Raw genomic sequence first — 72,089 nt, forward strand, 5'->3', positions numbered from 1 at the left:
ATGGCGCGGCAGACCTCTCCTGACCCGCCCACTGCTTCCCTCAGCAGTGTACTTCGTAGATCTGCCTGTTCTGCTCCCCACTCTGTCTCTGGTGAAGCCTCTCACCGCCCCTGAGCCTCTGGCCTGTACCCCAGTTCTGTATGCACAAATAAATAAATTAAAAAAAAAAAAAGAACACTTCAAAAATGGTGGACTGTTGCAAATCTATGTGGGAAATATGGAGTAAAATCTAAATAGCACACCAAATACAAAATCAACTGCAGATGGACCAAGGATCTAAACATGAAAGGCAACTCCTTTAGAATCAAATGTAAGAGAATATCTTTATAACCTTAGGTCAGCAATAGATTTGGGCAAGGAATTTTATTTCTAAATAATTCTAGACTCACAGAAGAGTTTCTAAAATGGTTTTAAAGAGTACCCAGCTTCCTTGAAAGTCAACATCTTACATTACCTGGTACAATTACCAAACAAATAAATTAATATTAGTACAATGTTATTAACTCTTTAAAATGAAGAAGGACTTTCTTAAAAAGCTACCAAGAGAGCTCTCCCTGGTGGCACAGCAGGTTAAAGCACAACACTAAGAAGAGAAAGTCACTTCAGCATGAGTTCAACCCCCACCCCAGAGATGATCCACATGGCGTGGCAGACCTCTCCTGACCTTCCCACTGCTCCCCTCAGCAGTGTACTTCATCGACCTGCCTGTTCTGCTTTCCACTCTGTATCTGGTGAATCCTCTCACCGCCCCTGCACCTCTGGCCTGTACCCCAGTTCAGTATACATGAATAAATAAATCTTAAAAAAAAAAAAAAAAAACTAGAGGTCCTTCCTGGTGGCGCAGCAGGTTAAAGCACTGTACTAAGATGCTTAAGCCACTTCCACATGAGTTCAATCCCCGCCTGCCCCAGAGGAGATCCACATGGCGTGACAGACCTCTCCTGACCTGCCCACTGCTCCCCTCAGCAGTGTAGTTCGTCGATCTGCCTGTTCTGCTCCCCACTCTGTCTCTGGTGAATCCTCTCAAGCTCCGCATCTCTGGCCTGTGCCCTAGTTCTGTATGAATAAATAAATAAATCTTTAAAAAAAAAAAAGATACCAAGAAACTATAAATATAAATGACTGACAATATGTATTAAATAAGAATTTCCACTCTCCAAAGAACACAGTAAAAAAAGGTAAGAGAGAAGAAACAAACTGAGTGTCAATACTTTCAACATTAGAAAGATATCCATCAGAATATCGGAAGGGTAAGAAGAGTTCCTAAAACATAATTTAAAGGCAAACAATCTTTAAAAAATTGTTCAAAAATTATGAATAGGCATTTCACAGAGATATATATGAATAGCCAATAAAGATATAAAAAAATTGTTCAACGTAATTAATGATCAGAGAAATAAAATGATCAGTAAAAAAACAGAAAATCCTGGAAAAGGTATACATCAAAATCCACTGCTGTGAGAAACACAAGTGGATACCACCACTTTAGAAGGCTCTGTGGCACATCCAGTAAAGTTGACCAGTTGCATACCAGAGCCCTGCTAGTCAAAGTTTGGTACACAGACTCAGAGCACAGGTGTCACAGAGAGGTCTTTGTGGCTAACTGAACCAGAATCTGCATTTTAACAAAATCCCCAGATGATCCATAGATCTATTAAAGATTGAGAAACCCTGGAGAGAGACACTCTTTCTAGTGTACAGGCCAGGATTTGTGTAAAAGAATGTCAACAACACAATGATAAAGTAGTAACAAGACAAATGACCATTAATAGTAAAATGAAAAATAAATTGTATATATTGTACAATAAAATATTATCCAACATTTAAAATGAGTGGACACCACTTACTTGGTATAAGGAAAACATTAGCCAAAAAAAAAAAATTAGAAAAAGCAAGTAGTAAAAAATTACATATACTGTTATAATATAAATATAGCTCAAACACAAACAAAACCAAATAATGTATTGTGCAGTAATCCAAACAATCTTGAGAAAGCCTTTTTTCCCCTCAAGAGTGGAGATAAATATAAACAAAATTTAGAATATTGCTGAGTCGGATGGCACAGCATAGAGACAAGCAGGAGTTATGTTCCTCAAGCATGAACAATATAATTTAAATTGCCTTCATTTATATAATATTATTTACTTAAAAATCATGTTTTGGGCCCTCCCTGGTGGCTCAACAGGCTAGGATGCAGCACTGCAAGCTGGCCGCAGCCACTTCAGTTTGAGTTTGATTCCTAGCCCTGAGGTGACCACATGGCGTGGCAGACCTCTCCTGACCCGCCCGTTGCTCCCCTCAGCAGTGTACTTCATCGATCTGCCTATTCTGCTCCCTACTCTGTCTCTGGTGAATCCTCTCAATGCCCCTGCACCTCTGGCCTGTACCCCTGTATGCATAAATAAATAAATCTTTTCTTTAAAAAATCATGTTTTGTAAAAAATCTCCAATGCTGAGCCCTCCCTGGTGGCTCAGTGGGTTAAAGCACAGCACTAAGAAGCTAAAGCCACTTCAGCATGAGTTCGATCCCAGCACTGGAGGTGACTCACATGGCGCACAGACCTCTTCTGACCTGCCCGCTGCTCCCCTCAGCATTGTACTTTGTCAATTGGCCTGTTCTGCTCCCCACTCTGTCTCTGGTGAATCCTCTCACCACCCCTGCACCTCTGGACTGTACCCCAACTCTGTATGCATAGATAAATAAATCTTTAAAAAAAATCTTCAATGCCTCCATATTCCACATCAGTCAGAGTCATTAATGTGCACATTAAAGAGTTTGAGTGCCTCAAAATGAAGCAGTAGAAATAAAAGCAAGCCTGAACAGGGCTCTCCCTGGTGGCTCAACAGGTTAAAGCACTGCATTATGAAGCTGTTCGAAGCCACTGCAGCATGAGTTTGATCTCAGGACAGGGAGCTAACCCACATGGCGTGACAGATCTCCTGTCTTACCCACTGCTTTCTCAGCAATGTACTTTGTCAATCTGACTCTTCTGCTCCCCACTCTGTCTCTCTCACCCAGCACACCTCTGGCTTGTACCCCAGTTCTGTAAGCATAAATAAATAAATGTTCAAAAGAAAAAGAAAAAAGCAAGCCTGAATTGTAGAAATAACATGCAGAGACACATTGAGAGCAGACCCATGGGAAAGAACTGAAAGCTTAGGCTATCCATGCAAGGCTGGAGGAAGAGATGGGTCTAGGCAGCAAAAGTATGCTACAAGATGATGACCTATTTCCTAGTGTGAGTCCGCAGCCTCTGGGGACGAGGCATCTTCCCAAGCCTTAGTGAGGAGGGACTGATAGTTAAACAAGGACCTGTAACATATGCAAAGACATGAATAATTAGAAATGTACCTACATAAACTGAAGTAATGTATCCACATTGTTGAACAGCTAATACCTGAAGTGGGTGAGTCACAGAAAATGACCAAAAGTCAGCACACTGGCCCACATGCTCAGTCTACAGCCATGCTCCACAGTTACAAGAGGAAGGACTCGCCTGGGACATGCACAAGGAAGATGAAATACAGCAGCAATTCTCAAGCTTGGCTGCACACTGGAATATACTTGGGGAGATCTTAAAAATTCAGCCACCTGGGTTCTACCCCAGAGATACTGATTTAAATTGACATGGGATCCTGTGGTTACATGGGAGGTTTAAAAGCTCCCCAGGTAATTCTAATGTACAGCCCTTTTTTTTTTTTTTTTTTTTACTACTAATTGTAGTAGGGCAGCTTCCCTTTCAGAGGTGCTATGTGACATCACATATTTCATAAGCTATAATGCCTGGTATAAAAATAGGAGCATTGAGTCCTAGGGATGTGGGCCACAAACCAGAAATTATGCACATGCGCACACAAGCACAGAATAGCAGCAGGCTCACTAGCAAGTGATTAAATACATGAGGGTAGGATACAATTGTTAAGGTCCTCCCAGGAATAATGACTCCCTTTGAGGCCAGCGGAAATTCACATAATGCACCACCCCAGGGCCAAAAGTGGAGGCTCCCATAGGCAAGAGAGGTCTCCCTAACCCAAGAGGCATTTGTGTCATGTACCCCCAGAGTCAAAAGCAGGGGATCCCCTAGGAAAAGGAGGCCACCTCCTAGCCCTGGGATTTAGTGGGTCTCTCCTAAGCAAGAAGAGCCTCAAAAATGGCACTATTGACATTTTGAGTCATGTAAATTTTTTTGGGGTGTACTGCCTTGTGGGTGGTTGAATATTTAGAAGCAACCTGGCCTTTCCCATTATGTATCCATATTACCTTCCCACTTTTGACAAGCAAAATAAATGATCCATAACATGAGTTTATTAACTAAGAAGTCACCCAACTGGATAATGGGATGCCAGTTCCCCCTCACAGGCAAATCTCATCCTTAAATGTGATGGTGTTGTAGACCTTTATGTTTGTCTTAGGGGCCAGGAAAGCAGGGAAGAGGTAAAAGCCAAGGCATCCCCCTCAACTGGGGCATCCCAATTCCAAAGATCTCTGTCCTTTCTCCTTCCTCTTTGCTTAAAGGTGGAGTAAGGAAGGGCTGGTGGATTATATTAGGTTGAGGTTGACCCTGCCCTTCTTAATAAGCTCTTTAAGGGTGGTTTGACCACAGTTCTTGTGCTTTTCTCCCTAAAGGAAGAAGATCACATCTCTTTGCCCCTCATTTGTAAGGCTGGTGACCATTTCTAGAGAAACAAGGAAAGTGCCTCTCGCTATCCTGTTATCAAGGTAATTTTTCAAGCTGTGCACGAGGTCCTTGCACCAGGCATGCTTGAGTAGGAGCTTTGTGCAACTTGGCCTGATATATTAACCTGTCGGGGAAGGAGCCTGCATGCTTCTAATTGTTGTAAAATAAACATGGGGCTCTGAGCTTGGGGGAGGCTGGGCTTTGTCAGAATCTAAACTGATCTTGCCCATGTTGCCCTCATCTCTAAATAATGAGCCAGAGACCCAAATATGAAACCTTGCCTTGAGGGGGAGAGGAGAAGCACGATTTGCATTTGAATGCTAATTTTATGTTCAACAGCAATATTATTTCTTGAATTTGTTGCCTGGGGATGGCAGAGAAGCCAAGACCACTGGTTTCTAACAGCTTCCCCTTGGATACATGTGCACAGATAAAGTAATTCCCATTGTCAAGAATTCTACGATCAGGAAAAGTGTGAAAGGAGAGTTCATTAGAAATGAGGTGTAGTGACAAAGAGGGAGAGAGAGGGGTGAGCAGGCCAGAACTTCCTGAGTGGATTCCAGGAGTGAGTGCTGGAGTTAAGCCCAGAAGACAGTAAGTGGAAGGTATGAGATGAGCCAAAATGTCCATCGTTAGCCTGTTGGCCCTGGGGTTTTATTGGATCCAAGATCCCATTAAGGAGCATGTATTATATTTGTTATGTGTGTCTCTAATTTTACTTTTGCCTAAAACAGCCTCCCTATTTGGCAGGCATTTTTAAAAGAATTTAAATATTTATAAGTAGGAATCTGGCCCCACTTTGTGAATAGGGTTAAGGTTAGTGACAACCTGGCTATTCAAATATGCTGGAGAAATTGCTGAGGTATTTAAAAGGTTCTAAATGCTTAACCAACACCCACTTTTGCAGAAAAGTTTCTAGAACTTGGAGAACAAAGAAATAACTAACAAATCATCTGGTCTAACTCTCATTTTATACAAGTTGCTTTAAATCATTTTTGGAACAAGACGGGAAGCCAACCTGTCAATCATTTTACATAGTAGAAAACTAAGATTCATGGAAACCACAGGACTTGCATATTATCTACTGTTTAATTTAAAAATGAAGTCTGCATCTATATTAAGCCCTGTGTCTTCTGGGTCAGCACCAGATCCCCTGACAGCCACCCAGTACCAGCTTGGGGAAGAGGGAGGCTCAGTCCCTCCTGCAATATCAAGATGGCCGACAATGACTCAGCAGGAGCTTCCACCCTTGAGGGGTGCCATGGGGTAGGTAACAGCTGAGGAGGCTGCTGCAGCTGCCTGAAGTCTCCCTGAGGATGAAGGGAAGAGCCAGAAAAGCAGTCTGAGGCGTCCCACATACCAGGCCACATGCAAATGACCTGCAGTTTCCGTTGGCAGACCATACTCCTCCAAATCTCAGATAATTGACTTTGGACAAAGATGTACGTGGATTTTCTTCCCTTGCCCAGAAAGGCAATTCTGTCCCAGGGAAAGAAGAGCTCTGGTCAGCTGCAGACCACACACTCCGTTTTTTGGCCTCCAAAACAGGATATTTCTCAGAAAAAGCCATCACTGGAGTCCAGATCACAGCAGTGTTAGAAAGCAGGCTCCCATGGTATCTTCAGACCTTCCTTTTCAAATGGTATCCCTGTTTCCAGATGCTCTCCTCCCAGGACCCTCTATTCTTCGCACTGCTCTCCAAGGCAGCATCAAAACTACAAAAACATCCTGCATTTTTCTCCCATTATATCCAACTTGCTCAATTTTCTGCTTTCTGTGAATTGTTTCAGAGAGAGGTGTTATAATTCAGGTAAAAATGACTGGTAGGGTGATTTGCAGTATTCTTGAAGTGTTAGACATTTAGGGCAGAGAGGGTAGTGCCTAAAAATACTGAAGGGCCAACTATACCCAGGACCTCAGGAAATACCAGAACTGATAAAGCCCAGAGAGAGCCAAGAAATATCCAGTGGGGAGGAAGGCAGGACTCTGACAGAACCAAGAAGCACCCAGAAAGGGGGAATATTCCTTAAAATTGGCAGGTCGGGGCTCTCCCTGGTGGCACAACGGGTTAAAGCATCGTACTAGGAAGCTCTCCAAAGCCACTGCAGTGCCATTTTGATCCCCAGCCAAGCAGCTGACCCACATGGCGTGGCAGACCTCTTCTGACCCTCCCCGCTGCTCCCCTCAGCAGTGTACTTTGTCGATCCGCCTGTTCTGCTCCCCACTCTGTCTCTGGTGAATCCTCTCAGCACCCCTGCACCTCTGGCCTGCACCTGAGATCTGTAAGCATAAATAAATAAATTTTTTTTTTTAATTTGGCAGGTCTCTGGATGATAAAACTATTCCCCCCAATGGCCCCTCCTCCTAAAGGAAGGACGGAGCATGTTATTATCATGGCAACTCAGGTCAACTGCTCTCCTGCCCCAATCTGCTACTGAGGCTGACAAAACTATACCCCTAAGCAAACAAACACACTTACACCCTTGCTGCCTCGACCAATAAGCCAGTACTCCAGGAGCACGGCACAGTGGACTCTAGGAAGGGATGGGGCTAGCTGCTCCTGTGGACCACGCAAGACTAGAGCCCCTTCCCTCACCGCTGCTCCTCAAAAAAACATATGCTTGCCAGGGACTGCTCCCTGAACTCAACCCACACCATAGTCAAAAACCAAAGAACCCCAAAATCTAGGAACCCCAAAACCTAACAACAGAAGAAAAACCAGCAGAGGAACTGATTTTTGTAGCTTAAGGCTCTTGAGAGATGATCTGCTTCACAGTCAGAAAATATGTCAGGTGAAGCCCTAGGATCCGCACGGGTGCAGGGCCACCAGCAGACTGAGGGGGCTTGCAAGGCAGGAAAGCTTGAAGCTTGAGGCTTCAGTCTGTGTCCTCTAAGGGACATCCCATGTGCACTTGCTGTTTTGGTTCAGAATGTTGTATTTTTCACAAGAAAATTTAAAAAGTTGTGATCAACATGAAGGAATGTTGAAAACACTGTACTAGGCCAGGCATAAAGGACGATGTGTCACAGAGCGCCGTGTGTAAGAAACACGAGTCCCTATCAGGCACAGGAGGAGTGGACCCATGAGCAGCCAGTCTGGGGTGCAGGGTTACTTTCAGGAGTGATGAAAATGCTTTGGAATTAAATAATGGTGAACTTCGTGAAGAAACTGAAAAACCGCTGAATTTTTTCCTTTTCAATGGTAAATTCTATAGTATGTGAGTGATATATTAATTGAAAGAATCAGAGACCTAACTCAATCTCTTCATTTTCCAATGGGCAAAAGCAGTTACTTAATAAGGCTTCCACACCTGAAAGGAGCACAGCCCAAAGTCAAAAGTGGATTCCCCATCAAATTCCAGACTTCATGCTGAAATTGCATTCCTTCACTCAGGAAGAAGGCCCGTGTCCCTCCACTTACACGAAAGAACTAATAGCTTCCACCGCCTACATGGAAGTCTGGCCTGAAATAGAAAAATAAAGTGTTTTCCGTGTCCTCTCTGTTCTAACTCTACCCGAGTCGAGAATAGACACTGCTTGCCGTAAGACAGCACAGGATGCCGTCCCAACTCAGGGAGGAGTTGTGCTCACCTGCAGGACTGTGGGAGGGCCTATGCTCTGCTCCCCAAACCTTGGCCAGACTGCTGAACTGTCTCCACTGCTTCTACCCAACCGTAGGTCTGACACCTGTGCACTGCATAACTATGAGCCCAGTCATCCCATAACTGGACTGCTTTCCTATAAAAATGTGGCTGATATTATGATAATGGTGCCTTCAGTGAATCACAGAAGGTAACAGAAGTAAAATTTCATTGCAGGCATTATTTATAATACTAAAAGCATGTGAAGATGCTTTTAAAGGGTCTCATTGCCCACAGACTGTGCTCTGTTTTTACAGTGATCAACTTTCAGTAGAGGTTCAGAATTGCATGTCAGAAATTAGTTCAATCCACTTGTAAAAGAGAAAAGAGGGGGAGGGAAAAGTTTTCATGGATGAATTTGACTTGCTTCGGATATAAATGAGTTATATTTTTCAACACAGAATCAAAAAAAACCTCTCTTCCTCATCTTTCTGCCTTAATTTTTGAGGGCTGTGACAAAAAGACTGAGGCAAAAGAAAAAGTCGGATGATCCAAATTCTACAAATGGTCTGAGGGTTCAGAATGGGGTGGGGGTGGGGGGCAGAGGCTTCACGAGAGTGGTGACGCTTGAGTTGACTTTGGAAACACCAGAAGCTATGCTCAACAAAGAAAAGTGAAGAAGAAAGGCTCATGGGTGGTCAACACTGTGTGAGGGCAACAAGGGTTGCTGCCTGAAGGTCAGAGAGAAGCAGGGCTGGGTTCCTGAGCTGGCTGATGGTGGTGGGGAGAAGCCAAAGCAGCAGTGAAACGCCATCTCCAGCACCTGTGCCCTGAATTATCTCCCCAGATATCAACAGAACTGACAAAGTCAGACTCTAATAAATTCTGAAATCCAAAAAGTCTTACTCTGATGAAAGAGAATAACCTCCACCCCACTTCTCACCAGAAATTCTAGAAATCCCTTCAATAGAAGCACTTCTATTATAGTGAGGTCTCTAGTAAGAATTCACTAATTTTAAGGTATTTCCCCTAAAGAAATGAGGGATATAACTGCACAATGTCAATCAAAGGAGACACCAAATATGGAAACATTCAGAGATCAGCAGCCACATGTATACTGCAACATTATTTACAATAATCAAGAGCTGGGAAAAACCTAAGAGCCCATTGGCAGAGATTGGATAAAGAAGATGTGCCATATTATTTGGCCATTAAAAAAAAAAGGTGAAATTCTACCATTTGCAGAATATAAATAGACCTAGAGGGAGTTATGCTAAAGAAGTCAGAGAAAGACAGGCACTACATATTATCACTCATATGTGGCAGATAAAACTAATGAATAAACAAACTAAAACAACCCCTCAGAGCATAAGAACAAACTAGTCATTGCCAGACAGAAAGGGAGGAAGGGTGAATGTAAATCAGGTAAGAAGTCAGTTGTATGGTAATGGGTGGAAAGTAAACTTGTTGGCAAACCTAGCATCATTTAGGTGGACATTGATTTTTAATATCGTAATCCTGAACCCTTTAGAACTTTATATTATAAACCAACATTACTTTAATTGAAAAAATTTCTAAGGAGACATGGAGAAATCAATGCTCAACAATGGCTGTGGTATTCAAGGTTCCAACTGTCTGATGGGCTTGCGAATGTGAACAGTGGTAGGAAGGAGGGGACTGGGGCACTTTGAGGCATCATGTACATGTTTTCTGAATAAACAACAGGGAGAAATCAGGCTCAGACTCAACTGGCATCTCTAAACTGCAGATTATTAAACATCTCTGTAGGAACCACTCGTAGCATGACATATAATATGCCACTTGGGCCCTCATTAGCTGCAAAAAGAAGGCTCTTGTGAAATAAAACCCAGGCCCCCTATTTGGGGAGTTGGGTGATGTGGAGAAAAATCTGCCCTGGCTACCCCAGCTGTCACTTAATGAGCTTCAATTTTTAGTAATTTTTGTGACAATTTATTCATATTTGTCAAAGTAAACCCCCCGGTTCCCACATCACATGCATGACACAATAACTCAAGGAATTTCAAAGAGTAAATATTTCTTTTCCACTGGGGTGGATAATAAGGAAAGTGGAATTATCTCTCAGGTTAGAAGAGAGAGAAGAACCACAGAATTTTGCACAGGGTAAGAAAGATGGGACTTCACCCCTTCATGTCAGTCAATGTCAAATATACTGACAGGGGGGAGGCAGGGGCGCTCACAAGCTACAGCACAAGGCTGCAGAATGCGGACTAGACACATGTCACTGCAGATGGAGCACTCCCCCTACCCGGTCCCCAGTGCGTGGCATGTGCTGGGCCCATAAAGGGCTCTCAACACATCATGTTGAATCCATGAATAAACAAACGATTGTGGTGTAGTTATTTATTCAGATGCTTATTATTTTCAGATGCTTACACATATCCATATGAAATTGAATTGGTATGTTAAATCAATATAAATAAAATGTGCTTTGAATATGTTGAGTACATAAGTATACAAGTGAGAGCCTCTATCCCTCTCTCTGAAGAGAATGTAAGTCAATCTCTCTCATTTCTGAAATAACTCCACTACTTGAATGTAGAGCTAAAACATTTGGAGCCACAGAAATTTGGGGACTAGGCGTTTGCTCTCAGCTGAAACTTGACTACAATCCATACTTTGCGAAAGATTAACTTGTGACATTGGTTCTCTCAGGCAGAGATAATCCAAGGACACAGAAACAATATTACTAGGATACCCAACTGCTACTCTTATGATGAATCAGATCTGGCCAATAGGTAAGTCACAGCCACACATGTCATTAGGCACTGGAATGTGCTATACTTGTAGGCTACATATAAGATAGCAAGGATTTCATGACTTCACATAGAACAAAACAGATCTTATTAACAGATCTTATTAATGTTTACATTAATTATACATCGATAAGATAAAATTATGAATATATTAGGTAAAATAAAATACATTTTTTAAATTAGTTTCACCTGTTTCATTTTAGATTTTTATTTTTTTAAGATTTATCTCTTGATGCACACAGGCCAGAGATGCAGGGACTGTGAGAGGATTCATCAGACTTAGAGAAGGGAGTTATTGTGTAACTGATACAGCATTTCAGTTTGGAAGGATGAAAAAAGTACTGGAGATGGATGTTGATGATAGCTGTGCAGTAGTATGAATTTACTTCATGTACCACATTGTACACTTAAAAATGGCTAAAATGGTTACGTTTTATATTATGTGAATCTTGTCACAATAAAAAAAAGGATAAGAAGGATTCAATTAACTAAAAGGACTTTCAGTGTGTTCCAAAAATAGTCTTCATTTTGTTTGATCTCTGATTTCCAAGTCAATAAAAAATATAACTTCACCACTTCTCAAACTTCAGCTTAAGAATTTCTACATTTAAAGGAATTTCTTGCTGATTGTATAGTAGAAATTTCTAGGTTATCCAAATGGGAATTTTGAGTTTGCCTTTTTTGGTACTGGTAAGACCGAAGTCTCTGGATATGACTATTCTGAGATGATGTATTTGGATATTTCTGGCTTGGCCTATGGAAGGAGAAAGAAAGATTTGTTGTTTCACCATATGGAGAAAGAAGCTATTGTCAGGGGAACTTTCTGAGATACAGCAAAGCAGGACCACCTTGTGACCCATGTCACAAATGTCACACAGAGCCAAGTAAGGTCTATTTTACTTCCAAGGCTTATGCACCAAACCCCTGTAAATGCTGCTTGGAGCAGAATCCTCTCTGTGTGCAGAGACTGGTGTTGCCACCACACCACAAACTGAGAGGCAGAAGGGGAAGGTCTGGGATAGAAGCCACATGGTGATGACAGACTGCCAACTGTTTGTGATCCCAAAGGGGGCTCCTCTTTGTAAAGTCACAGAAATACTTGGAGATTCTTTGTAGGAGACTGAATGACTCTTATGAGCATGTGGGGGAGAACAAAAACTCAGAGTTTTTGACATTTATGTGACTTAATTTGTACTTAAATGGGTAAAGCCTAGGAGAGGGGTTACATTACGTGTGTGCTCCAAGGGTGCCTCAGTGGGAAAAAGACCCCATAAATGCCAAAGAATGGTTTGGTAGAATAAATTTAAGTTCCTTGAACAAACAAAAATGCAAAGACAAGATGATTTAATTCAGTTTGAAAGGACTGTAATGAATAACAAAAAGGAAATCCACTATTCAGAAGGGATTCTACTTTTAAAAGGGCTCCAAAGCAAGAAGTTGAGCACACTTTTCCTAGAAAGAGAGCCTCTGAGATAGAGGAAGGTGAATTTTAACCTTTTTTAAAGTATTTTTGGGCTCATGTGCCCTGCGTCCTTGGCCCTGTGAGCCTACAGGATCAGAGATACTCATCCCAGCTAGACTCTGCCTCTTGAGCCATGGCCAACTGAGCCCAAGCACTGTGGGTTGAAAAATAAGCAAGAGCAGACACACTGCAAATAGTACAAATGAAGAGCACACTACCTTGCAGGGCGACAGCAGTAAAAGTACGTATGTGGATGGCGCAGAGGTTAGTCTTAGCACTATCAAGCTATCGCCAGCCACTGTGATATGAGTTCAAGCCTGGCCAGGGAGTTGACCCCCATGACACAGAAGACATCTCCTATCTCACGTGTTGCTCCCCCCAGCAATGTATTTCACTTGTTGTGCCTGTTCTGCTACCCTCTCTGTCTCTGGTGAATCCTTTCATTCCATATCTGGTCTATACCCCAGCTCTTGTATGCATAAATAAATAAAATACATCTTTAAAAAATTGTTGATATCATTTAAAAAAAAAAAAAAGTACGTATGTGGAGAGGCAAGATTGTAAAAGAGAAATCTCTCTCCTTTCTCTCTTCCCCCTCCACCACCTCAGGTTACAAGATGCCACTCTACTTGAACCAGACCCACACACACTGAGGGAGGAACCATGTTTCCCAGAGACCTCATCCCTGTGTAAGGAGGGCATGTCCTCTCTTGTACTCAGGCTAAAGGTCTCAGGCTTAGATCCTCTCTTCTCCTTGGTTTGGAACTTTATGATCCCTCTGTCTCTCATCCATGCTCCGAATGTACAAAGAAGTTAAAGTATGTAAATTCTCCCAAATAGTAAAAATTAAGGTTTGATGATAATGACTTTTTTTGGTCATTATCATCTCCTTTGTGGTTATTGTCTTCAACAGACATATGTTAAAAGTCCCCAGGCTCTCCCTGGTGGCTCAGTGGGTTGGAGTGCAGCACCGGAGGCTAGCTGCAGCCACGTCAGTGTGGGTTCCATCACCAGCCACATGGCACAGCAGACCTCTAGGTCTTGCCCCCTGTTCCCCTCAACAGTATACTTAGTCAGTCTGTTCTGCTCCCCACTCTGTCTCTGGTGAATCTTCTCACCTCCCCTGCAACCTCTGGCCTGCACCCCAGCTCTGGATGCATAAATAAATCTTTTTTTAAAAAAAAATCCCCATATGGGATTTTTGCCTTATGAAACACTTTCAAATGAAAGAGAACAGCAAGCTGATGAGAAGGAATTGACACACTGTTTCTTCTAGAGAAGGATGAGAGCCAAGACTTCTGTGTAGCATAAATGCCCACAGATGCCTGGTACATGGATCCTGCAAAATCCTGAAGGACTTTCATGGAAGTAAATTTAGATTATATCTAACTTATTTGTTTAATGTTAAGTATATTTCCTTGTATTTGAATTCACTGTAAATTTGCAATCTGCCTGTGGTTTCACTGTTATTTATGGAATGGTCACTCCATTAGCCAATCAAGCAGACACAGTTGGAGTTTCACCCAGACCACCTGAATTTTCATGTCCTGCTCCAAGCCCTCCCTGTACCCACCCCTACTTCACAATACAAGGGCAGGTCCCTCTGAACAGCCTTGGTCAAATAAAATCGGGGCACCAGCACAGCATGTACAATTCTCCAAGTGGGGGTTCATGGCCCAACCACAGCAGAGCCTCCCAGAGGCCTGCTACCTGAGAAGAGCTGGTCCCAGCCCTAGGAAGAAAGCATAATTCTGATTCCCGTTTTGAGGTATCCACTATTTTCTGTTGCCTTTGTATTTTTTAACTTTTCAATTTTATCCCAGAAGTAGTACAAAAATTCTCATCTCCCTCATCCAGCACCCCCAAATGTTAATAACCACACTACAATGATAAAATCAGAATATCAACATTATACTACAGTATAGACCTAATGCAAGTTACATCATGTGTCCTACCAATTGTCTTTTCCTTGCAGAATCCTACCTCAGGTCACATGTTGCATTCAGTGTTCACATTTCCTCAGTCTGTGTGTTCAAGTTGTCTCCCCTGTTTCTCCCTCTATGGCTCCCCAGGAGTATTCCATCTGCCCCAGGTAACACCAGGAGAGAACTCAGTTCTCAGTGCTGGGGCAGGGCCGTGCTGAAGAGAAATGGGCCCCAGAGCCAGCATGCATTTGCAGACTTCCCTGCAGAAGCTTCAGGAAGGTTGATCGCTACCACCTGCCCCACGGCCACCCAGGCCCCTCTGGGCACGCAGCACCAGTGAGGGGCTCTACCTACTGAGGGTAACAGATCTGAATAAACTTCAGGATTTTCATTCTCCCTCTTCCAGCATCCTCACCAATTAGGTACTTATTGGTTTTTTTTGTCCAATAAAATGGATTTTTCTACAGAGAATTTTCTTATCCTTTAGCTGTACTATTTAATGAATAAAGATTCCTTTTTCTCTTTTCCTCAACCACACTTGGAATGTAATTGTATCCAAAATGATATTCCCCCTTGCTAGTTCTCTCCCAGTTCCCCCTTGCTAGTTGTCTCCCAATTCCCCCCCACACCTGTTCCCACTCTCCTTCTCTGTCTCTTCTTCCCTTGCTCCTTCCTGACAGCATATTAACAAGTTTCAGTTGCTATTAACAGGCAATACTGCATAGAGGTTAAATGCCTCATTCTGGCACAAGACTGAGTGCAAAACCCAGTTCTATCCTCAACTAGCTTTGTAACCTTGTGCCTCAATTCTCATCTACAAAATGTGAATAGTAATAGTGTAGATCATATATGTCTAATAGAGGAATAAGTGTTTAAAATGCATAGCATTTTATTAAATACTTCAAAATGCATAGCATTATATTAAATATTTCAAAAATAAGAAATCCAGTGAGACTCCTTTAATCAATTAGCACTCTTTCTGTTAATATGCTGTGAGAAATAAATCTTAAAATGTAAATTTGGTCACATCATTTACATCAGTAAAACACATATGTGTTTTGCATGCAGTTTTTTCAATTTATTTATTAGGTCAACATTTAAAATGAGAGATTTCACAGAAAGTATATTTCTGACAGTTCTCAAAAACTCAAATACATCCATGTGGAGCTTATGTTCTCCCAAAACAACAATCGCAATTGGAGCTAAACAGAACTAGAGCCCCTTACTTAGATCTGGGTGGCACTCAGCCACCAATCCCACACACTGAAGCAAATCAGCTGCCATATAGGACCCCAGGTGCACTGTTATTTTTCTTATTGCATATAAATACTTCTCTTGGTTCAACGAAGAAAACAATTTTTTTTAAATTTTGATGAAAATCATAATTCTTGTAGACATGACTCTTTTCCTACACATATTATAAGTAAATTATGTCAAATTTGGAAAATCCAATCAACAATGCCACTTCTATTCATTCACTATTGCTTCATTCATTACTGTTGGGCCACAGTAAGTATTTAAGTTTCTGAACCCTGGTTCACAGAGTAAAGTGCCAATATGTGGCCTAAGATTTTAGCCCTTCTTGATCTCATCACTCTGGACGCCCTTGAATTTACTTCCCCCCATACACAATTTTGAATTATTTTTGGTAGTGTCACTCCAGGTATTTCATTTTTTACTGATATATACAAAATCTCTACCTACAAAACATAAATTTTAGGTTGGTGTTTAAACTCAAATCACTGATACTCACTTCAAAATATCCAATTTTTTTAAAAAGATAATTTTAATTTAACGAGGCAACCAAAATCAATTTGATGATAAAATCAAAGCTAGACCATATAGAATAAAAAGTATCTACATAAATGTTCTAGCATAATTCATTCTGACTACAATATAGTAAAAATACGCACAAGGAATACAAATACTATCCCATGTGCCAAACAGCAATTTAATAAACTGACATATCTTATTATGAATTGGAAAATACATGTGACAGTATATATTTTGAGTAGTATTAGTAACATGCTGACATTTCCTCCAGAAGGCTCAGACTGTGTATATATTACCAGAATCATTTAGCCCAAACAAAATTGATCCTGGTTTAGGAAAGATCTTTACTTGGTTGCGAGTTCAGAGTAAATGGAGAGGGTGCTGAAAAGAGTTTTTTATTTAATGGATATCTGTGGGAACAAGAAGATGATTACCAATGGTGCTAGTCACACATCAGGTCCTTCGGACAGTAGAAAAGACCCTGGATTTGGGGGGGGGGAGGGGAGTGGAGGGCTCCTCTAGCCTCTGGCAGCTGGTGGTTTAGCAAAACAAAATAAAGTAGAATGAACAATGCTTTAATAGATTCTTGAAAGACAGGAGATCTGAAAAAATGTCTGTTTAAATTCATACATATACTTGCATATATCATTTTTAAATTCTCTGTTTTTCAGATAAGAAAACTGAGTCACTGAGAACTTGACTGACCTGAGAATGCATTCCCAATAAGAGTTCAGATATTTGAATTCCAGAGGCTCCCATGAGTGATCCACAGTTGTTTCCTCTATTGTACTGCAATAAAAAGGGGCATTGCAAGTTTTGATCGTTTACTAATTTTTTCTCTCAGCTTAAAAACTATTTCAGTGCTGTAAGTTTTTGATTCCTTCACCCTTGGATGACAAATGACACAGAAATAATGATATATCTCATATATGTAAATAATTATACCACTTATTGAACAGTTACTATGTATCTGTCATGTGTATACTATCACATTTCTTTTTCACAATAATACTATGAAATAGTATTACCCTCATAGTATAGGTAAGAAGAAAACAGAAGTTCAGAATAGCAAAATAACCTGTCTATGTAACATTTCATTAGTGGTAGAGGTAACATTTTTTTCAGGTTTCTCTGACTCTAAAACCTATGCTCTCTGTACTACACTAAACTTTCCCTCCAAAGAGCATAGCATAATAAGTATGATCTTTTATTGACATGTACAGGTCAGACTCTGGACCAGAGGTTTCGCTTAGTCTCTGAGAAAATGTATGTCACAATACCTGGAGGTAAGCACTGTTGCCCATTCGTGTACATGAAACATATCTTCTGAGAGAGGTTAGCATGCCAAGGTCATAGTCTATAGCTGAAGGAGGGTCTTTCAGGGTCCAAAGCCAGACGTCACCCTAGAAGGGTTCATGGCTTCTGGTGGGACCTTCTAAATGTAGTGAGCAAGTGTTCTATATGTGTAGTTCTCAAACTTCACTGCACTTTGAATCAGCTTTTTAAAATTCCATCACCCATTTTTGTTTTATGAATGCAGAGATGATAATGGATGTGTGAGATGATAAGTTCTGGAAACTCGTAACTGTGATGGCTGAACAACATTGTAAGTATAATGAGTGCTACTGAGCTATATGCTTAAACATGACTAAAATGGTAAATACTATGTTATATGTATTTTACCACACATAAAATCAGTCCATTTCCCAAGTTTAATCACTGGAATCTTCAGTATCATGGTTTCTGAAAGCTTCCCAATTAATTCTAAAGTCCAGTCAATGTCCACCACTGTGACTTATAACAGTGTTCCTCAGACTTAAATGTGCATATAAATTACCTGAGAATTTGTAAAATGCAGGCTTAAATTCAGTAGTTCTGGAGTAGGGCTCATAATTCTGCATTTCTAGAAGTATCTTTTCATTAGTGGTTTCCATACATTGAGAAGCAAACAACATGTAGGGTGATTGGTTATTCCAGTTTACCAAGAACTATTCCAATTTTAGCACGGAAAGTCCCATGTTCTGGGAACTCCAAAAAATTCTGAGCCTGTTGGTCCATGAACCATACTTCGAAGAGCAAGGCCTTAAACTGGCTGCATATTAAAATCACCTAGAGGCATTCATTTCCCCAGAAATTCTATAGAATTCCACTTCCCTTAGATCGTAATATCGTCATTTCTTTTAAATTTTTTTTAAATTTAAGATTCTACAGGAAGGCCCTCCCTGGTGGCACAGTGGCTTAAAGCACAGCACTAAAAAGCCTAAAGCCACTTCACTTCCACATGAATTTGATCCCTGCCTGCCCCAGAGGTGACCCACATGGTGTGGCAGACCTCTCCTGACCCGCCCGCTGCTCCCCTCAGCAGTGTACTTCATCAGTTGGCCTGTTCTGCTCCCCGCTCTGTCTCTGGTGAATCCTCTTACCGCCTCTGCGCCTCTGGCCTGTACCCCAGTCCTGTATTCACAAATAAATAAATCATAAAAAAAATTCTACAGGAAAATGAATTTGAGAGAGGAAAGGTTAAACTAAGCCTTAAAATAAGCATCATCCCAGATTATTAGTAGGTGCATGAACCACGTGACTATTCGAAGCTCCAAGAGGAAGACAGATAGTGCACAGCATATCCCAGACACACATCATCTGGGAACATTTTCCAGAGCAGAACAATGCCCAAGTGAGCAATGGCTGCTCTGTAGTGCTGTGCACCAGGCGAGACTGTTAACCCTAATGAGAGCTGCCAGAGATGCCCAAATCAGCTTCTACTGCAGTCACTCTCCTTGGGCCAAGGACAGTATGGCGAGAGAAGCAAAGTTAGGACTTCCATGGACAGCGCCTATAGGAGACCAAGGAGGAAGAGACAACACATATAGACACACACTCGCGAGCACACACACACCTAGTGAATGAATCCCTCCAGCCCCAGCCACTCATTTTCACTGACCTTGAATGCTGTGATTTTAAATGCACTTCTTATACTAGAAGAGACTCGGTTTCTTCATCAACCTCAAGGAGGTTGGGGATTGTTCTCCAACATCCCTTCTACAGCACTAATATCCAAAAGTGTCAAAGCCTCTAACACTAAAACCAGCAAGTAGCAAAATCACAGTGGGATGGGGAGTCAGATTACCTGTGCATTTTGAAGGCTCTAGGAAAAGAAAACTCTGGTAATGTGACCAGACAATTTGCCCAGAACAAAAGGAGTCCCCAGAACATGGGATTTTCAGTGCTAAAACTGGAGTAGATCTTGGTAAACTGTAATAATCAGTCCCCCTCTGTGTTGTTTGCTTCTCAATGTATAGAAACCACTGATGAAAAAGATACTTCTAGGAACAGAGATGCCTACCTAAAAAGGGCAGCTCTAAGTTCTCAAACCTTGGGCATGGTCTATACCTCTCCAACCATAAGGCAAATCATGTTAGGGATGGCAAGAAAACACTATAAACTGAAACCTATAGAAAGCTATGAGACACAGACACAAGTTAAATATAAAATTCAGGAACCAATCTATTGTGAAACCGAGACTGGCACCAAAATTACACATTGGTAGAGACCAAAGAGTATGTAAGTATTCGGGCAATCCCACACCTCTGCAGAACTGACCTAGTTCATGTCACACTTGTGTATGGTACAGGCAAGGATGGAGGGTGGGAAGGAGTCAGCTTCTAGATTAAATGTCACAAGTAAAAACCTTGGGTTGATATCAACGTCCAAATATTGCTTAACCACAAACTCAAATCACCCCCTTTTCTTTTTTTAACAAAACTTACTCCTTGACCTCAACGCAGTTGTCTGTGGTCGCAATCAGGGGGTTAATTGAATATAATAAAAGATATATTCGAGAAGACAGTAGTAAATTAAATTAGGGTAAAACATTCCCACGGTTTTGATTTACTTTACAGGAAGAAGCAAAATATTGGACTTCTTCTATTATTTCACTCTTGCCTAGAGGCTAAATGCAAGATAAACTTGCAGAAAATTCTAAAAAGGTTGCTATAATCCCTAAACATCTCAGGGATGGTGTTTTCACTACCAAGAATAAAAGGTCATCTTTAAATTGCGAATAGGCCCTTAGTAATCCTCTCAAGAATCTACTCTGAGGCCAGCAGATCTCACCATTTTGGTTGTGGAACTTCTGAAGAGAATTGCAAAGGGGAACAGTGAGTTTTTATTTTTTTAATCAGAAAAGTTGTTTTTACACCAGGCTCCTTCATCGGTGGCACAGAGATATTTGCTGTGCTGCTGACATCTACTGAGAGACTGTGAAATAGCATTTCTCAAGTGAAGGAAATTCAAAAATTCCTCTTGAGAAAGCTATGTCTCTAACAAGTAATGCCACCTGAAGCACATCACATACCTTTGAGCAAGCGCTCAGTGGTTTCCAGGGAAGGGCAGGATCCCCAAATGCTAACCCAGGCAGCTTGGGGAAAAAAAAAATGTGTCTGCAACCCATCTCAGGGTTCTCTGTGGAGGGAAAGGAACCAGTATTTCTGAGAGCTGAGGGCAAGCAGTGATGGGCACCAGTTTCCACACTTTGTCTTCATATCAGCCCTTTCAGTTTGTATTACTAACACCATTTTACTGTCGTGAGAGCATGGCCTGGCTAAAGCTACACTGCTACCAAGTGGTATACCCAGAATGGGCCATGCGTACCCTGGCTGTATCCTGCCTCTCAAGAAAACATTGTAGATCCAAGCCAGAGCCCTAAAAAATCTCAACCTACAGAAATATGTTTGTTCTGTTTTATTCCCAGGAGATCCCTATCGACTTTTGAAAGAAAATGACATGGTCAGCAAGGAAATTTAAATTTGCAGAGAAATTGTACCTTTCCTCCAACTTATTATTTTATTAATGACAATGGCATGCCACTGAAAAAGATATGCCATTAAAAATGACCTCAATAATCCTTGAGGAGATCTGAGTCAGATGGTATTTGTATTTGGAATATTGAGGGGGTATTTAGGCCAGTTCCCCCTCACCCATTCTTCCTACTCTCTCCCATGTGACACTGTGATTTGCTTTCCTTACCCCTGCCTCTGGGTACATTCATCTGTAAATGCAATGGATCCCAAATAATTGAGCACATCTCCTTTCCACAGTCAGAGCCACCTATGTGCAAACAGTAGATGCCATCAGCCCAAATGCAAAACCGTTTCTGATGTCTAGTATCCTGCTATTTTCCAGTACCAAAATTGATCAAATGAAATGGACAGGTGCTTTGGAGAGAAGACAGAGAAGGGGATACTTTTGAGGAGGTACTCTGCAGAAAAACATGCACCAATGTAGCCATAAGGTCCTTAAGGTGCTGGGTTTAGTTCCTCTCCATTAGTCTAAGGAATCTATGCCAAAAATTTTTGCTGACACTTTATTAATTAAAAGAACATTGCATGAAATACGTGCAAACAGAAATCAATTTCTGATCAGTGAAGGCAAGTTTCTGTTTCACCTCCAAGATATTTAAATGTGTTTTCCCAGGCTGGACCCATGGTCTAATCATGCTGGTACTGCTAACTTGCTATGACCTCAGCCATCTCAAACCATGCAGATCTCAGAAATCAGGGCTCTCAAATCCCCTTGCTTCAACATACCACATTTCCTCACCTCAAGTTCTTCAACCAAAATTGTACCACCAGCACAAATTTTTCTGAACTTAACTTTTGCTTTCATCAGCACTTTTCCCCTCCTCAAAGCCTCTGATGCTCGTAGTACCCATCACTCTGCATGTGGCCAGGGGGGATTTGTCCATCTGCAAACAGGTCTGGCCAGGTCTGGACAGCAGCTTGTCCTCTATGGTAAGTGTGGGCCAGCCTACTTGCAAATCTCACTTTGGTAAGATAGGCCTCAGTTTTAAAATGTCCATCAGATCCAGAAAGGGTTGAAAGGCCCATCAAATACAATTCACTCTACTCACAGAGCCCTTCAATTCCTTTGGATCCAGTAACACCAAATGGAGGCAGTAAGTCCTGACCTCTGTCCTTTTAACCTGTCTAAAGGAACAGCACCCAAAATACCACCTGGGAAAATTTGAAGTGAACAGCAGTGCTACTCAGGGGTTAAAAGCACACACAATGTTTCCACAGAACAAAGTCAGATGCCTTTGGAAGGATGTCAAAATACGTTGCATGATCCTAAAAATACTCCCCTAAAGATGCACCCAAGGATAGTTTCACACTGGCCTTCTGTTCCATGAAGACCAGGGCAGCTCAAATTAATATCAACATTTCACAGAGTCTAATAACAAAATGCTCCACAAAAAAATATGTTGTCTATCAAAAGTACATGAAACAAAGACTTTTGAATATTAAGACCAGATGTCAGAAATACTGGAGAATGTATGCAATATCAAATGAATATAGCTTTCAGTGCAATTTTCTTTTAAATATTGACTGGTAACAAAGCAATTTGTACTTAAAGATTTAATAAAAAAAAAAAAAAAGAAGAAGTTTCTTTCAGTTCTTGGCAAGAACCCCTTTCAACATTAAACCATAATAGATCAATAAATAAACATAGTCACCTTTCACTGTCCAGTGTTCAAATGTCAAGTGCTAGTAGAGAGGAGGGCAAACACTTCACCTTCTCTCAAGTACCCATCTATTTAAATTGTAATGACTCCCCTGTGACAACCACTGGGGTTACAGAGTATGTAGGCAGGCAGTCCCAGAAAGATATCTCTGTCTCCCTTAAGATGGTGTAACCCAAGATTTGGAGGATTGGGAATGTCTTTGAGTTCCCAAAGCTGAATACCTTTCCCACCAAACCTCTAAAAAAGCTAAGGAGAGAAAGAGGCCTGGGACAGAGGGAGAGCCTCACAAATGCCCAATCAATATTGAGCAAAGTGACCCAGGAGACAAAGACTCCCCAGATCCAGTGAGAGCACGGTCAAGGATACATCACCACACCCTGAAGCCAGGCCATACAGGCAGATTACAGGTCAACAGCACTTCGGTGGAGGGGCTTGGAGTCCTGAATTTTTCAAATGTCCTATTGTCAAATTGTCTAGCAAGCTCCATATTATCTACACTTAAGAGATTTTTAATTTCCTTTCTTAATAATAAAAACCTGTCTGAAGTGGCTATAAAATGTATATTTATTTACCTCTGAGACTAGGACTGAGGGCAACATGGGTGGACCGCAGCTTAGGGAGGAAGAAGGGGATGAGAGAACCTCTGGTTTCCTTTTGCTTAATCTTCTTAGCCCCCTGGGCTCTGTCCTCCCTGACTCTGGCTGATCTCATGAACAAAACTGTCAGACAGGGACATTTGCTCACCTTAGCCCAATCTCCCATGGCCACTTAGACATTTGCTGTGGCTGACAAGAATCCAAGAAACAAGGAAATAATCTGTTCCTGGGAGGAAAGTTTGGGGCTCTCAGTTAGAGCAGAACTGGTCAACGACAACCCATAGGCCTGTTTCATAAAGAATGTTTTGCTGGAATAGCCACATATTGCCTCTGAATGCATTTTCACAATGACAGACTTGAGTAGCTGAAAGCTGAGCTATAAGCTTACAACCTGCATGGGCTAGATTAACTACTCTTTGGTCATCTACAGAATAAGTTGGCCAACTCCTGATCACAGAGAGTGCAAGTGGTAGGTAGAAGATTGTTCCCTGGCAGAAGGTAATAATGTTTTCACCTTAAATGTTGCCAGTTTTAACCTTTCACACCATGTCTTTATCTGCTTGAAAGAAGAGTAGTATATTAAATGTTTCTTTAAGGATTTCTAGAGTGTACTTTCTTTAACAGTCTGTATTATACCTGTGGTCTTTGCCCAGATGCCAGGGTGGTCACTGGGGGCACAGGAAAGCTGTGAACAATTCATACAGGTTTAAGAACTGAGCTGAGCCTGATAGTTGGGTAGGAGCCACATAACCAGAAAAGCCAGTGTCTCACTAAGGATGGGATGTCATTTTCGAAAACACAGACAGAAGTCTCCCCAGCCTGTGAAAAAGAGGCTTCCTTTCTACTTGAAAGCAGTAGAAAATAATAATAACTCAGTGATTTCTCTCATTTTTATCTATATGAACTCATCTTGTCCTTCTAACTCCATAATATAGTTACTATCATCCCCATTTTACAGATGAGGAAATGGAGGCACAGGGAGATTAACTACCTTCCCAAAGCCAACACAAATATTAAGATGAAGTTCTAATCCAATGAATCCTATAATTCAGAGCCCATATACTGACCCCTGTGTTGAAATAAGGTGACACAGAAAGGGTAGATTTTTCTCCCCTAAGAACTGTAATAAGCTGAAGAGAGTAGTAATTTGGGAAGATTAGCTGGTGACAGAGAAAAATCACAATCAAGGAGACAGTTTCAGTAATCTAGGTGTGAGTGATGTGGGACTGAACAAGATAGTGGCAGTGGAAAGTCAGGATAACCAAGACTGAGATCCTCTCTTTACGAAGAGGCATTTATTAAAGCCACTGTGAATAGCAAGCAGCACCTCGCTCCTCTCTAGTGATAGTCTAGAGACAGCTACACTAACAATTCTAGATAGAGGGCTTAGGGTCTCCCAGTCACTTTTATTGCTTTCTCTATCTCAAGCAAAAGCATGCTATAAGACATGTCACAGCCTTTGGTGACAGGTTCCAAAGTTTCCAGCTGGCAGAAACCCTGAAGGTAATGGACACACCCATGAGGTACCTTCATGTCTTGAAGGGAGCAAACAGAAGGAAAGCACTGCTTTAGGCACGCCCGAGACTGAGGAGCTCTAGGAGCAGTTGGTGGAGATGTCCTGTCAGCGGCTGGAAATGCAGTCCAGCGCATGGAAAGGGTCATGGCTGAAAAGGTCGACTTGCACATCTGCAAAGAGGTGCTAATGAAACCATGTGAATAGACGAGCTCCTCGAAAGGGGAATGGCAAAGAGAAGGGGCCAGGACTGAAAGAAGTCCATTGTTGGAGTGAAAGGAAAGAGACAGTCCATGAAGGAGCAGTCCAACAGGAAAGAGGAGGACGGCAAGGTCAGGTTATGGGGTGCCCCTTTCTTCAGGAGCTGACAGACACATTTATCAGCCAACACAGGAAACTCACATCAGGGCCCCAGCCTTCCCACCCTGAGATCCTTCTATAGAAAAAAAAAATTCTCCCTCAAGGAACAGCAAAATATCCACCTGGGATGAACATAGGTAGCCCAGGAATGAGTTCAGTTACCTTGCAGGTTAAACAAGCCACACCGCCCAGGAAGAGCACTCTCAATGGGTAGGCCTGTTTGAGAAGGGGGCTTTGCAGCAAGCTTTCAGTACAGTGTCCAGGGACTAGTAACTTGTCAGTGTCCAGGGACTAGTAACCTGTCAGTGTCCAGGGACTAGTAACCTGTCAAGGGCGAGGAAGGGGCAGGGCAAGCAGCAAAGCAGATAAACATTGTACATTTCATCATTTTGCCAAAGGGGCAGGGTTTTCCAGTCATTTTTTCTTATTGTTGCTTGACAGGTCAATGTGGCAACAGTGAATTTAAACAAACTAGAAGTAATAATTAAAAGTGGCCAGATAGAGAGCTTCCTTGAGATTAAACTTTCCTACCATATCTACTCAATGAAAAAGGCAGACTTTAATGGAGGGAACCCCCAGCACCTTCGATATGCACTGCTCAGTGCTAGGAGTTGGGGTCTCCTTACACACTCTGCTTCCTAACTTTTGCTTCAGATCTGCTCTGGAAATTGGCACCACTGGGCAGAATTTGGGTGGGCTGGTGATTAAATGGAGGATCTTAAAGGTTTGCTTTCAGTGACTTTCTTTTTTCTTTTTTTTTTTTTTTAGTATAGGAGAACTTTTGGATATTATGTTAAATGCTTAAGGACAGTTTGCAAGATTTTTTAAAAATATTTTGGACCATCAGTGGCAAAGTTCTCAAGACAGTACTTAAAACATATTCTAATGCTATGTACCCAGGCCAGAAGTAACAAAAGTGAACCTTGTGCAAAATTCCACATCTCTATATTCTACACTGTGCTCACGCCACCCTTCCCTCAGGCACTGAGCAAGTTATGTATGGCAGAGGGCAACACATTTGAGATGCTGGTAAGAGCTAGCTCTCCTGTGAACATGGGAATCTCTTGATAAGGCTGCCTGAGGCAAGAGGATGTGAAAGTGAAGGAGGCTTTAGTGTCCTTAGCAGCCAGGGCTTGAAAGGCCATGGGATGTCGGAGAGTCTAAGTACCCAGTTGTACAAGTGATGTTCGGCACAGATTGCTTTTCTTTCCCCTTAAGATGAGACCATATTGCAGCTTTCAACTTGAATATCAGAACTGTTAGAGTTCTCTCCTGAAATACATTTGGCCTTTGCTTCTGCTTGTCAGATCCCTGCTCACACCCCAACTCCTAACTCTTCACATATAATTCCTGGTGTTATAGGAAATGACATAAGTATCGAGGTAAACATACATATGTTTTCAATATGTCACCAATCCATGTTCCATTTGGGGAGCATTTAGCTGCAACAACAAAATTAGAACCTTGAGTTCTAACGAAATTTAAACTATGGACACATTGTGACTCAGGGCTCACTAAGCCACTTATGCAAACCATCCATGAACTGACCTTCAGAGCAGAGCTGGGGGTGGGGATTGCAGGTCAAAAGAAGGGTCAAGGACACTGATGGGAGCACTTTCCTGTGTTCCACAAGGAACTATCACAAGAAGCACAGAGCAGACGTGTGCATCTCTGCAGCAGGGGCCCAGGGTTCTCATGTAGCAATTCTTGGAGAATTTGGCTCTTTTTCCTCCTTTAGACCTGATGGTAGTAAAAAAAAAGTCTCTGAGTGAAAAAAAAATCTCACTTTATATTTGCTTACAATTTCCTTCAAAAACATTAGATGAGAGAGACCCTTGCATTATTTCAATATTTCAAAATGTCTAAAGAAATTGTACATAATTTTCTTTCTTTGTTTTTGGTAGGAATTATATCAACTCTGTAAGGGGAGATGGATTATCACAGACTAATCAAGGAAGCTGGTAGTTAATACTTCTGTAGTTTAATAAATACATTTGTTCCCATCAAGTGAATAAAGTCTGTTTCTGAAGAAAATGTTTCCAACTGTGGGGCCTGTGGGAGAAGAGTAACACAACCACTAGTGATGAAGAGATTGGGGACCACGGTAGCCAGCATCCACATGGGCAGGCTCCAGCTTTTAAGGGAAGTCTCAGGAGGAGGAAAAAATAGGAATTCTTCACTCCTCTCAGGTTAACCAGCATTTTAATGATTTTTCAAGTGCCCTTCATGTTCCTGAAGCCTTGCTCAAAGGTTGTGTGTATCATGGTTTGTTGTTTTGCAAACTGGATACTGGAGAGAACCAGAGAAATAGATTTTGAAGTAAAAAATATTTAATTGAATTGCCTTTTGTTTTGACAGATGTTTTATACAGTACCTTGTCTGTTAAGAACAAGATGTTCCAATAAATATTGGATAAGTGGGAGAGAAAATTTACTACAAGGCCATAAATCAACAGGCAAGAGGTCATAAACTGTAAGATTGGTGCTCAAAGCATTTATTAGATTATCAGAATCTAAGATTGATCTGTAGCATTATCTACCTTCCCCTATCCATCATTTTTATGGGACATGAAAAAGAGTTATAAAGGACAAATTGTATTTAAAAAATTAAAATACAGGTTTAGACAAAGGAGTATGCCCAGATATGGAACTAGATTAAAATACATGATAAGTCAAAAAATATATATCCAAAATAGAAATATATTTGTCACTTTGTGGAAGATAAGTCTCATACCAAAAATAAGAGAAGCAGTGGAAGTTTTAAAATACTTAGAGGTCTAGAGACTGTCTGATCCCCATCATCTTACAAAGAAAGCAAGGTCTACAAGGTTAAGTGACTTCTACAATAATACTGCCAATAAATGGTATCAAAGATGCTATTTTTGTTAAAGCTAACACAGAACATTCTGTGATTACTTTTTTCTTTTTGTAAGAATATATTTTTATTAACAGAAAGGCATATAATGTTAACTAAGACACTCACATACCATAAACTCCCCGGGGAGAAGAACTGCTTATTTTTACTACAGTTTCCTAAATGTCAACAAATATTTGCCTGCAGATTCCAGAAGGGTTTGGAGACCCTCCTGTGCACCTAGACTGTGTGGTACACACACCTGCTCTTTGCAATGTGCTGGCTGGTCTGAGGGACCATATGCAGAGAATACAGAAGCTACATGCTGTGGACAGGGCATGGGAGAGGCAAATCACGCATACAGACTGGGAAAAACACACTGCTACTCGGGTGATCCAAGACCTGATTTCTGTTGGCAGAAAGGCAATAAGTGCTCTGTCCCCAAGAGGCTGGGCCCACCAAAAGTGAGGCTAAGGAGGCAGTGGGGTGTGAAATTTAAGGAGGCACTTATTCTGGGGGTCACACAAGTGCTGACCCCAAACCTGCACAAACTTGCGAGTGAATGCCTCCTTAAGTCATGCTCTAGTGCAGGCTTGCCAGGAAAAGGAGGTCTCCGTGCCCCAAAACCTCACCTGGAGATACCAGAGCTAAGGGTTATCAGAAGGGAAAGACAGGATCTGGGCCCCGGAGCTGCTGTCAACCAAGTAGAAAAGATGGATGCAGAATGAAATCAGCAACTCCAACCTGTTTTTTAGTCCCAAAATGCAGTGGGGCACAGAGGGAGAGACAGGGAAAATACACAGGAAGTGGTAATATTGAAACTGGCATTGAAAAATCTGAACATGCTACTTGTAAGAGGAGAAGGAGACCAGGTGGGAGTATCGGATCTGCCCAATCACTAGATTCTGTTGGGGGAGCTGGCAGTGCCCAGGGGAGTCTGTGGGACACAGAAGGCCTGAAGGCAGGCTTCTTCCAGATGAAGATGTTCTACAAACTGAACATAGGGTTGCCAGGTAAAATGTAGGACACTCAGTTAAGTTTTATTTCAAAACACTAAATATTTTTTTAGTAAAATTTTCTTATATTTTCTCTTTATTTATTTATGCATACAGACCTGGGGTGCAGGCCAGAGGTGCAGGGGCAGTGAGAGGATTCACCAGAGTCAGAGTGGGGAGCAGAACAGGCTGACTGACAAAGTACACTGGTGAGGGGAGCAGCGGGTGGATCAGGTGAGGTCTGCTGTACTGTGTGGGTCACCTCCGGTACAGGGATCAAACTCACACTGAGACAGCTGCGGCCAGCTTGTAGTGTGCTCTATTTAACCCGCTGCGCCACCAGGGAGGGCCCACACTAAATAATGTTTTAGTAGAAGTATGTCATAGATATCACATGAGATCTTAAACTGAAAAACAGCATTATTTATCTAAAATTCAAGTTTAGCAGTGTCATGATTTTTAATTTGCTAATCTGGCAACCCTGGCCCTCCCTGGTGGCGCAACAGGTTACAGCACAGCACTGAGAAGCTTAAACCACCTCCGCATGAGTTCGATTCCCACCTGCCCCAGAGGAGATCCACATGGCGTGGCAGACCTCTCCTGATCGCCTGCTGCTCCCCTCGGCAGGGTACTTCGTCGATCTGCCTGTTCTGCTCTCCACTCCGTCTCTGGTGAATCCTCTCACCCTCCGCATCTCTGGCCTGTACCCCAGTTTTGTATGAATAAATAAATCTTAAAAAAAAAAAAATCTGGCAACCCTACCTGAATAGAGCTAATGAGAAAGTAAGCAGTGAAGACTGGATTGAAAGAAAGGGCCTGAGCCTCACAGAGAGATCCCAGCAGTCACATCACATGCAGTAATCCTCTGCTCTCAAAGGAAAGTAGTAGAAGGAATCCTGGAGCTGAGAAGAGAATTTAAGGTACTGGCTCTCCATCCAGGATGAACACTGGAATCTCCCCAGAGAGCAGTTAAACCATCAGTGCTCGAGTCCATCTTGGCTGAGTCAGATTTAATTGGTTTCAGTGTGGCCTGGGTATTAGCTTGCTTTAAAGCTCCCTGATGGCTGAGAACCCCTGCTTTGGAGACCACTAAGTCCAGTTCTCACAGGCAGAGGGTCAGACAGTGCTAGGCTTAAGATCCAACTATTATCACTCCCTGGCTATGTAATTTAAACTCTGTTTTACCAGCTGTAAGACAAGGGCACTAATTGTTCTGACAATAAGAAGTTGTCAACTAGATTGCATAAAATTTCCAGTTAAATATTGCAGATTGAGTATATGTATATAATCCATTCTCTCCTGAAGCCCTACTGAAATGATAGAAGAAAAAAGAATCATACCAACCCACATACCCACCCTGTAGACAGGGAGAAACCAATAAAAAAGCAAGTCAATTCGTACCACCATATCTGAGAAAGGTTCAGAAATGAAAGCAACAGTATTCTCCACAAGTCAGTCTGAGAGGTAGACTAAAAACCAGAGGATTCACTAGTGTACATAGGGAGTGGATGGACCCCCAAACTGCCCCCAACCTCCTCTAGAGGGCAAGAGAGAAGGTTAGGCTCCAGAACACTAAGTGAATGCAGTGACTATGGGGGTGAGGCATTTTATTACAAATGAAGGGGTGCAGTGAAAAACTACAGGCTGAGTGGGGAAAATTCTCTCCCTGGAATGCTAGTAGACAGGGGCATACCCCAAAAGCAGAAGACATTTTGAAGAGCCTGGCCAGTATGAGAGAAAGATGGACAAAAGATGACATTTGGGGATCTCCCAAAGAATGACTGGGTGCTCCTATCCCTCAGGACCTCCACACAGCATCTCTTCTCAACTTTTGGTGACTCACTAATCAGCAAGGATAGAAGAGATCATGATCTAAAGAGAGCCTCTAAGATGATGGGGGGACCAACAGCTAATGGGAGGAGGGGGAAGATATGAAACAGCCATTCAGGGTATAAGGTAAAACCAAAAAGAAAATTATTATGAGTAAAAATATAACAATAATCATCCAAGAGATCCAATATTCAATAAATGAATAAATTCAGTATGAGAAAAAAAGGAAATGGAAAGGATTCAGTTATCAAATGATTAATAGAAGAAACGTTCCCCCAAAAAAGAAAATGTCCCAGAATTAAGACATTCTTCTCTACATTGAACAAGTTCAGCCAATAGAAACACACACACAAAATAAAGAGCCAGCACCAAGGTACATTATCACGGAGATTGAATATACTAGGGATTAAAAGAAATGTTAAGGGAAGAGAGGGAATGAGGGCTCGCATACAAAGAGTTTGGTCAGAAAGCTATCAAGTTTCTCAACAGCTGTCTTTTAGAAGCTAAAAGTCAGAATCATCAATGCTTTCAATTCCTAAAAGGAAATGATTTCCTACTTAGAATTCTATAACCAATGAAACAAGAGTAAGTATAAAATTAAAACGTCAAGCATGCAAAGTATTAAAAAAAAAAAAAGTATGTCCTATGATGCCTTTTTGCTGCTTCCATATTTGATGAAAATATGTTTCATCAAAAATGAGCGCAAAACAAGAAAAAGACACAGGATCCAGAAAACAGATCATATTCCAAGGGGAATTCCAAGGATGAGAGAAAAAGATCTTGGAATGATGACATGTATGCAGACTAAGGGACCCATCAGCCCAGAGTGGAACAGGGCACAGCACTCTCTAAGGATTGACAATATGGAGAGGGGGCTTCATGCTTCTATTAGAAAGTCTGAGACTTCCTTTGTTAGGCACATGGAACATTAAGCATTTGAATAGGCAAAGCAATTATCAATTCCAAAGCAAACTCAAGTTCTATAAAGATAGACATGTAATCTTACAATACTTTGGAAATATTGTCAATAGAAAATATGGTCTACCATCATAATGTAAACACTCAATATTTACTCAAAAATTGTTAAGATGAGAGGAAAAGAAATGTGAGCAGGTGGGCCCAGAACAGGAATTAAACCACACTTTACTTTTAAAACTAAACAATAACACCATATGTATGTTCTTAGAAACAAAATAAAAAACAACTAAAATAGTTGCCTTAGGGACAGGATGGGCTTGGGAGGGGAATTGTTGTTTTTCATTATAAACCTAATAGTCCTATTTGACTTTTGATATTATTGGAGACATATCACATATATTATACTGAATAAATGATATATATTTAATATAATGTTTTACATTATATATTACATTGGATATTTAATATATAACTCGGAATGCAATGCTGATCCAATATATTGAATCAGACTTCAATGAATATTGGCTACTATGATCACACCCTAGATTTAAAAGTGGACAAATGGAGACATTATGGTTTGTCTAAACTTTTCTCCTCCTAAGCCTCCCTGGTGGCACAGAAGTTAAGTCTCAGTGCTCTCAAGTTATCTGCAGCCACTGTGGCCAGAGGTTAATCCCTGGTCAGGGAGGTGACCCACTTAGTACAACAGACCGCTCCTGTCTGGCCCACTGCCCCGCCTCAGCGTGTATTTTAGTAGATCACCTGTTCCCCACTCTGTTTTTGGTGAATCCCCTGATGCTGCATCTGGCCTAGACCCCAGAGGTATCTAGATCTGTATGCATAAATGAATAAAATAAATAAAGTTTTCTCCTCTTTATTTAAAGTATTTTCTCCTCTTTATTTTAAAGTATTTACTCATGTGTCAGACCATGAGTAAATCCCAGTGCATGAGTTTGCAGTCTCAGAATGGGGAACAAGTACGTATATAAGTATTTCACAAAGTACTTTCTGGTAAGCACCATCTAACAAGCTCCCAAAGTGATCAAGAAATCCTCTAGCCAATATGTCCCTCTTCATGTCATAGTCTTAATGCCAGGTGGGTCATAAATATTAAGGACTACCCATCCCAGATGCTAACCTTTAATGCACAAGAGCTGAGCCTCTCTGGAGGTAATGTATGCAATTCAGCACATTTTCCTTTTTGACTTTCAATATTTAAGAGAAAGTTTGTAATCATATGATAAAATATACAACAGCAATCAACAGGAATAGCTTTGGCCACTGACTACATAGCTATTTTTACTTCAGTCAATTCTGCATAACATTCAGAACTTTTGAAGCATTATCAGCAAGCTCTCCTTCTGGGCCCTTCCTAACTAACTGGCCAAATGACTCCAACCACTCAAAGATGTTTGGTAAGAACTAGGGGACCTTTTACTACCTCTGGTGTCCTTAGCTGGGGCTGGCCATGCTACTTAGCTGGGGCTGGCCATGCTACACAAGTTCACAGAACAGCAGTGCTGAGGGTTGTAAAAGTCTTTCCTGAAAATAAAATAATAAAAAAAATCAAGCTCAGCTGGATTCTGATTTAATAGTATCTGGCAAGCTAACTATATTATTTTTGAACACACAGACATAAATTTGATATGAATAATAAAAGTGAAGTATAACATGGACAAAGGAAATATAAAATTCACCTAATCTTCAAAAGAAATTCTATACTTGAATAATTAACTATGCTCTATTTATAAAACTAGAATAATTGAAAACAGGATTTTCAGTTGATTCATACAGCCTCTGAAATATTTATTATTGCAAGTCGAAAAGATCTGTCTGGGGTTTGTCACTGAAAATGTCTAAACTCAGTGTCCAGATGTTTATTTAAGTTGCTCCCACAGAGTTCTAGTGTCAATAACAGGGGTTATCAGAGAGCATCGCTGTGTATCTTCCTTGACTAATATTCTCATTTCTTCTGCATCTATGATGTTTTCTTTCATTAAAATTCCTGGCCTTTATCCACAAAAATCTGCTGGGCTTGCATTAAAAATTAGTCTGCAGACCTGACATATAATGATGCCTCTACATCCCCACAAAGATAATATTTATCAGCAGCTATCACTTTGGCATTACAATTAACAGCAGAGTCAATTTCAGAGAATTAAAAAAAAAAAAAGACCCTAGATTTTAGAATGCCAAACTTTGCAGAGTCTAACTTCCTCCCTGCTCATTTTTCCTAATATTCTATAAGGCATGGTTAGAGCAAGCAATGGGATTTCTCACAAGTCCATATGCTCTCTGTTCCTCTCCCTCACTCTCATCTACCCTGTCCTCTTTTGAAAATCTACAGCAAGATGATTTTAAAATAAAGGAAACCAGACTCTTTCAAAACTCACTTCCTAAAGTTTCTCTAGGATAAGACACCTGGGAGAATTTTATTTTTTTTTAATGCATTTTGACTTAATTTTAACCTCTCAAGATAAAAGCATTAAGAACAAAATGGGAAAATACAATAGACTAACTATTGAAAACCTTAAAATCTAAGACACAGACTTGTCTCCAAGTACTTGGTCATTGTGATATTTATACACTAGAGGTGTTAATGCAGCTTTGAATGTAAGTTAAAATAAGAGCAATAAATATTTTTTGTATCAGTCATGACAATGGGCTTTCTATTATACTATGGCCCCTGATTTGCTGTTTTGATTTCAAATTAAGAAGAGAAGAAATTACACACATAAAAGTAGTCTTCATAGTTAAATAATAATCCTCTGAGAATATCTTCAGAAATGATGGTCATTATATTACCACAATCTTACTAAGAAATGTTATATTCACTCTTACATATCCAGATACATTTCAGGGAAGCTGATTTCTTAAAAGAATGCTTAAACAATTCAGGAGAATATTTTTAAGACATGTCCTTCCTTATGTGAAAGTCACAAAAAACAAAATGAGTATACGCCTAGATGGGGACTTGTTGTTAATTAGCCATACAAAAGAAATTTGTTCTAAAAGTTCCACCTTCCCAAACAAAACTAGCTGAAATTTACCTTAATAGAGTACCGAAAGTGCAAAAATGGAGGCCAGGGTAATGAAGTTTGCAAAAACATTCCCCAAAGTGTCTTTGGCATTAGGCTAGTCCAATTCTCTGGGCTAAGATCTGATGGGCAATTAAGACCAGCATGAAGTCAATACTACTTATCCTCTGCTGTTCACTCCATAATTTAAAAGGGTTAAATCTTATTTAAGCTCCAATACAAAGTGAAGGAAAAATTTGGCACTGATGTGAAAAACCACTAATGATACTAAACAGTGACCTCTGGAAGGAAGGAAGTCATGCCTGAGAACTGTAGGCAAATTAATTAGAAGGTGCTATCAGTGGAAAAATCTCTACCTACACTGTTTATTTGATTAAATCATAAGATTCATAAACTCATGTAATATAGCCCGAGAGGTAACTTCCTAGCACAAAGTAGGCGCTCAATAAATGTTTATTGGCCTTACAATGACCATGTAGCCTAACATTTTTATAATAATAGGTATGCATAAAATTAGATCTGCAGGCTAATACATATGGGAAATGCTGAGCTAAATAAAGTTAAACAGGCTTTTTGTTCTATGACCTTTCAAAACCTTTACTATGCTTAGGTGACTTTGAATTGTCATCTAAAAGTGAGTGAAAGGAGGCAGAGATTATGCTGCCTTTCAAATTCATTTGACCAACAAATTCCATTTTTCTCAGGATCCCTTTTTTAAGAAATATGTTGTGATAGATGTTGACCAGGACCAACATCTTTATTTTAGAAAATGAGCAGTTCAAATCTAAGGAAGTTCAATGACTTAGCCAAAAACTCAGTATGTTAATGGCAAACATTAACCTCCTCTCTACCTCTCCCACCCCTGCCAACCAATACCCCTTGGTTCCTAACCCAAGAGCCCAGCACTCTTCTTCAGAGCATTCTATTACACACTTACTAACATATTTATTTTTCTTCAAGTGGAACCCAAAGGGAGCACCCTTTCAAAACCATGACTTGAGGAAACAGCATTATCACTGATGTGCTTTTAACAATTTTGGAACTGTGTGGCCTCTTTTGCATGGAAGAGAGTGAAGGGAGCAGTTACCACTTTTTGTTAGAGGGAGTTCATGCCTCCATAGTACCCTTAGATTGTACCCCCATTTTAGTTATTTTTCTCATTACCCAGTAGGCTATTCTATGCGAGAGGCCAGTGATTTAACTAACGGTGTATCTCAGTGCCTAGCATATAAAAGGCACTAGTGAATACCAGCTGAAATAATGACCAATCGAATGAGCAAACCCACTATTTGTTGCCCTAAAGAACTTCTCAGTTCTTTGAAGCTGAACAGCCTTCTGTCAACCAGCACCTAAGACATGGGATCTTTTTTCAAAAAAGACCCAGGCTGGGACAAAGGATGTGACAAAGGGGTCAAGGGGAATGACTGTCAATTGATGTCACAGAATGGCAGTTACTTTGGTGATTTCACAGTCACTAAAGCAGTGTAGTCACTAACCAGTTACACAAAAATTGGCAGACTGGTTTTGTTTCCTGTAGTGTCTATAACTTTAAAAGAAAGAATCATTGAGGAGAGTAACAAAAAAGTTACTTGATTCTAGATCATCTAACATTAACATAACAGTACATTATCCATGACAAGTACTTTATTAGGAAGCTGACTGTTTGAGAAACTGGAAATGGGTAATGAATATTTTCAAATATATCATTCAGGTCCAGCCCTCTAGTGGTGAAAGCCCACAATATTGTTTTCAAAGTTTCCTCTGGGTGGTAAGGGTTGCATGTGGAAATTTCTGGATGGCTACTATCCCTTCCTAGTCCCACACTATGTCGATGTGAATTTTATCTCATATTTTTTAATGGAGGCAGAAACTCCTTTTAACATTAATAATTTGCACTGTGCATATGTATGCAGATTCTTCTAGAAAGAAATGCATGGGTCAAATCTGAAAGGGCTTTTTGGTTCTGGCCTTGCCAAGTCATAATTCTTGAAAAATAGATGTGGTTAGAGTTTTAAAGTAATCTGTGTGTCATCTATGTCATTCTCAATTAAATGACCCTCTTCAAGGGGTAAGACTTTTTCTTTTTTTCTTCTTAAGCATCAGTCTAGGCAAAGGGAACAATAACATGTAGAGACACACACTCCCCTGAGCTCAACCTAGGTAAGAGTGTCTGGGCTCCAGAGAGGGGGAGGTTCCAAGGAAGGAATGTGGCAGGACCTCCTAATGAAAAAACCCATCTGGGACTTGAGAAATCTGGATTCAATTCTTGGCTCCATCTCCAGCTCACCACATAATTAAGAGGGCAGATCAGCTAATCTCTCTGTCCTTCACTTTGTCCTCTTTAAAACGATAGTGCCTGGCCTCTCCCCACTTCTCAGGAATGCCTTGTCAGCAGATACTGGGATGTGGAGCCTGTGGAGCCAATTAGCTGTTGGCAACAGGGACCTGTGCCCAGTCCCAGCTGCCCCTCCTGCCCCGGCCTGTCTCACAAATTAATGTCTTTGGTCACACAGAGTCTGCCTGAGAGAGTGTGAATGAATTTCAGACAACTCAAAGCTCTCTCCAGATGATAAGACAAAATAACATTCCATCTGTGAGGCACAAATTTTCTTTCATTGCATGAAAATACTATCAGTGACATGAAAAGAAGACACGATTAGGCACATGTGGCTGGGGGTTGGGGGGGGCACTATTCCACAAGAAGAGGTACTCACTGGAGAGGCAGGAAATCTGGATTCTGATCCTGGCTCTGACAGCTATGGGCCTTGGACATCCCGGGATAAGAACTACTGTTTCCTGGGTGCTCACAATAATCAGAGCAGCAAAAGCATAAACTCATGTGTAAGTGTGACTGGCATATATACAGGAAGTACTCAATAAATGCTAGTTATTAATATTATCATTGAGCTTAGTCTCCTAAAAGAGAAAGGTCTTGATGTTATTCCCATTATGAAGATGGGAAAACTAAAGGACAGAGAAGTGTCTACTAGAATGCATTATCCAGATTCCCTTAAGGAATGAAAACTGTGTCGCCCTCTGTGGGGAGTGCTGCCACAGGAGGACCCTCAGCTGTAAACCCTCTGAGGCGTGCCTCTGTGGCAGAACATTGGCTCAACCAAGGTCAAGCTTCTGACCAGGGGCCACCCACCTCTTGTAACGGGATCTTAGACCTGGCAAAAGCCCTGGCTCTCCTGTTTCTGTTTCCTAAGGCTGCCATAGCAAATTACCACAAACTGCATGGCTTAAAACAACAGAAATGCATTCAAAAGCTAAAACTTAGTTCAAATGCCCTTATTCATATAGTTTTCTTGGCCTAGAAAGTGGTTCTTGGTTGCCTCTTAATCACTTGGGCCTGTCTATTTTGGATAAAAAGTATTTATATATAGGTATGGCAGCTCTATACCGTCCTAAGGATAGGATTTTAATCCAGATTGAGTCCCTCTCCACCAACTATTGTGCTTCTCATTATCTGTCACCAGTCCTTTTCTCTCTCTCCTTTTCTTCAGCATCTAAAGTGTGGGATTGAATCACCTTCTCTGTATGGAAGGACATCCTCCTTGGTCTCCAGTCCTAACCTCTCACAGGGGTGAGTTTGCCTTCAGACAGCCCTTTAATACATGTCTACAAGATCTCCCACAGGAATCCCATAGGTTCAAGTCAGGACTGAATGTTTACGCTGCCATCCCCAAACCAATTCCTCACATCCTGGCTTCCATCCTTAGCCATCACCATGCAATAGAACCACAGTGTGAAAAAAACATCCAGGTTTTCCTCTGAATGCTGTTGCCTCTGTGACATAAAATTAGGATAATTCCGGGGACACAATGGCAAAGGCATACTCCAGGGCCCCCCCTTCTATGGCAGTGACATGAGGGAGGAGAGTACTGACAGGGGGTAAGATGGAACCTTCTGGAAGGCAGCCTGAAGTAGGGAGAATGACAGCTAACAGCTGTTGTGCATTTAGGACTACTTCATCCTCACAAGTGCCTATGATGATGATACTATTTTTATTATCCCCAACTTTCAGAGGAAGAGACACAGTGAGAGTAACTTGCCGGTGTTAGGTGGACATTAGGTATGATCTAAGTTGCTGGCTCAGGCTAGTGCCAGGGCCTTCTGGGGAGAGGCAGTAACTGTAGACTTAGAATCTGAGCTCTGGAGAGAATGAGCTCCAGAAGGGCCATCGCCGAGGCTGTTCCACATATCTGCCCTCAGCTGTCCATTTTGTTCTATCACTAGGAACATATCTATGAAAGGCATACTTACCAGTGCAGCTGCCAGGACCACCCTTAAGCCTGTGGAAGGTTCTGTTGACACAATATAGGGTTCTTCTCCCATTCTATAATCAGCCCCCAGTGAAAAGTAGGAACTGATGTCTGGAATTCAAGCAAACAGAGCAAATAGGAAAGACAACATGGGAAACTGAAAAGGGCAATTGGCTTAGAAAAACCAGATGCAGGTCTTAATAGTGTGTGACCTTGAGAAAATCACTACCTCACTGACCGAGTTTCCTCCTCTGGAAAACTTGATATAGTAATATCTCCCAGGTCATGGATGAGAATTCAGAAAGACCATAGATGTGAAATTTTGTCCAAATAACACTATGAAGGGTTAGGCATTTTTATAATATATGGAAGTGAAAAGATACTCAGGCCTCTACACATACACAGGTATGTATAGAGCATGGTACCCCAAGTCCTCTCTCCCTCTGTTCTCCACCTTCCATTCATTTATTCAGTAATCAACATATAGCAACAAATAAAAAACCTAGTAGAATTCAGTCAATAAAGGAAAAAAAACAGAATTCTGTGGAGAAAAATAAAGCAGCAATAGGGTGTTATTTTATATTCACTGACATCCCTAATAAGGTGATATTTTAATAGATACTTTTAGGAAAAGAGGGACAGTTCCCACTGGAGTATGAGGATAGAACATTCAAAACAGACAGCACAGGTTATGTTGGTCCTAGTGAGAGCTCTCTGGATTTTTACAGCAACAGCAAGGAAGCTAGTGTGGCCCCTGGGAGCCAGGTAGGTCTTCATGAGAATGTGAGATTTAACTTTGAGTGAAATGGGCAACAATGAAGGAATTTGGACAGAGAAATGATTTTATAATTCCTTTGAAAATCCCTGCCTAGTGCTGTGTTGAGATTCCACTGTAGTGTGGACAAGGGCAGAAGCTGGGGTCCAGATAGGAAGACCCTGCAACAATGCAGGCAAGAGGTCATCACAGGTCTTTAGAACATGGTCGTTTAAATCCCATTTTCCCCAGGATTTCTGTTTTAAGACACATTCTAGGAGCAAATCTCTCAATTTAGAAACTGGAAACTTCAAAGCCCAAAATTCTAGTTACTTGACCAGGAATATGTATTAATAACAAAACAGGAATTCTACTGCCACTGCCACCATCATATATCATTATGCCTGGTCAAGGAGCCCAGGACTGTCTTTGTTCACCTTTGTTGTAACTGTATATAATTCAGGGCTGAGATCTGAGCTAAAGATGTAAGTTAGGGAGTCATCAGGTATTAATGCTATTCACCACAAGGCTGATGAGGTCACCAAGAAAATGAGCATAGATGGAGACGTTCAAGGATATAACCCTGGGCATTTCTATGGTGAGCGATCAGGGAGGTAGAAGGAATCTGCAATGGAGACTAAGAGGAAGTGCTCACTGCGGGCATCTGAGTGGTGTTCTAGAAACCAAGAGAAAAGTGCTTCAGGATGGAGGAGTGATCAACCATGCCAAATGCTTCCCTGCTGCCCCTTGGTTGCACGAGGCTCATGCACACCTGCCTCCTGTCCTTGTCCTTCTTCTGCATTTTCTTTTTTTTATTTTAAAGATTTATGCACACAAGAACTGGGGTGTAGCCAGAGGTGTGGGCGTGAGAGGATTCACCAGAGACAGAGCGGGAAGCAGAACAGACAGATTGACTGAAATACACAACTGAGGGGAGCAGGGGGGTCGTGACAGGAGAGGTCAGCTTCTCTATGTGGATTCGCTCCTTGGCAATAGCTAGACAGCTGTGAGATTTTAACCCCTGTGCCACCAGGGAGACCCGCCTTCTGCATTTTCCATTTCCTCCTTCGCTCCCCCACCCCAAGAACATGCCTGCTCCATTTCCCACTCCCTTAAGCGCTACTTTCCTTCACAAAACATCACATAATAAACTGACATACACTGAGATATTAATTACTGAGTATTGATGTTTTGCTGTCTTCAGGATGTATTTTAACAAAGAACTCTTAACAGATAAATGGATTTTTTCGCATAAAGGAAATCATGGTGTTCACAGATAACAGGAGGAAAAAGACAATGAACACTGTCATTACCCATAACCTACTTTTGACCCTCACCTTTTGCAAATCTGAAATGTCCCACTGTGCAATAAACTAGAAAATGATAAAAATATGGGTTTGCAAAGTAAACCCCACCCCACCCCAAAAGAAAAAAATAAAAACCTTATGAAGCAACGGCAAATAGTATACTGAAGTGATACAGAACAGTGAGGTCAGTGTTTAGACCAATGTCACCCAAGGGCCACACTGTGTCTTAAAACACACCTCAGTCAATAGCTGTGGGGCATTCTAAGTACCTGTTACTATAGTAATAAAGTTTCAAAGTACAATTAGTTTCCTTTTGCCCATAAATTATCTGAGGGAATCTCATACTAGTAAGATTCTTATTATGCCCTTCAGAGAGGTTACAGTTCCAGCAGAAACCACACATCATCCAGTTTCTCTCCTCGAACCCCCAGTGGCCTTGTTTGCCACTATCCAGATTTCACAGCCAGAGGAAATGGAAAAGTGGGAACTTTGAAGAGCAGTCCCGACACCCCTAGACAGTGACATTGGACCACCATTTTTAAATGATTCAAAAGCCATACACGAGGCAATCTAAGAAATGATCATTAGTAACAGGCTATCGAAATCCAAGATTTTATCCCCAAGTAAGGTGAGGAAGATGCACTGATCATCCCCAGCTAACGCCTCACTTGAAGGCACAGGTTGCAGAGACTGTCAACTGCACAGAAGGGAAGAATCGTGACCCGCCCTAGGATGGTGGAGGAGACATCCGGGGAACAGGGCGGAGCAGTCATTGGGTTCTTTGTTCCCAGAAAGAGAGAATATACTGGAAGATATAAAACTTAACTTGCTTCTTGCTCTAGTCAGACATGACCTTACCATATTAATTTAAATGGAATTTAAGGGGGAGGGGGTTGCTCCTCTGAAGTGGAAGTGCTTCACGGAACCAACCACACTTCCCGGATTTTTATTAATGAAGCTAATAGCTCCGGGCAATAATATTCAGACTCCGAGACCCGAATTACCTTAGGAGGTGCCAGAAAACAGATGCGTCACAGAGGGTGGCTGAGAGGTTTTGTCAGGTCCCTGGAAGCCAAACGTCGGAAGACTGTAAGGGAGAGGTGTTGAGAGAGGGCACACATTGCAGAGGGTTCTAAGTTCTCTGCCGTAAGTTAACCATTTTTGCGGCAAAACTAATCAGCCGTAAAGCAACTTCGCGGTTACCAAAAAAAAAAAAAAAAACCTTAAAAATAACTGGTCGAGAGTTTGAGGTTTGGTTTCAATTGACACGGTACTCTCATTTTCGTATTATATAAATCTCAGCCCAGATTTCATTCGATACTAGAAAATGATTAAATGTGAGTTTGCAAATAACTTCGGGGAACATAATCATTCCCTCCTCCCCTCCCCCCTGAAAAAACAAGTTATAAAACGATGGCAAATATAAAAGGGGACTAGGGATCTCTTTGAGAGTGTTACTTATTACTACTTTGGCTAATTTAATATAAAACTGAAACATTTCATTAAAAAGTGAGGCTCCATGTCCTCTGCCCCATCTAATGAGGGCTCCCCTGGGCAGTCAGGGGAGGCTTGAGAACCAGAAGAAACACAGGAAGGGGAGCAAGTTGGAAAGAAACAGAGGGGCGTGTGAAGAAAAATGGTGTGCTTGCTTTTCAGTTTGGGGGCTTGCTCCAGGACTTTGGGGTACTTGGAAGAGAAAGTGGGTGAGAGACAGGTGGAGAGGCTGACAATGGCAGGTGCTATTTTGATTTATACTTAGATTTTGTTCGTTCCCTCCCAGACTTGCCTGGCCCTTTCTGCCCTTTTATGGGCAGCATTTTAGTATTTGACACAGAATCTGGTGATTTTTACATTTCTTTATGGCAAAAGTCTTAGGGTTAGTTTTACATGGTGAAAATGCTGTGGCAAAGATTTACAAGTGGATCTTTGGGACACAATTAAAAAATAGACCAAGTCCATCAGTGAAAAGGGAAAATAGGGTCACACTTATAAATTTTGGGCAGCGCATAAACCATCTGTATTTCTCAAAAAAGTATAGTAAGTGAACCTAGTCGCAACAGTTGACTGGGGAAAAAAATTCTGTAGTTTCAAAATTAGAAAATAGATTTCTGGCACAGTGCTTTTTCTGTTTTTGAAAAAAGGTGTTAAGAATGATAAGAAATTAATTTAAATATAAATTTTAAAACAAAGCTTAGTCAGAACCAGCCATGCCCAGCTAGCATGGCCAGACACAGCCGCCTCCAGAAAGAAACCTCGAGAAAACAGTCTCCAGAGCCACAGACCAGGGTTGAAATTCCACCAATCGCAGCTCGACTACCGAATTTGCACCAATCCACCTAGAGCAACCTCAAGCCTAATTTGCATAACGGCTCTGCGTGAGGACTAGCCCACCTGTGCTTTGTGTATATAAACCCTCTAGGTGAGGCAATGTTGAACCCACTTGGGTGGGTTTCAGTGGGATTCTTTAGTTGTCCTCAGATAAATTCCTTTTCTTTACACCAGCGACCAGTGAGCAGGTTTAGGTTTCTTGGTTAAGAAGCGTCAATTATAAGTAAATACTCCTAAGCAAAGAGGTTGAGGTTGAAAAGGCTGGCTCTGTCAGAGTCCACTGTGCATAAAACCATAAGCTAGTCTCCACGTTTCTCTGAGCCTGTTTTCTCACAGTATGTGGAACGAGATAACTAGGTTCCCTTCCTTCCTTAAGAACTAAAGGTGCCAACTTGCGATAAGATTTGCCTCCTATAGTCAGTTTCCTAATGTATTTCATTTTCACGCTACTTAAAGTAGCTGAAGGGAGAAGACTTTTTATTATTAAAATCTAAATAATAATAGAAGGTATGGTTTCGTTTCTACACCAGCCCTAGAAAAACTAATTCAATACACATATATGTGGTAGTGATTAAAAGAACTGATATATTTACTAGCAATATTTTCAGACAAAATTTACAAGCACCAAGCTGAGTCTCCATCTTTTAAAGGCGCAATTCTATATAAAGCTGCATACCAGATTGATTTACAACTTTCATTCTTTTGCTTCAATAATGTGAAATTCTTCCATATGACGGTCTCTCCTTAGCTTTGTGTCCTAATTTCCCCTTGTCAAAATACCTTTTTAAAGAACTTCACAATTGTTCTCAGTTAATTTTAACACTAAATTAAAAGTTCATATGGTGGTGATTTTAAAGATTTTACTTCACATGCCAGAAGGTACCTCCTTAAACTGCTTCACTCATAATTGTTACCATCGTTACAATACGGTTTTCATACAGAATCTCTTTTAGACCTCAAAGTGCTCTATAAAGCCCACTTTGAAATGTTGTTCTCTCAAAACATACTCCTTACATTAGATAAGGGGTCACTGACCTCATCTTACAGTCTTAGTCATGAAAGTACATGGCTTCCCAGTGGATTCAAAGGAAATAGTGGCATTTAAATCCTAAATCTAATCATCTAATGCTATTCCAGTGGCTTTCCCTCTTTTTCACCTTTTTTTAATTCCAACTTTTCTAAAATCATCTGGGAAGTAATAGATCATATTTAATTGTTCAAGCTTTTATGCTGTGCTTTCAGAATCACTTCTGATTTGTGGTCTGGCTCTGGTTCAGTATTATCCAGCACTAGGTTTATTTCATCGGCCCAATATCAAAGCTTCCTCACTTTAGCCAGAAATTAAAATAATAGCTTTAAGTTTCCCCTCCCTGTCAAGAAGCTAGTTAATAATGCAATTTGCCACATTTTTTTAGATGACTCTACGTGCTCCCCATAAAAAGAAGGCTGGATATATGATCCTTTTATTTATGTAGCTCTTGCACTCTCAACTTTCCCTATACAGAGAATCATCCCCTCCTCCCTTATAATTTTACTTTCAGTGTTTCAAACTGTTATTCTGCCTACAAAGGTGACTGTCAGATTTTACTTCATTCTCTGACTAAAACCTATGATACCTGTATCATCTTTCCTTGAGTCTCTTCTGAAAAGTTTATGTAGCCAACTATCATGAGAGAGGTGAAGATTCTAGCAGTGGCCTATACGGTCACATAGTTCTAATGTGATTCTAAAAACAAAATATTTGAAATACAAAAACTATCACACAAATAATCAGTAAGTCAAACAGAAATGATAAATACCGCTAGAGTAACCTGAGTTCTTGCCTAGCATTAGCACTTTTTAAAGCCCAAATTCAGCCTTGATTTGTGGCATTTACATGCAAGGCCAAGTAATCCAGTGCCCAGAAATCCTGAGCACTGGGTTCTTTTCTTGGCTGCTTATTAGTGACCTTGAGCTATCTTCTCAACATACCAATTTGAGGAAATAGGTTCCAAAAGCTATCTACCCTCCATATCAACTCACAGCTCCTGACTCCCCAGGAAATGTGACATGGACTAGAGACAGATCCTATGAAAATTAAAAAAATTATTACTCTATAGATGACTATTGTATAATGAGATTAATCCCCATAATTTCCTCCACAGTTTCAAGTTAAGACCCAAACTTTAGCACTTGCATGTAAATGCCACAAATCAAGGCTGAATTTGGGCTTTAAAAACACTTGACAAGTGAATGAGTTCAAGAGTGCACATTTACTCCATCATCCTATTTTTAAACCTAAGTTTGGTATTTCAAAAATTCATTTGCTAAATCTAAATAAAAAATACACAATACTCTGGTACTCACACTAAGTTTTCTGAACTTAAACTTGTAAGCTAAAAACCCTTATTATTTGAAAGAATAAGTATGCTTAAGTTTATATCTGGCAAGTTTCCAAACTGCACTAAAGTTCCAAAGTACAGAGTTTTAGAACTGAAATTAATGACAAATATCAAACATCTCTTTGAGAATAAGTGGAAATTTGCAAAGGATGGCAAGCATTGTTGCAGCCTTAGTACACAGCTACCATAGTGTTATAATATTAGCCAAAACAGATAAGTGGAATGAAAGAGAGAACCTAGGAACTTACACAGGTATATTCAGAAGCTTAACAGATGGCAGAAATTGTACTGACTAGTACCTGACAAGTGGCCATCCAAAAAACCCTTCTTCACATAGGAATCAGACATGATGGAAATGGCAAAATTACAAAGCATTTTTAACAAAAAAGATTTCTAAAAGAAAATATCTTCACGACTTCAGGTAAGAGTCCTTAAAATAAGACAGTAAACATAAGATATACTTCCAATTAAAATTAAGAATCTGTTCACTAAAAGCTATGAAGAGAATGCAAAGTAAAACAGGGAGAAGATACTGACAATAAATGTAACTAGATTATTGTCCAAGAATATAGTCTACAAATCAGTGAGACATTAACACAACAAAAAAATGGACAAAAGATTTCAATGGGAAGTTCTCAAAAGAATTAATCCAGTAACAATAAATAAGATGTTCAATGCAATTCCTAATTAAGGGAATACAAAATTAAACCTGTCAACTATAAATAGATCACACTGACTAAAAGTCTGGCAATACCAAGTGTCGGTATTATTTACATGTTGGATGGGAGCAGGAGTATATAAAATATTAAAGATACGCATACCTTGTAATATAGCAACCAAACTCCTTATTTAACCTACAGAAATGTGTTTATGTACATGAAAATCATGCTCATTGCAGTCTGAACCCAAAAGTGAAAATATCCAAGTACCCATCACAGTAGAATAGCTAAACAGCTGGTATTCATGAAATGGCATATTACACAGCAATGAAAATGAATACAGCATACCTACATATAACATGAATCTTATATGCAATATCAAGTGGAAGGCATCAGACACAATGTCAAGTATAACTTCATTTTTGTAAGTCAAAAGCAGGCATGTTTATGTATACATAACTGATAGAACCACTTTTTAAAGAGGGGGAAGTATCACCATAAAGCCAGGATAGTAGTTACCTCTGAGAGACAAAAAGTAAGAGGTAGGTTTAATTTTAAATTTTAAACCTCTTACCAAACCCCCAATAAATCTAAGATGGACTAGAAATTACCTTTTGAATTAAGAGGTAAAAAAATGTTTTTTAAAAAATACTAAAAGAATATAAGGATTAATGTTATGCAGCTATCCTTGGGATACAGAAGGCAAGCTCCACACCCCTATGAAGTTGGACTGCCAAAGAAAACCTTCTCTACACCAAAACACAAACTGTACTAAAAGACAAATGGCACACAAAAAATATATAACACATGAAAAAAAGATATAAACATCTTAATTCATAAAGAATTTATAAGCCAATAAAAATGGCAAATTCATGAATAAGCAATAAGCAATGTTCAAAATGAACAAAAATGGAAAATGTATATTAAAAAAACCTCAATCTTCCCTAAGTAATCAAATACAAATCTTAACGCAATCCTTGCCCGTGATTATTCAATTGGCAAAGGATTTAAGTTGTTAATTTTCAATTCTAGGAGCTTGATATATTGCTATACAGACTATAGACTATATAGACTATATAAAGAGATACTATGTTGAGGTAAGAGATGAATAGCAACATCCTCAAAACTTACATACACCTGTTATAGTAAGTTATATGTTACTTACTATATTATTCCATTATGTGGTTATAATTTATAATGGGATTTTCTGCAGCTATCTAAAATGCAAAATATTTAATATGGAAAAGTTTACAATCTATAGAACAGACTATACCAATGTGCGAGTGAGTGCATTATTTAAAAAATATAAATATAGAATTATACACAGGAAAGTTAAAGGACATACACCTAAAGCTAACAGCAGCTCTTTCTGGGTGGAAGGATGGATTTAGGTGGTAGGATTACAGGAGACTGTGAGACCTTCGATATATCCAACTTTCCAAAAATACTATTTCATTCCATAAAGAACATCAAATAATTTTATGAAACTCACTAGTTTTAAAAACTAAAATCCAAGAAAATGTTAGCTCAGCCTACTTTTAATTTTGCTTTTTATTTTGGAGACCGGGGAAGAGGTATAGGAAGTCAGTGGCTACACCTGGAAATAGATGATCTAGAACTGAGTCTTTAACAGGTACATCTTACCTAAATGTATTTTCATTCAAATTTAATATATGAACAGTCTATTTTAAAGTAAGAAGCTTAATTAAGGGATAGTAAAATAGAATCATTAACATTTTGAAGTAGCTCTAATTAACGTTTTATTCTTTTAACACTTTTAAAAGCTCCAACATACTGGACAAAGAAATCTTTGATAACATAAATATTAACTTCTCTGAAGACAACCATATAATCCTTTTAAATTACATAAACATGTATTTATAGGAGACTAAGGTTTCTACCGCCTCCATAAGCCTCTTTTGAGGGGGGAAAAGCAGTATTTTTATAAATTATCAATTATAGCTTTAAGCAGCTTTGGCTGACCTATCTTATAATCAATCTTATAATGTACTGTCAGTGTACCTCTCATCTGTTACAAATTCGACGAATTCAAGTCACGCCTAACACTAGAATAGCTACTACTTTTGCTTACTTCTGTCATCCTCTACCTTATGTTACTCTGGGAAAATTTAGTCATCTGAAAGACTGCCCATCCTCCAGCATCTACTAAAAGCATTCTTTATTCCTAATCAGAAGAGAGCATCCTTTCCAAGGGAAGACAAAGGAAACAAATATTTGTTAAACAGTTTTCTGTAAGTGTCTTCCTATATTTCATGTCCAGTACCTCTGTAATCCCATACAAACATGCATAAAATTCTCTAGAATGCTCCCACATTATTCAAAATAGGAGGGAACTATATCTTTCTAATTCTTCTAGGTGGTGCCTATAAATATTTCACTGAAAGGCAGCTTGAAAGAAGTGAAAACAAGGGGAAATGCAGTTACCTGCTTTCATTTGGCTTAAAGAAAAAAATGTACTCTACTATACTAAAATATAACACCAACACACAACATACTGCAAAACTTTAATACAATTGTGGTTAAACACAATATTGAAATAATAAACTTGACAAGCACATGAAAGTTCTCTTCTGAAAGACAAATTGGGCTATTTTTTTAAAGCTATCTTTATATAGCATTATAAAATTCTCTCCTTCAACAATGTCTGACATCAATCTTGATACTTGTTAGAAAAGTGATGTAAGATGATAACATCTCAACAGGGAGAGATATAGAGGTTATCCCAATGCCCATCTTCAGAATTCATCATCAGAAGACTGACCATCATCTTCGTCCCTTACATCTCGGTATTTCCTCGAAGACTCCCCTTCTGGGTTATAGCTCTGCATCTTAATATTCAGTCTTTCAGCTAGTTTTTGTGCTGCGAGCTTGGCTTGTATCTCCTTTAAAACAAAAGGCAAAACAGAAATAACATATTCACATCTTTTCACTACAATTTTTCAATGGGAAAGTCATTTAAGCAAAATTAAAAATAAAAGAGCACTAACATTCCACTTGATGCTCTCTGCAGAGCCTGATGGCACAAAACGACAATACTGCTGAGGGCTACAGTCGTGTCACAGCTGTTTTACAGACTTCCATTCATAAACAAGAAGACCTTGAAATAACCCACCTCTACACAAGAAACAGTAATCTGTTTAGCACTAAAACAGTTACAATACACATAGCAGTTACACTACACCATGGATAGGCACCTCATGTATGTACGTACTCACACACCAACAATCTGAGCTATTATAGGGTAAATGGAAGTGATCAGGTCTTTTCTGCCCTCCTGCCAGGAGCATCAGTGAGCAAGACCTGTGGGCTCCCAGCGTGCCTGATGGCAGCTGGGAGTAGGGTATGCACGTGCAAAAGCACGGAAGCCAAGAGACAGAACATCTGAGCGTGGCAGGAGACACAAAAGAGCAGCAGAGGACCATGCAGCAGTAGAGACCAGAGAAGAGACCACAAGAAAATACCTGTGAGCCCAGAAAGAGGAAAGATTTGCAGGGGGCTTGCCAGCCTCTCACCCCCACCTGCCCTGCACCTGGCTGCCTCACTACAAATGGTGCAGAAAGATCGTTAAAAGCCTGAAAAAGCCACTGTGGGCTCCAGGACTCTCCTTTTACCTGTCTGTCCAAATCCATAGAGAACCTGCTCTGAACCTACAGCTATCAAATGTCAGAAATCACAAATGTTGTTCTTTGGATTAAATCATGACCAGTAGGCTTGAGCATTACATTTCAATGTAACAGTGAAATTTAAGAAATTAATTCTAAAATGCTGACCATAGCTCTCCAAAAGAGTCCCACAGAAATTATTACACAACAAAAAGGCCAAGTAAATATCGGACACCGGTAATGGGCTTACATACAGCCCAAGTACTCATGTTCACCCAATGGACGGCAGCTGGAAATACTCATTCCTAATTCATCTTTTCACTTTTCCCATGCTTTTTTCCATATCACTACAACTTCTTTATCTTTCTCCTTAGGCCACGAATATTACAGATATGACTAAAGCACTGTTACTAGTACTATGCTAAGAAAACTAGTTTCAAACTGAAGGGTTGAGTTCAACCTAAGACTTACAGGCAATTAAAAAACAACTTCTCAAAGCTGTACTCATAACTAGGCAATTTTAATGTACTGAAAGAAAAAAAAAACTTTTAAAAAAGGTATGTCTAGAAAATGCTAACCCATGCCAACTGAGCCACTATGAAAAAAATGGCCAATACTGTATTAACTGGTACACAATATCTGACAAAAATCTAGCTGAGCAATTCCTAGAAAGTGAAAACAGGCTGCTCTTTTCCTGGAGACGTAAATTATTACGAAGGATAAAGAACCCCTTGCTACCTATGGGCCTTACACTTATTTTTGCCCTTCCCATTATTCTGGGTACAAACTGCCAACACACAAATGTGTCAAAACACACAGCTCTATGGAGAAAGTGCCATACAATGCATTAAGTCACCAAAAATAAGAGACTCCTCTGTAATTATGCTTTAAAGTCTAATGTCTAAATGTTGGGAACATAATACTGTTCACCCATTTGTTAATATTGTATTATGGGAGATAGAAGGGTGGAGGCCACATTACTCCAATTCTCTTCGCAGACTCTAGGTTACATTTCACCACTAAAAAGTCCTCACTTTACAAGGTGACAGAAAAGCAGTAATACTGCTACCCAAACAGCACAGACTTTAAAGGATGTGAAATTCTACACCAGTCTCCTCACATTTCCTGGCATATCACCACTTTGAAACTGAAGATACCTGTGCTCATCTCCAGCATTTCTTACAGTTCCAGCAATTCTGGAATACTCTAAAACCAGAGACACACATCCATGAGCCAAGGGAAGTAAGCAATCACTTCTCTAGCACATAACCCCTTCCTCCTAGAACTAGCTGGGGTACATGTAAGCAGTAACCAACATACCGACAAGAAGCAATTAACACTAAATACCTCATAATTCTGTTTCTGCTGCTTTTGCAGTGCCAAAGATTCTTCTATGGAGAGCAGCTGTGCAGGCATGTGGTGAAGTGGTAGAAGTCGAGCTGCTGTAATATCATCAAGATGCTTCCTATCTCTGCGTCGTCTTTCTTCTATGGAAACAGGAGACCCTCTTCTCTGACAATTAGATGAATCATTTTGTTGAGAAGGTAATCTGAGGAACAGAAAATTTAAGTTATAATGACAGACTTTTTCTTTTTATAAACCCACATTCACATGTATCAAAGGCCTTAGCAGTTTTCTAAAATAAGTTTATTAACATTACATTTGCAGATAAAATCTTTTTTAATATAATTCCATTACAAATGGTATAGAAATATTAACACATTTACATTACAAATGGTGTACATTAAAAAGTGGCATAGATAAGCTGGCACCCTTATGGAGAATAATTTAACAATTCGTTCCCTGCTCTAACAGATAACAGGTATAGATAAAGCTCTTTGCCTTTTCCTTCTTTCTTCAAACCTTAGACTTGAACTGATCACCTTCTCATTTTTTTTTTAATTCAAAAAGCATTGCAAAGAGGCTTATAGTCCAGCAGAATGAAATAAACTTGTGAAGTCTGCATCGTACAATGGAACATAAAGAAGGGCCAGTTCTAATGGGAGACAAAAAAGTTGTCAGAAAAGCTTCAGAAAGAGTGAAATTTGTGTAGTCTTGGAATAAATGCCCACCATGTAAATAAGGGAAAGGCATCCCAGCAGGGGGTCAGGAACACCATGGCCACAGCACACAGAAGAACAGGAGAAAGAGGACAGAAAAGGCTGGGAAGTAGCTGGGTCCAGATGACAGTGAAGGGTTCTAGTCTGAATTACAAAGTTCAGACCTACATTGTACAACTTTCACTGACAGCAGCAATGAGGAAAAACTGGTAAAGACTATAGACCAGAACAGTGAGGAATGAATCCTTATGTTGACAGGAGGAATAATGAATAGAGTATTAGAATATTTTCTTGACTGTCAAGTCAAGAAAATATTTTACCTAGATTTTTATGGCTAGTAGATAATGGGGATGAGGGAAAAGAAAGATACCCTAGAGGGGTGAGTGGGAAAGGAGTTGATAGCACTATGAACTTAAGGAATATAGGAGAAATTCAGTTAGAAAATAGAATCTTTAACATGATAAACCCAGGGGACCAAGGAATACCTTAGTCACATTTCACAAGTAACTGACCATGCAAATCTGAAATTTTGGGGAGTTCTGGGCTAAAGATAGATGAGGGCCTGTCTCTAGCACCCAGGTGATACATAGAACCAGCCAAAACGGAACCAACGGACACTACCTCATTCTTTTCAATTCCTTCCTATTGCTCAATCCCTTCAATCCCTACGGCCTACTGAATGACTAAAGTCCAGTCTTTTCTGATTTGCCTAACAGCACATAAGGCTTTCTCTCTTAAATTTCCTAAACCCTTATATATATATCATTGTGCTCACTTATCTCCTCCCACTTTCGGCTAAAAGACAGTAATTCAGAACCAGGATCTGTATATTCTGTTGTATTTATTGACTAAATGAGGCCTATGGTTTTCTAAAATGTCTTCCTTGAAGTGAGGAAAGATAATTCACTGCACACAGGAGACTGCGTGATTCAAAAGTTACTCTCCCCCCTTTAGGTTTTTGGGTTTTTTTAAAGATTTATTTATTTATGCATACATAATTGGGGTACAAGCCAGAGGTGTGGGGGGTGAGAGGATTCACCAGAGAAAGAGTGGGGAAGCAGACCAGGCAGATTAACTGAAATACACTGCTGAGGGGAGCAGTGGGCGGGTCAAGAGAGGTCTGCCGTGCCATGTGGATCAACTCCCCAGACGGGGATTGAACTCAGTCTGCGGTGGCTGCAGGTCATGTTACAGTGCTGCACTTTAACCTGTTGTACCACCAAGGAAGGCCCTCAAAAGTTACCTTTTATTCTTACCTACATAATTAAGTAATACAGTGCTGCTTTTCTATACAGAAATGTCTGAGATTTAAAAAAATGAATAAACTTTAAAGTTTGTCTTAACAATTAAAAAATGTAGGTGTTTAGCTAGAGAAATAGCAACAAATAGTTACCTCCATTTTTTCAAAGCAGGGCAATAGTACTCCAATTTTATATCTTTCTACCTACTTATAAAGCTAAGAAGAAACCAGTTGTTAGCATAGGGCTTGAATGTCACATTTGCAACAATGACAAGTCTTCCCTCTTCCAAGAGTACTCTTAGTACAAACATGATTTTAGAATAGGATTAGTTTGCACACACTGCCTGAATGTTCTAATAACCTGTTCTCAGCTTCCTTCCCCCAAAACTGTTCATATGTAGTTTGCTTTTCCAAGTGTGTAAGCCTTAAGTCTTCATCTAGTGTCACCACAGCATCTGCTACTTAACATATGTGAGCACACACACATACTTTTGTTGAGAACGCCCATCACCTCTGTAACCGTGTTGACTTTAGATTATTATCTCACCAAATGAGGTTCTGAAAAACTTCATGTCTTTTTGTGTTTATTATGAAATATTGGTTAAATACCCTGAAATGTAATACTCCGCATGCTATTGAAACATTTTCAAATTTTTGTCTAAAAAGACTAAAGTATTTTTCAACAAGACTCCTTCCTTCCAGTCAGGCTAGTTTCTCTAGAAGATGCTCAATCCTAACTACAAGTAATTCTCATACAAAACCCACTGAACTTTAGAGCATTCGCTCTCAGTCATGACCCCGGAAAAGCCTACTTCGAAAAGTACTTACACATTAGTTTTAAATTTATGTGTTGGGGCCACTGGATTTCTGGCTCGAATTTCTAGCACTTCCATATAGTGAGGCTTCTTTTGATTCCCACTACAAAGGCCCATCAAGTTGTGGGTGCTTGTGTTTTCTCCTGAGTGGTCTTCACCTGGGTCTGCAATTGTGATCCTTTGTAACTTATCAGACAGGTTGTCAGAGTTGCTGGACTGATCTTCTGCTTTATTTGACACACAATGAGGGAGATGATGAGGGACTTCAGATGAAGAACGAGTACTGGCTCTGCTGCCAGAAGCTGGACACTGCTTCACTGTGTGCTCAACCTCTGGAGCCTCTTCCTCTCCTTTGTGAGTAAGATGCACAAGTCCCTGTTGTGAGGTTGTTTCAGGTGATTTAACGGAATCTACTGAGGAACAGCCAGGAACCAGTGAGGAAGTATCAAGTATCTGGTCAGGCTCGTGGACCTTGTCCACATCAACAACTGCAGTTGCTTTTTGCTTTAGCTTACAGTCTAAACTAACAGGATGAAACAGTTCACTTTTTCCTCTAACCTCTTCACGTTCTGCAATGGCAGCTTTCAGTTTGGCAACAGTGTCTACGATCTTTTTACCTTTGTCGGGCAATTTGCAAATGAATTTTCTGTCAAGTGGAAAAAGAACATGTGTACGTTAGACTCATGTTTTAAAATTTGAGCTATAATGGTAAAACATTATCCTCAAAGGGAGAAAGGTCAACCTTTAAACCAAAAGAAATCTGATTTCCAACTGCCCCCAAACAGAAAGTCACTATCCAGATAACTCTTTAAAAAACAAGGGGATGCAGGAAAAATAAAATTTGTCTCATCTAGTTAGATTGCAGCAAAAGCATTTTTTAAAAGCATATAGTTATTATTAAGAACATTTAAACACCAGCAATTTTTAAAGTGTTATCTCCAAAATCTTAATGAGGAGGGCAGGGTGATGGGTCTGCAAGGTTCAAACTATTTTCATTATACTAAGACATTAGTTGTTTGCACTATCATTTTCTCATTTGGGTACAGAGGAGTGTTTCAGAGGCCACTATATGTGGTATCATTGTTCTAATCATTGATGGGATGTGTCTACTTTTACAGATCTCTCACTTGTCATTCCAAATACACTGACCAATACCAGTATATACAAAACACACAAATAAGAAGTATTCCAGAGACGTTCAATAATTCTTAAAAGTATAGAGGGGTCCAATGACCAAAGTTAATTCACTGTTACAGACTGAAAAATCCATTCTCACAACCTCAAAATACTTGTCTCTACTACAAAGCTTCCAAATGATTATTTGTCCTTTTGCTGTATGGTAGAAGTTCCTATTCAGGTTCAGCTCTTCTTCAGCCACGTAATCTCAGGTTTATTCTCAGGCGTTCTTTCTTTCTCTGGTACTGTATTCATTCCCACAATTTCAATTATTAACGTCCCTCTCTGGTTGAGATTCCTGTATTTTCTCAGCCTTCTGTTCTCTCTGGAGCCCCATGACTACTTCTCCAGTTTGTTAACTAGATAGAATTAACTGATCCATGAACTCAAGTCACATAAGTAAAACTGAAGGGGGGGCTTATTCACCTCTCCCACTTTTCTTATTTTGAGTTCTCCAGACAGGTTTGAAACTTCAGTCATCTCTGTAAACTACACACTCAAATTATTCCACCAGTGGAATTGTTTTCCCAATCCCACAACTACCTTTCCAGCTAACTTTTTAAAAACCCTCTTACTGGGATACTCAGAAAACATTCTCCACTACTGCCCTCGCTCTCTTATATTTCTTCAACCCACCTTGGATCAAGTTGCTAAATAAAGCTTCCTTAAAAAATCACTTTCATGATAGTGTTTCCTTGCTAAAATCTGTAAATCTGCCAGCTGAATGGGGGTCTGATTTTCTCGGCCTAAAAAAAAAACTACTCTTTATATTATTCTATTTGCATTTCCTATGATTCGGGTAAAAACTGTAGTTAGAGATGAAACTAACAAGATACACACAATTTGTATCACAAATTTGTTTGGGGTTCGGGGCAGATTTATGATACAAACCTTCCCTTCAGGGAATCCACACGGTAAGAATAAAAATAAAAAGTGGAGTAAATAAAAAAGGAGAAACTGATAAATATTAAAAGAAAGAAAGAAAGAAATTGGTAGGCAGCTGACACGCTAAGCAGCCAGCCGTTCGGCACACGAGCCATAACCACAGGCGGCGGGTGTCTGGACAGGGCACGGCCGGCTTTTCGGCGGTGGGCCGTCCTCTGGCCCCGGGAACGCAAGGTCCCCGGCACGGGCAAGGTCACCTTCCAGGCCAGGGACGGGCTGGGGGAGGGGAAGGACGCGTTCCAGGGGCCCGAACCGAAGGAGACTGGCGGTGACTCGCAGGACCCAAGCTTACTCGTTGTGCAAAAGTCTCCCCTGGCGCTTCAACATCTCCTGCAGCTCCGCCAAACTCCGCTGCCCCAAGTCCTCGGGAGCTTGGGGCTCGAAGCCGCGGGGCAGCAAGGACATTCTGCGGGGACTGAGGATGGCGAGGCGGTGGGCACTCGGCTTCCGCGGCAGCCCCTACTGCTAGCGCCGGATCCGCGGCCGGCGGGGACTCCGGGACACGAGCGGGAGTCGCCATTTTCCCGGAAGGACAGGTCTTCTTCGAAGCGAATCGAGCTTTATTGAAACGCCGGAAACGAACACAGACAATCAGACGGAGCCAAGGGAAGGGGCGGAAGTTACAGTCGATGACGTCCGCCCCAGGCAGGGTTCGCGTTTGTCCGGGTTGTGCATTCCGAAGTTCTTTTTCTCTCTATTTCAAAAGTATTTACTGAGTGCCGCCATGACTTTAATTCATAGCAGTGTTCCATGCTGCCGTGAGGTTTATCGAGTGGTGGAGGAGGGTTGACAGTCAACACTAAGACAGCGAGATCGGATTGGGCACCAGGAAGGGTTATCTCTGAAAAATGAAATATAAATTAAAACCTGATTGATGAATTAATTGTGTATATGTGAGGCTGGGCGAGAGTGCAGGATTTGGGAACCCCTGACCTACTGTATAGTTCCTCTTGACCCAAGGCTTAGCGAAATCCTCAAAAATGTTAAAGTTGGAAGGATTTTAAAGGACCATCTTGTTAATGGGGCTCTAAGGACATTAGGAGTAAAACTTTTATTTACAGCGGTGCCAGGCATTGCAAGACATTTGGTGTCTGGTTTCCGCCTATTGGTTGCTATGGCACTTCCCAGACAATGTAACAGCACAATCCTCTCCCTTCACCTTCACCCCTGATTTTCCTCACATATGTTAATAAATCATGGTTCAAGACCTACCTCCCTGTACTTTCTTAGTTACATCCTACATACACACACACACACACACACACGCACAAGCAGACACACACAAGAAAACTTTTCCTCGCAAGTTAATAAATCTTGGTTCAAGAATTACCTCCCTGAACCTTGGTTTATGCCAACCCAAATTGTTGTGTCTTCTGAGCATAACTGTAGTGCTTACTTAGAACCTCACTATGTGAAGCATACTATGTTTCACTGTGCTATGCATGGTGATTTCTTTTTTCTTTTCTAATAAAATTGTAAGTGCAATTATGTCTGCTCTATTTGCATTTTTCTCTCTCAGTTGTTGCACACAGTAGGTAGTAAAGTGATCTCCTCTCATAATTTTCCCCTCCATATTCCTCTTTTTAAAATGTCCCTCAAATCCTTTATATTAATACTCACCATAATTACTGTGAAGATATTTTCAGTGGTATGGGATAGATTCTTTCACACACATAACTAAAGGATTCAAAATATTTGAATTCCTAACAACACCCATGCACATACCATTGTGTTATTAGGAACCAAGCCCGCTATTTGCATTCAGAATCCTTCAAAGTCAAAAGGATTCTTTTCTATTTCATCAAACAAATCAAAAAGTAAGTATTTAGAACACTGGAGAAAGGGATATAAAATGGAGAAATTTAACAGAAATAAGAGCCATGAGTTTTACAAACCACAGCAGGTAATCTGTGCTAAAGAATTCTAATAGTATAACAAAAAGCCCATCTGTTATAAAATAAATCTGTACAAATGTTTTGGGGTTTTTGTGTTTTTCAATGCTTGTTTTTAAAAATCTAAATCACTTCTCCTGTAGTGCTTAGATTAACTCCTGAGTGATAACCGCTTTCAGAGTAAACAATGATTTGCCCTGTTAGAAAAATTCAGAATGAGGAATTGAAGGGAAATTTTATCAGCACATGAGTTGCTGCCAGGAAAACTTAACCAACCCAATGCCACCAGGCTTCCCAATGACATTATTTGAGCATGACTTTAAAAGACAGCAGAATATAACTGGGAAATATTTCTATTTGTTTTCACAGAGTTGAACATAATATATTGAAGATTATAAAACTCATAATGTTAATCTTCTGCATACCCAAGCTGGTGATCTCTGTTCTCTCCCATTGGTTGAGGGAAGAATGTCACCAAAGCTGGCTGTTGTATATCTGGAATTATTGAAAAATAATAGCAGGAAAAGTATCTCCCACCCTACAGGTTCTAAATACTATATGAATTTACACATCTATCAAGAAATGGGGTTGGTCTTCCCTTTCCTTGGAGATGGACATATCTGTGATGAGAGCAAAAGTTATTTTTCCTCCAATATAGGTAATAAGCAATAATGCGGCTTCTGCCTAATATTCTTGGATACTTACTTTTGGAAAACAGCCTGCAAGCAGTTGCAGGGCCAAGCTGAGATCTCAGCCAAAAATATGTGAGGAAATGACTCCTTAGGTGTTTCTAGTCCCCCTCCATCAAGTCACTACCAACCTTCCAGACTTCTAAGTTAGCATCCCAGACATTATGGAACAGAGATTCTAAATAAGCTCTTTCCTGCAGAATCCAAGGGCAAAATAAAATGATTGTTATTTTATGCTTTAAAGTTTAGTATTGTTTGTTTAATAACAGTAGTGATAGGAACTGTTTAATAAGTTTTTCAAGCTTAATTCCTTCAGCTATGCCCTGGATGCTATCTGTCTTATCTCCTTGGAGATTTCATTCATTAACTCATTCAATAAATATTAAGCATCTATCATATAAAAAAACATTATTTTGGGATTTGGAAGATATAGTAATGAATAAGACTAGTTTTCTGTCACATTGAAACTCATGTTCTATCAGAAAGTACAGAAAGGTTAGTATAGGTGACATGTTAAGGAGAGCTTAGAAGATTGCCTTGTGGAGAATGACTGGAGCTGTCTTTTCTGAAGAAGTAACTTAACTGAAAACTGAAAGAAGAAACATTTACCTTGAGAAAATCTGATGGAAAAGCATCCCAAGGAGAGAGAATAAATATTAAGGATCTGAAAAAGGACAAAGAGCTCAGCATGCTCATAGAATAACAATAGCAAAGACAGGCTAGATCTGGCAGGATTTTGTAGACCAGGATGTAGAAGTTATATTTTGTTCCAAGAAAAATGGGAAGCCAGCTGTGTAAGACAGCCTCTAGTAGACTTAGTATAATAATCCCTTCCCACTGACTTTGAATGAAGACCAGGCACATTGACTTGCTCCTGACAGTGTGGTAAAAGTAACACAAATGGTAATTATGATAAATGCCAAGATTAACTTATAAAAGATTTGGACAGTTCATCAAAGAAAATGCACTTATGAAAATAAGCCCATGACTGGCAACCAGTGTTATAGCCATGAGGAAAATGCAAGTTAAAAAACACAGTGAGGCCCTCCCTGGTGGCGCAGTGGGTTAAAGCACAGCATTGAGAAGCTAAAGCCACTTCAGCATGAGTTTAATCCCCACCCCAGAGGTGACCCACATGGAGCAGCAGACCTCTCCTAACCCACCCGCTACTCCCCTCAGCAGTATACTTCGTCAGTCAGCCTGTTCTGCTCCCCACTCTGTCTCTGGTGAATCCAGAGACCACCCCCGCACCTCTGGCCTGTACCTCAGTTCTGCATGCATAAATAAATAAATCTTTTTTAAAAAAGAAACAACACACTGGCCCTCCCTGGTGGCGCAGCGGGTTAAAGCACAGCACTGAGAATCTAAAGCCGCTTCCGCATGAGTTCGATTCCCGCCTGCCCCGGAGGAGACCACATGGCGTGGCAGACCTCTCCTGACCCGCCTGCTGCTCCCCTCAGCAGTGTACTTCGTTGATCTGCCTGTTCTGTTCCCCACTCTGTCTCTGGTGAATCCTCTCACCCTGAGCCTCTGGCCTGTACCCCAGTTCTGTATGCACAAATAAATAAATCTTTAAAAAAAAAAAAAGAAACAACACAGAGATACACCACCATCAAGGTAGCAAATTAGGGAAAAATTAACAGGCCAAGTGTAGAAAAAGATGCAGAGCAACTAGAACTCCTATATGTTGCTACTGGAAAAGTAAAACAGCATATCCATGTTGGAAAAGTTTGGTAGTTTCTTAAAATCTATCTTATGATCTAGCCATGCCTCTGTTAAGTATATTTACTTAAGAAAAATGAAGTATATGTAAATATTCATAGCAGCTTTATTTGTAAACAACAATGCCTATCAGTAGGTGGGTAGATAAACAAATTGTGGTCTGTCCTTACAAATGAAAATTGTAGTACAGACAGCAACTTCATGAATCTCAATTGTGCTGTGTGAAAGAAGCCAGGACAACAAGAATACATACTGTATGATTCTATGTATATGAACTTCTATGTAAATTAATGGACAGTGACTGAAAGTAAGAGAGAGTTGAGAGAAGAGAGTGAATGTTGGCTTTTGTTCTGTCCCTGCTGTGTGCTGGGCATAGAGAAGAAATGAGAGCCATGGTCTTAATTAAGTCAGAAGCAAATTCGTGTGTGTATGTGTGTGTGTGTTTGAAGCATCCCCTTGGGAATGGCAAGTGTGGAACTTTCATACAAACCAAAATAGCAGCCATACCTATTAAAAAATTAAGAATGCAAAACCTGACTTTATTGAACAATAAAGTATTATTTACCAAAATCTGTGCATCATTGACCACTTTCTTTTCCAGGAAGTTTGAGGACAAACTGTTTTCTCCAAACAGAACAGGGCTTTCCCCGCATTACAGAGGGAAAAACAAGTGTGAGGACCTCCTGACTTTTCCATTTAGTGGTGTTCTCTCCCTGCCACCTCACTACATCCTTTTCTGCTTCTCAGGGCAGAACTTCAAAAGTAACTAACAGAAGCCTGGCCTCTCAAGAAATAGAAAGTAAGGGAAGAAACAGGGTATTGGAATTGGGCATGAGAAAAACAGTTAAGGAAGGAAAGAGAAAAGTGGGAGGTAAAGAAACAAGGACTTGGTAAGGAAGACAGTAAAATATTGGAAGAGGCAATAAGAGGGATAATGTTTCTCTGCAGAAATCAGAAACAATCTCAACAGACGGGATTTTTGGAGGAATTCACAGATAAATTCATTTCTCTTCCCTCTCTAAAATGTGCTGTACTGGTACATAATGTCACATTTCCCTTAGTTGTATTTCACTGTGATCCCAATGCAGCAAAAGATATCCCTCAGCTACCCAAGGGTTTAGGTTGTAAAGTACTTTTACTCCACACTAAGAGTTAATTCTTGCATTAGCAATCTAAACTATTTGCAATGAGGAACTAAAGTTTCAGCTCATATCTCCTTCTTTATCAGCAAATAGTAATTTAAAGCCATTTGCTAGATCTGTGGTTCCTGAATGGCAGACTGTGGCCTATTAAAATTAATCCTGACAGAAGATCCTTGCTGCTTTCTCCAAGCACATTCAAGCCATTGGTTTATGAACAGGATGAAGAGACCACCCATCCCAGAGGGCTTGGGGGAGGAAGCACGTAAAATGGCTGCCTGCATCTTTGTTTGCTCAGCTGCTTGGAAAAAATAAGTCTGAGGGAAATGAGATTAATCAAGAGGGCAGTTGCCCATGGGAAAAAAATAGGAAGGTTCTGGTGAGAAAAATCCCAACCAAATAAAGTTCAAATTGGAGCAAAAGTATTCTTTTCTCTTCAGACTGTCACAGGCTGATTGTTGTTCTGAGACAAATTTCCCATTTCAGGCCACCAGTATTTTATAAACTTTTGATCGTGGGGGTAGAGAAAATTTAGGAAAAAAGTCATTAAATATATGAGTCTAAAATGCCATGTAATTTTACTTTTCAATTAGTAAACTTGATGAAGATTATTGGTTAGATATGTGACTAATTGTGATTGAATTATAACACCTAAGTTTTTTTCCTATAAATAAACTCATAAATCAGAAAGAAAAAGTATTTAAAGATTGCTTATTCTGACAATACAGATTTTCTAGATTGAGAGTCAGATTCAGTCTTTCAGTTTAGAAGACAGAATCTTAAAACACTATTAAAATAATTCCCCCTCCCCTTGATGTATTTCACTTCTCTTTGACACAATGACAGAAATTCCACCAATAGATAATTTGGTTAACAAGGACCTTCCTTTTGAGATCATAGATATTTTAGTAGGAGTATGGCCTATCAGTCAGTTACATATGAGTATGAATTTGTTCCAGATGGCTTTCTCACAAAGGATCAGCTAAAATAATAATCCTATACTCAAAGAGTAGCATTTGATGGGAGAGAAGAGGAATAAATGGAGAGAATTTTGAGCAATCTGAGAGGAAAAGTAGACCAGAGAGAGTACCACAGCAGAGGATTTAGGTAGCAAGGAGGTCCCAGGGGACCTTCTCTCCTGTATTTGGAAAATATTTAGAGCAGGAAAAAAGGAAAGGAGATAAAACCAATAGAACTTGCTTACATTCCATTCTGGTTGGCATGAAATATATCTCTTCTACACTTAAATGAACTGTGTCTAAGATTTTTCTTAAAACATCCGGTATAGGGCCCTCCCTGGTGGCACAAGGGGTTAAAATGAGGTACCGTGAGGCTGACTACTATGGCCTCTGTGCGAGATTCCCACCCCCAGAGGTGACCCACATGGCGCTGCAGATCTTTGCTGTCTGCTTGCTGCTCCCCTCAGCAGTGTACGTTGTCGTTGATCTGCCTGTTCTGCTCCCCACTCTGTCTCTGGTGAATCCTCTCACCCTGCACCTCTGGCCTATACCCTGGTTCTGTATGCATAAATCAATCTTTAAAAAAAAAATCCAGTATAGGATTAAAAAGACATGGTACATATTTACAATGGAATATTACTCAGCAACCAAAAAAAAATAAACACAGGCCTTTTGCAGCAACATGGATGGAGCTGGAAAAGATCATGCTTAGTGAAATAAGCCAGAAAATATTGGATGGTTCCACTCATAGCAGGAGTATAACGGACCAGGTGAGAAAATAATAATAATAATGAACAGCTATATACCAGACATTTTGTGGGGGTGGAGTGGGGAATGGGATCAAGAATAGTGGGGGGAGGGAAATGCACTGGACTATGGTGATGGCACATGGGTGATTTGGTGATGGGAAACCCATGGGGATTACAACTGAGATGAAAGAATGCACAAAATGATCTAAAAATAAATGTATTATATATAAAAAAGTAAAATTAAAAAAAATTTTAAACCTAGTATATTTTATATCACAAATATGGCTACATAAATTATTTCATGAACCAAATATGTTCAGATAAATATGTTTATACTTCTTTTGCTTAAGAAAAGATAGTTTGCAGAGATATCTATCAGAGAACAAAAAAGGCGAGGAAGTTTACAGTCACTAATGGGTAAAATTTCATAATCTCTTCACTGAGGAGGGCAGGAGTTGTGGCTTTAGTGGAAAGAAAAACCAGGTCTCTTCAACAGCACATTTAATGTCTCACTCTTTGCAGTTTTATGTACTTTAGTAGCCATGAAATAAAGAAGTTGGTGTTCAATAGCAGGATGGATTAGGGAAAACTGACTACCCTTCACCTCTCACTAGATGTGACCACAATTAAGAGTCACAAGGTCACCTTTAATTTTGTCTTGAATGAAAAAGAACACAGGGGCCTCCCTGGTGGCACAGGGGTTAAAGAGCAACACTATGAAACTATCTGCAACCACTGCAGTATGAGTTCAATCCCTGGCCAGAGAGCTGACCCACATGGAGCAGCAGACCTCTCTGTCCTGCTGCGCCTCTCAGCAGTGCATTTCAGTCCGTCTGCCTGTTCTGCTCCCCACTCTGTCTCTGGTGCATCCTCTCATACCCCATACCTCTGGCCTGTACCCCAGTTCTAGAACACAGCTCTGAAAAGCTTTAGCTGGGAGGATTAGAAGAGAACGAGGAAGGGAGACACAAACGAGGAAGGGAGTTAATGGAGGAAAAAGTTCTCCTTGATTTTCTTCTCTTCTCTCTAAAACTCTGGAGGAGAAAATAGTTAGGCCTAGAATAAATTACAATAAAGGTGATCTAATTAAGAGAATGGAGGGGAAATTTGTTAATCCCCAACTATGTCTTCTGGGACCAAGTATTCTCTTACCACTAGGAAGTTTCAGTCAACTTTTCTGGGCCTCAGTTTCCTCCTGCAAAAAAAAATGAGGTTATTGAACCTAGCAAACCCAAGATGCCTTTCAATGCTTAAATTATATGATTTTAGAATGATTAATGTTATAGTGCATTCTTTCGCAACATCTGCATCTATTTAAGCTCATAAATGTTGAAGAGAAATATTTGGTATGCAGTAAACCAGGAAGCAGGTAGCTCCCTTTAAAGAAATACTCACCCAACATTGATGAAGTTTTAGGTTTTATCAGCCTTTTCTGTCCTCCCATAGTTGCCCATATCTTGTGGGACTGGATAATGTTTTCCATCACCTAGAGTTCTTGGACTAATTTACTTTTATATCTAGTGGATGACAGCGCTGAGTAATTTAAGATTGTTTATAAGCTTTAAAAAATCCTGAAAGTTGTCAAAACAGCAGAAGACAAGCAAACTTTAATGAATGATGTGGAAGGAACATCACTGTTGGCAGACTGAAGAAGTAGTTTGAAGGAGGATTTTCTTTATAATGCACAGAAAGAAAAATATTAGATCATGTAAATAAAGGATTGCAGATTGTGGGGGTTGGCTACATACAAATGGATTTGTCAGCACAAAGTTTCCCAAAATTTGAGTGGCCTTAAGATGAGCATCCTCCCCAACCTCCCCCTCAACCACTTAGCCCCATTATCCTACCCTAGGATCTTGCAACTTTTGTGCAAACTTCCTGAGCCACATAGTATTTGAGCTTGAGTGTGTGTTAAGATAAATAGAAAATGTAGCCCAGTTATTTTCTGAGAGGCCATTAATATCATGGAAACTTCTACATCACTAGTGGAAGATATATACTTGCTATAGCAAACTATTCTTTATTGCTATATCTGAAAGTTTTCCTAAGGTCTTCAATGATTTAAGAATATCCACAAATGAATCTCAGGTAGTTCACAGAATTAATTTTCCCTCAGATGATAAGCTTCATTGAAATTGCAGGGGTTTCACCCCTGTAAGAATGACATGTAAAAAGTGAATTTTAATTCCAAAGAACTGTGGCTTTTTCTGGGAGGAAACCTGGATAAGCCCTCCAGCAAAACACATAATGTAACTATTTTGAACAATTCCTAAGGAATTGCTTATAAGTATCCCAAATGTGTAGGCATTGTTTACAAAGCTTAATATAGCAAGCTTGTCCATAAGAAAAGCCATTTTAAAAGGTCAAAGAAAATGATGAATCTTTATGAACACTGTGGAAAATTAGCATCTTTACAAGTACATTTTCTATTTTAAATTCCATATTGGGGATTTTGAAACAGAAAAAGGTTAACTTGAGACAACCCCAATTTCCTATCACCCAGCCCCCCAAAATGTTTAAATAAATTTGTGGGTACCATAAAGCTATTTTATTTTAGGTTTGGGCTACAAAGTGGCCAGTTAAGTGTTTTCAGACTGAATGTGTTTTGTTTAGGAGGTGGCAACTTAAGAAAGAAGGGGAGAATTGAAATATTTGTAAGATGTCATTAATCTCCAAAAGAGCCTAGAGTTGTTTTTTTCTCCCTTCATTTCAGAATTAATCCAGCTTTCTGTTATTTGGCTCAGAAAAGTCTTAAATTTGTAACAAGAGAGTAACTTCCTGTTCTCAAGAGTATGACTGCCAAAGAAAACATTTACAAGAAAAGTCCCAGGGCCAAAAAATTGCCTACTAATTATTTCTCAACTCCCCCTCCCATCCTACTTCAGGAAGGTGAATGCTGTAAATGCTGTATGTTAAAACTCTAAAGTATGTGTTGAAAAATTAAGAGAAAGCCCTGAAGAACTGTTTGCCATTTACTTGTATTTTATTGCATTCAAATTATACCAGTTTTATGGCCCTTAGGCACAAATTAATATTTCTTAGAATATTTTGTCCAGAATTCAAATTATACATAACTTTATCAAAATTACTTATGGATGTTTTTATTGGGACTTCCCAATTGAAGAGAGAAATAGTCCCTAATGTTCAGGAGCTGACCTGGCATTATCAGTCAAGCCATCCCCTTGCTTTCCACTGGCCCAACATTCACAAGAGGTTTTGCTGTCCTCTTTGGTTGTCTGTTCAGTACAATTACAGTAAAAGTCCTGAACTTCTAGAAATTGATGCACTGTGAAATTCACATGGAAATGCAAGGAACCTAGAATAGCCAACACAACTTGGGAAAGGAAGAGCAAAATTCCTGACTTCAAGAGTTAATGATAAAACTACCATAATTAAATCAGCATGGTATGGGTATAAAACAACTAGAGCAACATAACAAAATAGTAAAGAAATAAACTATGCCTATATGAACAATTGATTTTCCACAATGCCTCAGTGAAAAATGGATAGTCTTCCCAACGAAATATGCTAGAACAACCAAATATGCATATACCAAAAAAACCTTTAATTTATATTAGTAATCTATCCCTGCCTAGTAAACTACCCTCCAAATTAGTAGCAGCCTTTCTTTGGTCTCTTTGCCTTTAGTCTCTCCTAGAAGTGCACTTTTTTTTCCTTTTGGACGTTTCCTCCCCTGACAAAGTCAAGTGGGTTATTTTCAAGTTTGTATAAGGGAAAGGAGATGACAATTTATTTAATTTTGTGTTTATCCAGTCACTCTTTTTCTGTCCTACTTTTCTTCTGTACAGCCCCATTCATTAGTATTCTCTAAGTCTCTAACATGTGACTACTAAGAGGAAATTCTTGGACTTAGAAATGTTCACTGTGCAACAGTGAAGGTAATCATGGCAGTTATCAATTATTTGCATATCTTGGTGCAGCACTGGGAAATATTTCTATACTATTTCACATGATCTGCACAACAAGCCTATGAGGAGGATACAATTCCACTGCACTAACTTGCTAGGCATTTACTTACTGGGACATTGAGCTCAGGGCACTGACCTGATCTGACCAAGGTGGTATTCCTCTTTAGTAGCAGACCTGAGAGAGATTGCCACTAAAATCCCATCCATGTTTTTAAATCAGTCAGATCTGGATACTTTCTGGCAATTTTCATCTCTCTGAATTTCAATTTCCTTATCCACAAAATGGTGATTTAACATCTTCTATGGAGAACTACTGCAATGACTACAATGGGCATGTAAACTGCTCAACTTATTAACAGTCTCTTTGACTCCCTCAACCCAGGCTCTTTCTAGAATGCCTTACATTTATAGATCTCTTCATATTTATTAAAAGTCTCCCCTCCTTCATGGGAAACTACCCCCATGGGAACATATACATCATTGGAGAGACAGAAAATGGACACGAAGATCAGTCATTAGACGTAAGAGTAGAAAAGAGGACCAAAAATAAGTACCCTAGGGAGTGAGAGACAACAAAAGATCAGGAGAAGCCAGACTCACTGGGAAGAATTTTGAAGAAGAGGAAGGCCTGAGGTGTACATATTCGGCTCCACAATCCCTGCAGTGAACTTGTTGAATCCAATTATCCACTGAGATATTCCACAAGAGTACACTGGGCAGATACAGCTTGCACCAGGACAGGAAGGAACTCTGCTCTTTCTGTCACACCCTTCACCCCAACCCCTGGTCTGGGGACCACTCTGGAATTAGTTTCTGGATAAGGTAGATGGCATCCACTGGGGTGAAAACATGCCTAAGGGAAGCATGCCTTGGACCAGTTCAGCCCTGGCCAGTGTGTTCTCTAGTGGGGGAACAAACTCCAAAATCTTCCCAAAATTCCTTTGTCACTGGCTGCTCTGAAACCTGTATGCAAGGCAAGTTCCACCTAGATTCAAATCCCATGTCAAGCACAAGGTCAGAGTTTTTTCATCACCATGGTTGGCTCTCGCTTGTGGCTCACTAGGTACCTGCTCAGTCTGATACCAGCATCCTAAGAGACACCTGCTCCCTCTGAGCCCCATTCTGTTTCCTATTTGTTCCCCAGGCATTCTTTGGGCCCTGAGGATGCCTACAGTTCTGCAGCTCACAGCTGCATAGTCCCTGAGCTCAGGTATCCAAAGGCAATATCCTGAAGGAACTGTTTTTGATGCCTGGTTAGGGGACTGGTCTGCCTAAAACAAGCAACTTTACGTATGCTTTCTTTTCTCATCTCGAATGTTGGCAGGAAGAGCAGGAAAATACATTTTCATCCTGCTGGTGAGCATTTCAATGGATTCCGATTTCCACAGGACAAATTGGCAATGGATTCAGATTTCCACAGGGCAAACTGGACATACGTACCAAAGACCTAAACATACATGCTTTATGTATTCCTAAGAATTGATCATGAAAAAACAATTAGGCAAGTATACAAAGAGGTGAATACAAGATGGTTCACCAGAGTATTCCTCACCAAAGAATAAAGACCAAATGATGTGAATGGGTGAGTAAGTCAATATATCAATAAAATGGAATCCAATTCACTCTAAGAAATAATGGTGGAGGCAGAGAAATATGTGTGTGTAAAAAACAATCATACTAAGTGAAAAGTGGTTAAAATAGCACATAATAATGAGTAGCATTTATTAAGTGCCTGCTTTGTGCCAAGCACTGTTTTTGGATCATCATGGATATGAATTTATTCAATCTTCACACCAATTGTTTCTGCTCATTTCACAGGGATTCAAAGAGGGCCTGTGACCTGCCTTAGGTGCATACTGATGACTAAGCTTAGACAGATTCTAGAGCCACATTCTCAAGTACTATATAGGGTTATATTTGTTTTTGAAACAATGTAAAATAAATGAATGTGTGTGTGTCTTAAACTTTAGAAGGACTGGTATGAAAGTACTCAGGCGTAATTATGGGGTGTTGTTATTTTTTATTAAAAAAAACTTTACATACACTGCTGCTTTTCATTTGTAAGATGAATCTAATATGTAATATTAGAATGAATTCCCCCATTCTATACTCATGAGGAGGCTGAAAAGTGTGATTTTTCCAATGGTAGGTTGGAGATCACTGAAGTTAATTTTGACCAAGGATCAAAAAGGGCTTACCTGTTTGTTTTTGTTCTTTTTCCAGTTTATACTACTTAGGAACTCACTTTAGTAGTCTTTCTGAATAGTTCTCCACAGATTAAATATACATTGAAAAATACAAATGGCCAAAATAAATAAGAATACAAAGTTCCCAGACAGTTCAAAATATAAAGGAACTTTAATAAAATGATCTTTAGCAGTGTTTAAATTTAAAATTACTATTTTTCCCCTTTTTTGTTTTAAGAAAAAGTGAAAGGAGGAAACAAATACACTGCTGAGGGGAGCAGCAGGCCTATCAGGAGAGGTCTGCAGCGCCATGTGGGTCACCTCCGAGACGGGGCTCAAACTCATGCTCAAGTGGCTTTTGCTTCTTAGTGCTGTATTTTAACCCACTGCACCACTGGGGAGGGCCTGGGGGTTGTTTTTTAAAGTAAAAATTATTTTTGTGTTTGTAACCATGAATATGCCTTACTCTTTCCAGAACTTGGCTTAACTAGGTGAATTTCAGAGTTGAAAATTCTCCCTCTCTCGCCACCCATGCACCTACTTCCCTCATGCACACATATATCTTATCTTCAGTTTATAAATGTTTCTCTGGACCTTACTGATTGAAAGATTATTGTGCTCTAACTTAGACACTCACTCCAGGGCCCAATTCTGCTTGCTCTACCCGTTCTCCATGGCTCTACATAGTCATGAATGAAACAGAGACTTTAGTACAACAAAATATATGGCATTTATTAAACATGTGACATAGGTTATAATATCAAAGTATAACATGCATGAACAAATCACCCATTCGTTTAATAAAAACACTGATCAATATTGAAAACATTGAATGATTAACTTTCCACATCATACAAAATTTTTTTCAGTTAAAGTGAGAACAAAAAATATCACAGATGGAACAAAATACAATGATTTCAGCTGACCCAATAAAGGCATAAGGCACAAATTAGGCCAAGGGGTTAGCACATGAGAATGAAGAGCATCCGACTCTCACAACTCTGCATGAATCTGCAGCACCATGAGGGGAGAGCACTTGCATGTGGGAATCCTACCCCCAGGTGCCCAAGCTCCCACAGACATCTCTGTCCCACAGAAACATAGCCTCTAATACTTAGATGGGTAATCAAAATCTTCATGCTGTAACAAATGATCCTGGTATGAATAACATTAAATTTTAAATGAATGGCCCTTTTCCTCCCATTTGAAGTCTAGTAAAATAGAAGATAAAATGTGAAGTTCTTTTGATAGTATGTCAGAGCTACATGGAAAGCTAATGATGATGGCCCAGGACAGCAGAGCACGCTGGTTGGGGGTTTGAAATATGACCTCGTAAATGTCTCCATCTGACCTTACCCCTTTCCCTTCTGCCTCCACTTTTCTTCATGTTTGAGAAATGGATTCAGACCTCAGCGATTTCCATTCGGCTGAAACTGTGCAGATGAGGAAACAAGAGTATTTGCTTTTCCTTTTCAGATGTTAACCTACCGGGTTCCAGGGCTTTCATCCCTCTGTACAATAAGCACGTCTCTGAGTGCCTAAGTCAGATTCTTCTTCATGGTTAATTCCAGGACTCTTGTGTACGGAGTATAGTTTCTGGAAGGCACAGTGATGTCACGAGCCCTACCTGTTTGACTGAGAAATGAGAAAAGACAGGTCAGGAAGCGGAGGAAAAGCTCTTCATCCTGTTTGTGTGCTAAGAATATGCTAAAACATAGTTTGTAAGCATTTAAAAATAGACTGTAAACATACAATTTCATATTTCATTTAATTGTTACAAAAGAGACCATTATTTTCAGTAATCTGTTAAAGGCTGGGTGGGTTCCAAGCAGCGATGATTCAGAAAAGAGAAGATATGCATTCAAGAAACTCAAATTTGGTGAGAAAGATGTACGCAAGTAAACTGAGGATGATCGGGTGCACACTCTCATAGCGACATGAAGAGCTGGTGCTGGAGAATCTCCACTTGCCCCTACAGATATGCTCTCTCCCTCCTCTCCTTCACCTTGTGTCCTAGAAAGTTGAACCAAAAGTCAGTGGGGTCCCTCACCCTTTGGCTTCCAGTTGGTTCTGATCATTCGGGAGATGGTGGCAATGGATAAGAAAATGAAGGGCAGAAAGGTCAGGATAATCCTCCTCTGCCAGTAATTCTGCAGCTTGTGATTGGCCACATTCCCCAGCCACGGCCACAGTTACAGTTCTCCCTCTGCTGCTCCAGAATAATCCATGGTCCTATGTTTATTCCCTTTAAAAGTGCCAACCCCTTGTAAATAATCACTTCCTTTAACCTCTTCAATTTTCTCTTCCTGTGAGGACCCTGAGCAATATAAAAATCAACATATTATGAGCAAGCAGAAGCATACTAGGAGGGTATCTGGAAATTTGCAATGGGAAGGTGGCTCCTGAAAGACCCAAGACATTCCTCAGGTGTGC

At 40.2% G+C, this 72,089-nt stretch overlaps 2 protein-coding genes across 2 annotated transcripts in view; both read right to left on the reverse strand.

Moving 5' to 3' along the window:
- Positions 1-44,033: 44,033 nt before the first annotated feature.
- On the reverse strand, positions 44,034-56,875 carry POLR2M (polymerase (RNA) II (DNA directed) polypeptide M). Its single transcript, XM_004687753.2, has 4 exons — positions 56,684-56,875; positions 54,284-54,916; positions 51,503-51,704; positions 44,034-49,435 (listed from the first exon to the last, which is right to left on the reverse strand). Exons 1-4 carry the CDS (start codon positions 56,794-56,796, stop codon positions 49,289-49,291), a joined length of 1,095 nt encoding a protein of 364 aa, XP_004687810.1. The 5' UTR covers positions 56,797-56,875; the 3' UTR covers positions 44,034-49,288.
- Positions 56,876-70,411: 13,536 nt separating this feature from the next.
- The window catches only part of MYZAP (myocardial zonula adherens protein), a 92,148-nt gene continuing 90,470 nt past the window's right edge, over positions 70,412-72,089 (reverse strand). Inside the window, exon 13 of the mRNA XM_012728677.1 lies at positions 70,412-71,291. Within this exon, the coding sequence (XP_012584131.1) occupies positions 71,195-71,291 (97 nt within the window). The 3' untranslated portion in view covers positions 70,412-71,194. The remainder of the gene's footprint in view (positions 71,292-72,089) is intronic.

The sequence above is a fragment of the Condylura cristata genome, unplaced genomic scaffold (genome assembly GCF_000260355.1).
Source record: "Condylura cristata isolate star-nosed mole 26May11 unplaced genomic scaffold, ConCri1.0 scaffold00023, whole genome shotgun sequence".
NCBI lineage: Eukaryota > Metazoa > Chordata > Mammalia > Eulipotyphla > Talpidae > Condylura > Condylura cristata.

Coding starts and splice junctions, on each gene's coding strand:
- POLR2M (XM_004687753.2), bottom strand. CDS start 56,796: ATGTCCTTGCTGCCCCGCGGCTTCGAGCCCCAAGCTCCCGAGGACTTG. Junction 51,705..54,283: donor CATAAATTTAAAACTAATGT/GTAAGTACTTTT, acceptor TCTGTTCCTCAG/ATTACCTTCTCAACAAAATG. Junction 49,436..51,502: donor AGCAGAAACAGAATTATGAG/GTATTTAGTGTT, acceptor TTTGTTTTAAAG/GAGATACAAGCCAAGCTCGC.